Source organism: Vigna umbellata, chromosome 5, assembly GCF_029865625.1.
Source record: "Vigna umbellata cultivar VRB3 chromosome 5, Vumbellata_1.0, whole genome shotgun sequence".
In the NCBI taxonomy this organism is placed as follows: Eukaryota; Viridiplantae; Streptophyta; class Magnoliopsida; order Fabales; family Fabaceae; genus Vigna; species Vigna umbellata.
This window is the reverse complement of record NC_142169.1, coordinates 11,587,684-11,659,772: the sequence shown is the minus strand read 5'-3', so window position 1 is coordinate 11,659,772 and position 72,089 is coordinate 11,587,684. Positions and strand designations below refer to the sequence as shown.

Sequence of the window (72,089 nt, the reverse complement as noted above, 5' to 3'; positions counted from 1 at the left end):
AAAGTGTGAACACCACAACTAATTTGCTATATTTTAGGCTATTCATTAAGGAGTGAATAAAAATAAAATGCAGATGCCCCACACCATATTCTGACAGAAATAAGGAAAACACGTAACAAGGAAGAAATGAAGCCAGAGAAGAAAATAAGACTTCAGATACCTATGAAAGCTCTAACATGGTAACACTCAAATATAGATCTTATCTCATTATTTAAAATTTGTTTATAATCCAAAGACAAAGGATGCAGTGAAATATACTTTCCAAAATAATTACAAAAAAAAAGACATGTTAGTTATATACCAAATCAGAGACGTATTGGAAACTTCTTGTTAGCTTCTCATCACCATGTTAGTTTAAATTCCTCTTATATAGGATTAAATAATAATTTTCTCTGAATAAAAAATTTACGCATATAAAGTCATGCATTGAATTAAAAGTCTCTAAAAACCTACATATAAACAAGACGTGATCAATCTCAAAAGATTTCATGGAACATATATTGCTAGCAACCAATAGTTTAGAATTAAGGTTTGTTTTAGTACGTGGACTTGCACACACATTAAAGAATTTATCTGAATCTATTTATAGTAATAAGTCCCAAATAGTAGCAAAGCATTCTTTTTAACCATTCTTGGCTGCAACATTGAAAAAGGAAAGAAAACCAACAACTGCTATAAACATTGATGTGAAAACCAAACATTAAAACTTTACAGGGAGTCCAACACAATGTGTTTCATGTCTTTATGGTGAAACAAAGAGAATATAACACTAATTTTGCATATTTTCTAGAGGACTTAATTGACATAAAATCTTGGGAGAAAAAATTGCACATTTCAAAGAAGGATCCAGACTATTGAGGTATTTGTAATAAGAATGTTCAAGAATTTTAACAAGAAGCTAAGATCGTAAGGAAATTTTGTGACCAAAATTTTTAAATAAAACACAATACAGTACCTGTAACCAAAAAGCATGACTGCTACTGCTAAGTGTATATCTTTTTCTTGTGTAAAGCTCCCTTTCTTCTCAGGACAGAGGGGTATTTTCCATCTGCATCAGTACACAAAATGAAGCTACAAATAAATTTAACTTCTCCAATAAACTTTAACTCTGTTAATTTATTGAACCACACATTATTGCATTGCAGATATTTAACCTTTTAATATCAGTGATCATATAGTCATTTCATTTCATTTTCAAAAATTTCTCTAAGAACAGTAGCTGAGAATGTAAAATATTCTATAAGGATGACTATAGTAAAAATAGTAAGGTAACTGAAAGCAAACCTAGGCCCAACACATTGATTATGCCTGGATCTGTAACCTGAAAGCAAGTCTTTCTCGTACTGTGCAACACTCACTCTTGTTGAAATGCACTTCCCAGTCAACTCGTTACCTATGACAGAACAGACAAGAATCAGTTCCAGTGAAGAAAAATTGAACAATTGACAACTTTTATATTTAAGCAGCTCTTGACTCAGCTCTCTGATATGAGAATTGTTTTTGGTCAAATCTTAAACCTTTTCAATCCACTTTTGAAATTAAAAGATGTTTGAGGAAATCATTATTTTTCAACAAACCAAGAGAGAACAGAAATGAGTAAGCGTAAGGACATATTTGCCCAATTCATGAAGAATCAAAATAAGGGTAAACAAAAGGAAGAATCCTCATCATAGTTATCAAACTCTCGAGTTAACTCAGTAAACTCAACTCGTACGAGTTTACGTTCCCAAACGTGACTTCCGATTTAACTAAGAAGTAAATTCGTTTTCTGCGTAAACTAGGTAGAATCAACTATGAAATCGGTATGATCTTGTAGAATCGCTTGTTTGGAGCGATTTTGCGAGCTTGAAAAGGAGAAAAATTAAGAAAAAACGAGGTCGTTTGGGATTTAGGGTTTCATGACCTGATTGTCAAAATTAATAAAATGCATCAAAATTAATGACAATAATCCAAGTATTTATGGTTTACCATATTTATTTTTATGAACAATATATCTATAAATTTTATTTATTTAAAGTTATATAATTTTGTAAACTTATTTGAATTAAGATACTATTTATATAATTTTTTTCATCTGAAGTAAACTCTTACGAGTTGAGTTTACAAATCGAGTTTACTCGACTCTCACGAGTTCACGTAAACTCTCGAGTTTGATAACCTGGATCCTCACATAGGAGGAAGAGTGAAATGTATAACCAAGCTAGGAGAGATATTCCATTCTTTGGTAAAGACATCAATGCTTTAACATACTTAGCTTGGAAAAGAAAAATTTATACGATACATCCCTTCTTTGCTGAAGATAGTGAATTATATTTTCTAGATTAGAAGAATATGCAAGTGAGTGGTGGAATCAAAGGCAATCTAGTGTCAAAAAACGTAGAAAATCCTTCATTCATGATTGGTATGAATTAAGATATTGCATGAGAAGAAAGTTTGTACCTCCTTCAATTAAAAGAGAACTAGAGCTAATGAGAGATCTCATTCAAGAGGGAAAGACATTCGTTAAAAGACTAGATGGTTTCTTTCGTAAGAAAACTGAATTTGGAGAAAAAGTTGAGAAACTATTGGATGAGAAAAGAAAGAGAGATTCAAAGGAGAGAAGAGGAATTAAGAGAAAAGAAAGAAAGAGAAGAAAAGAAAGAAAACGAAGAAAAAGAGAGAAGAGAAGAAAAGAAGAAAAGAGAAGAGAAGAGGAAAAAAAGATAGAAGGGCAAGATAGAATAGAAAGGGAAGAAAAAGAAAAGAGAGAAAAGGAGATATTGTTACCCTTGTGAAAATAAGTAACTTAAGACAAAAACAAAGTGTCTTATGAAATAGGACTTCGGATTTTTCTCAAAATTATAAAACTAAATATAAGAAATCTTTATTATAAAGATACTCTTTTAAAAGAATTTTTTGTTAGAACAATATTAATTAGAAATATGTGTGATGTGTATTGCATATTAATATTTGATTAAGGAGAAAGTAATGTGAATCCCAGAGAAATAAAAAAATAAGATATTCTAAAATGATCAACTTCCCAAGATTGCGAGGAGCTTTTTACACAATAAAGATGTCATCTTAATAAAAGGTGATATGATTTGAGGACAAATCCTTCTCAAGAGAAAATGAATAATGGAATAAGGCCAAGTTCTAAGATCATTAACCCTTTGTTCACTTGAATGAATTTGGAAAAGAGTGATTGAGTGGATTTGAGAGGATTTGAACATAAATTTTGTTGTTGTTTATTTCAGTGAATTTGGAGGTAAGTAAGAATGAATTTGGAAGCACCGTTTGTGAGAATTAGTGTATGATTTGATTGATGTGACAGATTAAAAAAATTTACTTCCAAATTCACTCTTACCTACCACCAAATTCATTCAAATAAACAACAAAAAAATTTATTTTCAAATCCTCTCAAATCCATTCAATCATTCTCCCACAAATCCATTCAAGTGAACAAAGCCTAAGTGATCCAACACTTTCAAAATGATAAGAAGAATCAAGGAAAGAAACAAGGAAACATACAAGAATGGAGAAGTAAGCCCACTTGATGCATTCTGGAACTGCCTAGTGAGCTGTTGGTGGAAGCCCAATGAGAGAAACATTCCAGCAGCTTATTTGAAGCATAATGAAGCCTGACGCCTAACGGAAGGGGGCTTGCGCCCAACACCAACATAGAATATCTAGCAGCTTTCAAAGGAGCATCCAGCAACTTCAGGGACACCATTCCACGTGGCTGCTCACGTTTGTCATACTTTGTACAACCGACACTTTTTCCTTGTATCATAGTTGAACATAGCCAAGTAAATGCTTTGACCAGGAGCTTTGGTTTCTTTTAAATAGCTTACTCCTTGCTTATAATATATTTGAGATGAATGAAGAATTAGTGTTGAAATTTCCTGAGATTTCTTCCCTGCTTGAAGGTCACCGTGAGAGAGCTTGAGAGCTTCCTCTAGCCTCTCTCCCTAGCTAGGCATTCACTCCTAGTATCATCCTCACCAACCGCACGACTATTCGATTCATCTTCCTTTGTTTTCAACTTCAGATTCCAACCACCGAACTCCACTGCTTGATGCGTTCCTTGTTTCATTTTAGCTCCTTCGGTATTCATCATCAATAATCATTTCATTCCTATGCATCAATTGTCTTTCATCCTCCATTCCAGTTCAGATTCCAGAAGCAACTTAGGTTGCTATCCAAAACAGAGAAGAAGTTCGGTTGATTACCTCTTTCACTAGAATCAGCTGGATCTTCTTATATGATTCTCCCTCCCAAGCATGGAAGTAAGGTGCTTGGAGGCGGCATTACATAGCCATACTGCACTTGCTAATAGACTTTTTGGAGTGTGAAGGAGATGAGAATGAATGTAAAAGGTGGATAATGTGATGAATAAAGTTGATGGAGTAATTGAAGGCGATGAGAAATAGCGAAAGTTTTTCTATAGACAAGTTGGTCAACATATGTGGAAGATCTAGAAAGATAGTTAGAAATGTTACAAACATTCTTTTTTAGATTACAAAATATATGTCCAGAATTGGAACTTAGTGAGAATACTTAGATCGGCAAATCCATAACATATGTATGATTTTTGGATTGGTCAATCTAAAATGCATTTGTGTATGGTATTTTGAATGAGCCAATCCAAAACACGTCCGAAACATTTTTTATTTCAATTTGGTATATAATGTGATCTTCTCTGTGTCCATGCATGAAAGGCGATAAAGAAGTCTCATGCAACATGAAGAAGTAGGGAGAGATAATGCTGGAGGATGGGGGCATTGGTGGCGTCAATAAAAAAAAAGAGAGAAGATGGGAGATAAAATCAAGAAAAATGATACTTTAACAACAATATTTGACAATATTTTGACACGGGACATGTGATAAAATGTGAGTGGTACACGTGGAAAATGAATTTTTAATATGAGAATGACGTGGCAATGAGAATTGGGGGCAGGTTTCAAATTTTGGCTTCATTTTCTTATTTTCAGATTTGTAATTTGAGGAACATTTGAGAGAAAACCTCTAAGCGCGAAAACTAGAGAGAGACTCGTCTTCCCTCCACCCAGCCACCCATTGCTGTCAGAGTGTCGTCGTGCGTACACGAAACCTACGCTTCCTCCCACCCATCCATTGTCGCCGAAGTGCCGTCAGAGGAACCACTTTTATACAATTTATGAACAAATACGTGGCAAATGAAGGATATTTACTAAGAGTCATTGTGCAGGAACAGAACTGGTACCAAAGACAAAATAAGTGAGTACTTCAGGTGAACGTTTTGCACAGGAAGGTCAACTATGACCATGAAACTCATTTTTGAGTGCCTAATTTCTTTGTCATCATTTTTTCCAATTATAAACACTAGTGCAGAATTGGCCTTTAACGTGATCCCGTAGAAGTTGGACCACAAAATAACCAATGTAAATTATTGATCGATAGCATTTTCGTAAATAAGTTGGTCATATAGACGTCGATTAGGGGGGTCCCCGACGTCTATAATACTATAGACGTCGGTGCCCCTCCGAACAGACATTTATATGTCTGACAGATACACGTCATAAATTGTATAAAAATTGGTTCCAAATTACTTATAATTGGAAAACATGATGGCAAAGAAATTAGGCACTCCAAAATGAGTTTCCTGGTCATAGTTGACCTTCCTGTGCAAAACGTTTACTTGAAGTACCCACTTATTTTGTCTTTGGTACCAGTTTTGTTCATGCACAATGACTCTTAGTAAATATGTTTCCTTTGCCACGTATTTGTTCATAAATTGTATAAAAAGTGGTTCCTCCGATGGCACTCCGGCGGCAATGGGTGGGTGGGAGGAAGCGCAGGTTTCGCATACGCACGACGGCACTACAACGACACTCTGGCAGCAATGGGTGACTGGGTGGAGGGAAGACGAGACGTCTAGGTTTCGCGTCGACACTGGGTGGTTGGGTGGAGGGAAGACGACATCGTCTACGTTTTGCCTACGAACGCCGGCAGTACAGCGGCACTCCGACAGTAGTGGTGGCTGGGTGGAGGGAAGACGAGTCTCTCTCTCTAGTTTTCGCGCTCAGAGGTTCTCTCTCAAATGTTCCTCAAATTGCAAATATGAAAATGAGAAAATGAAACCAAAATTTGAAACCTGCTCTCAATTCTCATTATCACGTTATTCTCATATTAAAAATTCATTTTTCACGTACACCACTCACATTTTGACACGTGTCCCGTGTCAAAATGTTGTCAAATGTTGTTATTAAAATATCATTTTTCTAAAATCAAATTGGGGTTTTTATAATGTCCTAAGGGTAAAAGTGAGATTTTAAAAGTTAGGAGCTGCAGGAAAAAAAAAGGGTGTTGGAAGAAATGGCCAACGTTATGTTATGTAATTTTATAAGAGAGTTCCAAAATGTTCCAACGTTGAAGTTTTCATTGCACTTGATGGAAAAACAATAAATCATTTGTTGTGTGCATATTCTATCCGAAACACAAGCATAGTGAACAAAAACAATTTTATGTTTTTTTTTTAAATTGTTATATTTTTGAAAATTTTTAATTTAAGTTTATTATTATTTTATTATTATTTTCAAATTTTAAGACAATATTAAGTAATATTTTTAATGACGTCTCATTCATTTCTTGATTTTGATAGAACACAATAATTAAAATATTGCTATTTAAGTTGGAATCACAGTTGTGGTGACACTCTCAACCATTACATTTTCATACCAAATGGTGTTAGTATGTATCAATATCCTTTTTTCTTTTTGCAAAGAACAAAATTTAATTTCTTTAAATATTTTCTAATCGTATTTAATGTTTATTTAAGAAATTGGTGTGTATTTTTAATGTAAACATTTATTATGCAAAATATTATGTAAAAGTTCACTTTTAATTAGAAAATAATATAAAAGTAGTTGTATACACTTTTTTCATCGTTTTCTTCTTGAAGTTCGGCGTCGCGGAGTAGAACTCTGTTATAAAATTACAGACCATTAAACTGTCATGTGTTTTCATATTTTCTATTCACATAAATATCAGTAAATTTTTAAAACAGTTTTCATATTTGAGGATTGATTCTAGAGGCGGAGTATCTCACGTGAAATCATGGGATAGAGTTTCTAAGTGATTTTCTTGCATCAAATAAGAATCTCTAATATGGTTTGAGGAATTTATTTGGTCTAGGGTTGATCAGGGTGTAAGTGCAACACAATAATATTGCAATTAGCACAATTCTATAATCAAGGATTGTTCGCAGAAGCTTTAATGTAGTTTTCAAATGTGAGAATGAACTGGGATAAACTTTTTGTGTGTAATATTTTTATTCCTATTCTTTTACAGTTGTAATCTTTTAAATGTCTCTTATCATAATTGTGGTTACGGTTTGAAGAAAAAGGAAATTCTAATAAAGTTTTTTCATGATTAAGAATCTCGGAGGAGAGTATATACTTTTACCAGATTGTTTGGCAAGATATTGCAATCAATTTAATTTAAAAAAAAAATTACATTGAACATGATAAATAACATAAGTTAGCGAATACATTTATAATATATTGGGATGCCAAAAAAGGAAAAACAAAAACAAATAAAAATGAAACCCGATAGTTCTAAAATACCATAATAAAGATTTTTCTTAAAATAAAACTAGGATTCATATAACTAGTAGAGGATACTAATGCGACTTTTATACTTTGATTTACTTAAAATCAAAGTATAACATAATGCTGTGATATTTTTTAAATTTTCACGAAAGTATATGTTTTGGTTCTAAACCATCCGAAGCAGTAGAGGGTCTATGGCAGTGGTTTCCAAGATAGTCGTTGTCATAGACCTTCTGCGTACACTGACCTTCTCTTCTACAATTTGACCAAAACATCTATGCAGGACATTTGGTCTCGATTATTTTCAGAACCAAGGCCAACCCTCTGCGCACACTGACATTCCCCTTTATGCTATGACCAAAATCTCTGAGCAAGGTTTTTGGCCTTGGTTGTTTTCAAAACCGAGGCCATAGACCCTTTCCCCAAAAAGTTGGTCACTTGAAAAGTAAAATTTTCATATCTGTGCAAGGCTTTTGGCCTCGGGTCCATGAGAACCGATGCCATAGACTTTGCTCTGACCCACTTTGAGTTGTAATCGAGGTAATTTAGATCTTATGCTTTGGTTTGGTGGGACCTGAGGCAAAAGAGTTGAACAAAATTTCAAAATTGTCATTTTAATTTTTTTTTGATTTTTTTTTGGACAACTTTAGGCCTTGTTTGAGTAGGAAACTGAGGTCGTATCCCTCATATTTCTCGGTTTTATGAAGAACCGAGGTAATAACTTTTTCTAGGTTAAACAAATAAAAGACAGAGGGTGAATGATTTCGTCTTCTTTGCGAAACTGTTCTTCTTCTACAAATAGAAATTGCTCCGCTGTGTCGATATAACTCATTTTCTTTGATTTTTCACTGTTTACAGCCGTTTTTTATCATCTTCGTGGCTGTCATGAACGTTTAGGAACCATAATCACCGATCAAAATTGTTCCAAACCTCTTCTTGGATTGGTTATTGCGATTCTCCACCTTAGAGGTAAATTTTTTATGCTTTTTTTTTTCTGCGTTTTGGTGTTTGTGTTTGTTTCTAAAACTAATATTTTGTTTGTATATTTGTCTAGGTTTGATTTTTGCATAGTTAAATTTCCTATCGTTTTAATCACGGTTTCTCCATTGTTATTGGCCTTTCACACTCTCAAGTTCTTATTTTAATATTTAAAGTTTACTTTTTAATAGAATCATATAATTTTGTAGTAGGTTCTAATTTTTTTATGTTAAATATGTGATTATTTCAATGCTTATTAATTGTATGATTGTATAATTGAATTGAATTAACCTTAATTTCGCGTTAAATGATTAATACAAGAATCCAATATTAAAGGCTAAATGAGAGCATAAATATGTACTCATCAGTCACCATGGTCGCCTAACGAATTGTTCATGAAGCCCAGCAAGAGGAAATATCCACAACTTCATTTCTTCAAGTTCCAAAACTAGCGCTCAACACATCACTTTGCACCCAGCGCTGATGACGATCTCCAGAATCTGCACCACATGTCTATTTTGATTTTCTTGCACGAGTCTTATGCATATAAAACGTGGCCTTTCAGGTCACAACATCCCTATGTATCATAGCTAATTATTAGCTGCTTAGTTGCACCGCAAGAGCTTTGAAGACTCTATAAATCCAAGCTTTTTTCATGTAAATAACTACTTTTGAGATTAATGAAAGAAATCTCTGTTGAAATCTCTGTTGAGGTCACTCCAGGATTATTTCCCCTTCAAAAGTAATTGTCACAGAGGGTTCAACATCCTATAACCACCTTTCCTGGTGGAAATCTTGCTAGGCTTCATTTGCATCATTCCACCTTCAATATATCACTTCACTGAGAGCATAGTTTGTTTCCATTAAACACCTTACCTTAATTTAACTTTTTCATTGCTTCATTCGTTCCTGACCTCTACTGAGTTGCTGAACTTGAAGAATTTGCTCAGTTCAGCCTTAGAGGGAGTTAATCAAAATTGCATCTCTATCGCAACGCAGATCAAATTTCCAAGATGCAAAACCACATGTAGCTGCAAATCGTGTCTCTCCATTGCAAATCTAAAATCACGAGCAACCATGAGCACTACTGTGTGCGTCTCCTGAAAAAGAAAAATCAGACTAGAAAAGTTTCTGATTCAAATAGTTATGATGACGACAAGAACGAACGATGGCCAGACGTGACAGATCTAGTTTTCAGTGTCTTAATTCATTTGCAGACCTAGGCTATTTTGGACTGTAAGTAGAAAATCACGGTAAGAAAAGAATAGGAAACCACTTTTTATACTAATTATAATTAAAACCAGCATAGAAAGTTTTCTTGTTTATTATAAACATGTCACAACGTCAACTTTCTATACCACTTATAATTAGAACTAGTACATAAAGTTTTCTTACTTATTATAAAAATGTCACTATATCCACTTTCTAAACAATTTATAACTATAACCAGTATAAAAGTTTTCTTCTTTATTAGAAAAATGTTATCTTATTCACTTTTTATTGTATTATAACTATAAAAGTGTTATTTTATTTATAGTTGTGCCACCACATTAATTTTTGTATATGGATAATAATTAATATAAGTAATGGATGTAAAAGTGTTTTTTAATTAGTAAATGTTTCATCAAATTGATTTTTACTTAGTTTAGGTAGGTATGATAACATCCTTCATTACTCTTTCACACCGAACAACCAACCTTATACCTTCAAGAATATAGTTAAGGATGTTAACATTTTCTGTGTTGGGAGGTATGATTTTTTCAAAAAATCGAAACCAACCAGAATGCACGTATTCGACATTTTGATTTATTTATATACTTATTTAGTAAAATATGACAATAATAATAATAATAATTGTATTTATTAGTAATACCAACACAATTGCATATATAGTAATTTTTCCCCCTAACTTGTGCACAAAACACCTTAAGGTCAATACTCCAAGAAGGTGACCAAAGGTATGATATAATAAAACAATAAAGTTCTTACCCTTAAACCGAGGAATGTTGCTTCTGCGGCTGTGAATAACACATGAATTCCAGGAGCTTGTGGTTGTGAATAACAAATAATGAATATGTAGAAAAGGATGTTTTCAGTGAAAGAGAGAAATAGTTAGCATGATTTCGAATATTGAATATTATTGTGAAAGGTGTCACTAACCGAACCGAACAAGTGAGCGTGGGATGAAGAGCCACTCGCATCCACTAAGATACGAGAACTTCAATACTCTAAGCACCACCAAGTTGGAATACCAACTTTTACATCCTTCAAAAAATTAATGTGATTCCATTCTTATAACTTATTTTAATTTTATTTTTAAATTTAAAATCAAATATTTATTTTCTATTTTTTATTTTTTTTTTGGATGTAATTTTAGAAATCATAATTGATTTTGGTAGTTATCCAATTGTACACTTATTATTTTTGTAAATTGCGGACATTATACCCAATTTTAACGATAACTCCTATTTTATATTTTTAAAAGGAAATATATTGTTATCCATATATTCTGTGTTTCAAGTTTCATCTTAGATTAACTTGAATTGATTGCCAAATAAATAAAATTTAACAAAGAATTGTTTCTACCTTGGATCAATCTCGATAATTACCTTACTAGACTAAAAATATCCGCTTATGAACAAAACAAATTTAATCAAGAAAATTTTTTGTATATTACCAAAATTAAATACAATTAAACATGTTAATAAAGTGTTTTTATTTTTTTTAGAACTCATGCGTGTATTTTGACATTTTAATTAGGATGACATTTTAAAATAAATATATATTTTTTGTCATCGCATAAAAATTTAATAAAAAAATAAAAAAAAGTAAATAAACATAAATAAGGAAGTAAACCAAACCCGTGTTAATAAACAAATTAAGAGTTTCAAAATACTATAATAATATGTATAGAGTGTTTTTAATTATATACGAAAAAATATATAAATTTAAAAGGAAAAATTTATTTGAATGATTTTCATGTTTTATATAAATTAATTCAAAGCATATATCAATGGAGAGGTATTTTGTATGTAAAAATTAAGAAAGTAATTGTTTGACGACCATAAAAGATCAACACTGAATTTAATTTATACTCAAGACCTAGAGTAAAATTATTATAGTTACATGAGACATATACCACTATAATAAGTTGTAATTTTTTTATATCATTGATAATTTTTAAAAATCATATTTTTGTAAACTAAATTTTGCATGTTAAACTAACGAATAAATTAACTTCTTATTTAAGTATTTTTAATTAAATTTGACCTTCTAAAAACAATACTTAAACTTAATTTTTCATTAACGTAGTTTTAAACGTGTTAATATATTTTGTTAATAACTAATAAAAAAGTGGAAATTGTTTTCTATTCCATGAAAATCTTTATCGGTAAGAGTAAAATGAAGATAAATCAAAATTCATTTTGTTTGTTCTATCATTAGTTAACAAATCACAATTCTAATAGCGATTTTTGGTGATAAGTTAAAAGCGTAAGTATATCACGTTATTGTTCTGTTAGCTTTTGAGTTATTTTAAAACAACTTCTTCATCAATTGAAAGTATAGAACTTTTATATATGCATAAATATTAAAATAATTATGCACATACATTTAGTTTAAATGAAGCTGTCTTTAACTTTTTTAAGTGGATGTAAATAATAATTATTTTCTTTTCAAATTTTAAGGTGCACTTAACCTATTACTTTCTTTGTAATCAATTTTTTGTTCGGTGTCAAGGACGTGACTTGCACGTCCTCTGCTGCCGCGTGAAAGCAAGGTGCCTCTTTGAAACTCACTTCTCTTCTTCTCACCTAATCATCTTTCCTTCTCTCTCTTTCCTACAGAAACCAGACCTTCCCAAAACAATTGGTTTAATTCTCAACAACAGACACCAGAAACAGAAACAGAGAACAGAAACAAAAAGAGAAGAGATTGGTGAGATGGAGAACGGCCTCTACGATGAGTTGTTGCAAGAAATTTTCCAGAAACTCCCTCCTTCTTCCTCGTCCTCCGTCGCCCTCGTCTGCAAGCGCTGGCTCCGTCTCTACCGATCCTCCACAACCTCCCTCTCCCTCCGCCTCATCCCTCACTCCTCTCTCACCGTCTCTTCTCTCTCCTCCTTCCTCTTCCACCACCCTTTCCTCTCCTCCCTCTCTCTCTCCCTCTCTCCACACTTCTCTCTGTCCCCACACATCCTCTCACTCATCTCCTCCTCCTGCTCCAACCTCCTCGCTCTTTCTCTCGACCCCACCCCTCTTTCTCTCTCCTCCCTCCTTTTTCTCTCCACCTCCTTTCCCCGTCTCACATCCCTCTGCATCACCCTCCCCAGGCCCCTATTTCTCAACTGGGTTCCCTCCTTCCCCTGTCTCAAACAATTGTCCATTTCCCTGTCCTCTGACCAAGAAAATCCAGGTGGGGTCAACAGCGACGAAGAAAGGGAAGACTTTGACGCGGAATTGGGGTTGGAGAGTCTCTGTGTGGTGGGGATTCGCACCGATGATTGGGGGCTGGGCTGGTTGTGGAGGAGATGCACCAAGCTTAAGAAACTGAAGCTTCGCAGTTGCCAGGGTATTGGAGGGCCTTACTCGTCTTTCGTCAGGTGCTTGCACGGAATTCATGAAATTGAGCTCAGAACTTGCAGGAGTGTGGTGTACGCGGTTCTTTTGGAGCTTGTGGAACATTGTCACTCCCTAGATTTTCTCTTGGTTCATGATGGTGGTAGCAGAGAAGGACTGATGCAATTTTTAACTCAGGGCCGCTCCAATGTTTGCAAATTCGACCTCCGTCTCCCTCTGGACCTCAACAACGACCATCTCTTAGCGATGGCCGCGAACTTCAATAAGCTCACAAGCCTCAGGCTTCAAAGCTGTTGCCTTGTTACCGGGCAGGGCCTAAAGGTTCTTGCCGGAGCTTGCGGCGGACTTGAGGAACTGGCCCTGGTGAACTGTGACGTGGTTGAGAGGGAGCCTGGGCTGCTTGCGACTCTGGGCCAGCATTTGAGGCAGTTAAGGAAGCTGGACTTGTCTCATAACGAAATGTTGGTCGACAAGGAGTTTGTTTCGATGCTGGTTTCGTGCATTCGTTTGATTGATTTGAGAGTGAGAGGGTGTAAAGCACTTACTAGTGTTGCTGTGGTTTCTATGCTTAGGAGCTGCAAGCACCTTCAAAATGTGGATATTATGCACTGTTTCGGTATAGACTCTGAGGCGATTGAGCTGTTTGTTAAAAATTCTTCTCGGTTGAGGAAAATGGAAGTTGAGAGCAGCAAGCTCTCTGATGCTGCGAAAACGTGGACATCGAGTAAGTTTATTGAAGTTGAGTGATTGGAAATTGAAGGTGAAAGAAGGAAGTGTATATTTATGAAGTTTTAAATAAACAGGTATACTTCACACCCCTGATCAATGTATTTATGCATTCATGTTTCTGTAATAAAATAAACTATTGCTTATATTATCTACGAACTTGGTGGAGGTTGAAAGAAGCAAAGCAAGTGTCAAAGTGTATATCTGTTTGAAATTTGAATTCTTATATGTACTTTTAATTTTCATCCCATTTTGTGGGATTTGCACAATTTGTTAATTTTGACTTCACTGGAAAGGATTTGTGTAGCCCACTTGTCTAAAAAGCAGGACCCAGTTATATTGGTGATGCGTCATAAAATGGAAGTAAATGAGTAGCTTTAATCAAAGGGGATGGTAAACTGCAACTGTAATTTAATTAGGAGTTGAAATCCAGCAATTTTAAGTGGGACATCAAGCTTGGCAGCTTGATTGGGTAGGAATTGACATGATACTGTGACATAATTGATAACTTCACGAAATTTTATCGGGCAACTGTTCATTTTATGCGGTGGAAATCAATGTTTCACAGCTGTGTTTTGGATTTCTCGTGCGATCAGAGCCTAGTTGTGCCCGCTTTCGTGTTCATTTTTATCCAATTGGAAAATAACTTTATTTAATTCGTTAATCATTCATTTATATTATTATGGTAATATATTTATGGTATTGTAATCTGACCGAATTTTCAGAAAAATTCAAATATATTTTCAAAATAATTAATTTGAAAATATTCATATAAGTTATCAAATTAAATTAGATTAAATTATTTAAATAAAATTCTTTTTGAGAAAAGAATTAAAATAGTTTGACAAGTTTTGATTTGAATAATATAAATTAATAAGGGTTAAATATGTTTTTAGTCCCTAAACTATTGGTCGTTTTTGGTTTTCGTCCCTCTTTCAAAGTAAGGTACAATTTGGTCCTCATTCTTTAGAAAAACGTTCGTTTTAGTCCTCAAAATTTTGTTTTTAGTCCTCGTTTTAGTCCTCAAAACGTTTGTTTTTTCGACTAAAACGAACGTTTTTTAAAGATTGAGGACTGGAAGAGGGACGAAAACCAGAAACAGTCAATAGTTTAGGGACTAAAAACATATTTAACCCAATTAATAATAAGTAATTTAGTATCATATTAAAATTACTAATTTTGTTATTGATATTAAAATATTTGAAGTTTGTTAGAGAAAATATTAAAAATTCTATGATTATAATTAAGTATTAAAAATAGGCAAATCTAAAACATGATCATACTTCACACTACAAAAATCATGTAATAAACAAATAATATATAATGTAATATTTAAGTATTTTGTTTAATAAACTATATAACATTGTGTACTTTTAAATTATATTTAATAAAGGATGAAATCACTTTATCGATAGAAACACATAATTGTGTTTAATAAAACATGAAAACAAGAGTGTACTATAATAGCACATAGAAGTGAGTTAATCTAGCATTACATGAAAAAAAAAAATATATATATATATATATATATATATATATATATATATATATATTATGATTGTACGGAATGTTTATTATTTTTTATTATTAAAGAGGTTCATTTGTAAAACAAAAAGACACTTCATAAGATTACTCGAATTCAGAGTTAAAAGTTATTTTTCTTCGTCAAATCTTTGAATAAAACATTATCAACTTCGATAGAGAAATCATAGGAAAACATTTAGATTCTAGGAAATAGAAAAACACTCAAGCTAGAATAACCAGATGGATGACTAGGCGATGTATTGTCTAAAGACATTTGAGACAAAATTGAGCTAAATATTCAATGCTTAAATACCTGAATTAGGTATTTGGCTTCTCTCGAAAATAGAAAGGGGTCGAGACATTGTCTTTCACTAAAACAATTAAAAGACATAATTGTTAAAAGATATAAGAAAGCTTGAGCAAGCTAAACGCTATCTGTCTACAAAGAGACAAAAGCAAAAGAAGTGTTTACTTGAATCAAGATGATATCATGAGCGAAACAGACACGTCATCTTGAGATGAAGTATCTCTACCATTTCAAAGTAAAAGAACTTAATTGTAAAATCCTACCTAACAGTAGGAAATCAAAAAGTGTGTTGTTTCATTAAATGACATTAAATGTCCAATGTTCAAAAACAACAAAAGTGATAAGAAAAGTCATATTTGTTGCATGTACAATTTACTCTAATTTTGCAGATAAGTTATTTTACACGCATCCACAATGCTACATATCAAATATCAAATGTGGACGTTAAAGACAAAAAAGATAATCATGGTATGTTCCTCATGAAGCAAAGTCTAAAAATATCGTACAACATACTTCAAGCAAAACACTGAAAAAGCATGTTTGCTTTAACAAAGTTGACTTACACAACGACTAATATGAAAAGAAGAAAAAGAAAACACAAGCATCAAGACTACGATCTACAAACGCAGTCTAATGGACAAATATTCGTAAAGCCTATAAATAAAAGACCTCTCAAGAAGAAAATCTAGAGGGTAGAATAGAGGATAACCAAAGTGTGTAAAGCTTTGTAAGTCATTTGGCGTGATGAGACTGTTTTTATTTACATGGATGGAACAATCACATTTGGAGGAAATCAACAAGGTAGAATGATAGGCATTGGAAAGATAGATATAAATTCCCTTCTATTGATAATGTTTTATTAGTAGATAGTCTGAAACATAATCTGTTGAGCATAAGTCAATTATGTGATAGTGGATACAATGTTATCTTTGATAAAGGCCAATGCAAAGTCCTAAACAACCAAGGTCTACTAGTATTTACTACAAATAAACAAGGCAACTTGCACAAGATAGATCTAGATGAGTTACATGCTCCAAGCGTCTCATGCTTAGTGTCTATAAAAGATAATGCAATTTCATGGAATAGTAAAAGTGGACATGCTAGTATGAGATTAATCTCAAAACTACAATGTAATGAGCTTGTGATAGGATTACCTAAAGTACCACTCAACGATACCATCTATATATATAGATGAAAGCTTGAAGAGAAGACAAGAAAGATAATATAATGAACTCGTGAACGCTCAAACAAGTTTATTGTGATCATACATCGACTGAAGCTAAATTTCTGAAAGAGAAAAACCTTTACAAATGTCATATTTATTTGTATTGTTTCCATCCTCTCTTTGAGAGTTATTAATTTGAGTTAAATAGTCTAGAAATAGTCTAGAAATGTTTTCTAGGGTTGAGCCTAAAAGTGGTTAGAATAGTTTTAAACCAGGAGTTGTTAAACTCGGACTAGTCGTGTTGACTATGTGAATCAAGAATGGTGAGAATATTCATTGTAAACCAAGAGAGGTAACACTCTTGTTATCTTGTTAAAGTTAGTGGAACCCCTTAAAAGTTCTTATGGGGAAACTAGACATAGTTGAGGTTTAGTGAACCAGTATAAAAAATCTATGCTTTATTGCTTTGCTCTTTAAAACATTTTCCATTTACGCATCTCATAAAAACCCACATTTAAACACCTTACAAATTATATATCTTTTACAAACCATTAGACATACTTTGCAAAAAAATTTAAAAACATTACTCAACTAACCCCTCCCCTTCTAGTGTTTTCCTGTGATTTCACCAATGTGTATCTAGATTGGGAAGCAAAACTAGGCCAATTATTCAATGTAAACCCAATAGGAGATCAAGAGCAACTAGACTTAGTGGTAAAGGAATATGTCATGACTTAGCAGCATCAAGTTTGTATAAATAATTACTAGGGGCCACTTTTAGCTTCTTGGATGCAAGAGTCGTTCCTTCCTATTATAACATGAAGCTCCTTTTGATGTTCCTAATGCTTCAACATGGACAAATGTGCGTGGATGATTATTTTAAAGAGCTAGAGCCTTCAATGCTTACAGTTGGATTAGATGAATCTAATGTAGAAAAAGTGTTTACGTTTGTTAGTGGTCTAAGGAGAGACATATAATACCAAGTAGAGTTGTATGAGTGCACCACTCTTGAATATGTTTTACACCTTGTTCTAAAAATTGAACCTCAATTAAAAGGAAATGATGGGGCCAAGGAGGAGTCACTTACACAATGACTACTATAGTTGTAACACCTCTTTCAGGATATCACTAGTAATTTATAAAAACGACTATTTTCTGAAACCGTTGTTAAAAGTGAACTTAAAATAACATTAAACCAATTGGAAAAAAAACTTTATTCCAATTCAACTCAAAACACTGTTTGAAAATATTACAATTTAAAACTAAGGTTTAATAGCTTATTTTGTCCCAAGTTTTGACGAATTTTGTCCATTAGGTCCCTCCTTTTAAAAGTACATCAAATTGGTTCTTACTAAGTAAATTTTGCGTCAACGCCGTCCCTTTCATTAAATATGCATAAACAACGTTAACTCTTTTTTTTCTCTGTCCTCTGCTCTTCTCTAACACAACATACTTTTCTCTTTCTTTTATCACTGCTGTCTTTTAATTATTTCAAAGAAAATTACATAAGCAATTTGAACAGGCAATTTTTATTGCGACATCACGATGTACCCCAACTCAAAATCTTCTATCTCCTCTTTTCTTTTTTTTTTCAGTGCTATATTGTCACATAAATCTAAAATCTGAGGTGGCTTAGGAACTTAAGATCAAAGCTTATTCAATAGAATTTCAATTACAATTTTCTCTTGGAACCTAATCAGGATAAGATGTAGTATCCTTGACGCCCAATATATTATGGCGTAGTTAATTTGGCACCAAATTGTAAACCACTGAGGAGTGTATGCTAAATTAATAATAAATTCTTTGTAGTCAATGAATCCTTGGGATTGAGGATAAATATAGGACAAGTTCTACTACGTCAGTCCTTAGCATTAACTTTGCCAAGAGTTGTAGGCCATTTGTATCTAAAATAATTTGTTCCTACCTACACCAAAAAAAATTTCCTATACTGTTTTTGTGAGGTGATGAGATCGGAACCTAATTAATAAAGACAACTCATTCCATGGACTACATGGAAAACATGATACCCACTGTCGCCACTAGTTAAACGTTGACAGCAACTTTACACAACATTATCCCTTCCTTCAATATCTTCATATCCCATGAACAAAGTAATATCTACTGAAAAGAAAAGAGTTGTTGATGATGACAGATAAGCATTGTTCCTCAACATTCTTGATTTTAACTATAATGAGAAAAAGAAGAGTCTTTAACCTTGAGGCACGTAAATTATGCTAAATTTTCAAACAATTTTCTGTTGGTACGAGCTTCTGCAAATTGGAGATTATCATAGTTCTTACAAGAAGTGTAGCATTAAAAATTAGAAAGAGGCAACAATAAGAAATAGTTCCAACTGGAAAAACCAATCATAATTAATTAAAATCATGCCCCAATTCAAAACACCATTCAAATAATAATAAAAATTACAAAACAGATATAAAATTGACTTTGAAAACGCAAAATAGAAGATATGATACCATGGGCTTATCATAGAAGGGAAATCCTTGCATTTGCTATAGAGCATTGGAAGCAGAAGAGACCTCCTCAAAGACCACCAAGCTTGACCTTTGTGTTTTAGGGTTTTAAAAGTTAACACCTCAAGTATCTTTCCGAACTGAGTGAAAACAGCGTTCAGAGACTTCTTCAGCTCTACATCCAACATACGACAATTCAAAGAACTTATAATCCATCGAAATCGAAGATGCAGAAACACTTTTTTTGATATTGCAAAAGTACGAAAAGATAGCACTGACAAAAGAAAGAGAAAAGTCTGGTGTTACAAAGGAGTAGAGGAGAGAGAAAAAAAATGTTAAAATCATTTGTGCGTATTTAACGGAAGGGACGACATTGACGCAAAATTTACAAAATGATAACCAATTTGACACACTTTTAAAAGAAGAGACCTAATTTACAAAATTTAACAAAACTGGAGACAAAATAAGTTATTAAGCCTAAAACTAAATTGTTCCAAGTATATAAAACAAATCCATAAGATTCCTTAGCGCTTCTCCTAACTCTAGGAAGCTCGAGCATTATCTCAAACATCGATTCCCACATAAGAACATGAGTTATACAATAATCGCACAAATACAAACAAGTAAGGGTTAGCTAACGAATGATAATACACAACTCACCCACACTGCTTAAACCAATAATTTTATCAATGAATTAACCCATATTCATGCAAAACATCAAGAGATATCATCACCAAGAAAATGGTAAACAGTATGTCTTTTCTTCCCTGTAACATACAGTCACCTTGACTCCTCACCAGTAAACACCACTGCATCATGTATTTGTTGGTTGGTTTAGGAGATATTTATTTTATGTTAGTTTGTTTCCAGTTTGTTAAAATAAGTTGTGCAATCCTATTTTCTAGGATATGCAGATTAAATCTAGATCAGTTAACCATTCACGTATTTTTAGGATGAAAAATCGTGGGTGGATATAGTCCTTTCGGTCCTTCTTTTTCGGTCAGTTATCTCTGTATTTTGGCTTTATAAGCCAACTTATGTTTTGTTAATAATGAGAGATTATGCAACACATACCTTAAGTGAGTATATTATTCTCAGTTAACAATTGGTATCAGAGCTCCTATATAGGGGCCTGATCCTAAATCTCCTTGAGAGTGAGAGGAAAGAAACAACAAATTTATTTCAAAAAGAGTGTGAAAACAGAATGGCAGAGAATGATAAGTATGTGCAACCTGCAATCCCAAAATTTGCTGGTCATTATGATCATTGGGCAAAGTTGATGAAAAATTTCCTACGTTCCAAACAGTATTGGAATTTGGTAGAGCAAGGGATCACCAAAGTTGCAGATGGAGCAACACCTTCAGAGGAAGAAGTTAAATTGGTGGAGGAGCAGAAGTTAAAAGACTTGAAGATAAAGAATTACCTTTATCAAGCTATAGACCGTGAAGTGTTGGATACAATACTTAATGATGACACGTCTAAAGACATTTGGGATTCAATGAAGCAAAAATTCCAAGGATCTACTAGGGTGAAAAGAGCACAGTTGCAAGCATTACGCAGAGAGTTTGAAATTTTACAGATGAAAGAAGGAGAGACGGTCAATTCGTATTTTGCTCGTACTCTAAAGATTGCTAAAAGTATGAAAGCGTGTGGTGAACATATGGGTGAGAGTGTTATCACTGCAAAAATACTAAGGTCCATGGTCTCTAAATTTAACTACGTTGTTTGTTCAATTGAAGAATCAAACAATTTAGAGATTATGACAATTGATGAGTTACAAAGTAGTCTCCTTGTTCATGAGCAAAGAATGAACAGTAATGATGATGAAGAAAATGTGCTTCACATTACTAATGACGATAAAGGAGGAAGAGGAAGAGGAAGGGGAAGACATTTCATTAGAGGCGGCCAAGGAAGAGGAAGAGGAAGAGGAAGACAACCCTTCAACAAAGCAGACATTGAGTGCTTTAAATGTCACAAACTTGGACATTTCCAATATGAATGTCCCACTTGGCAAAATGCAAACTATGTTGAGGCTGAGGTACAGGATGAAATAAAACAGGAAGATGAACTCCTACTAATGGCCTATGTTGATCACAAACAAGGGAAGGAAGAAAACTGGTTTCTTGACTCTGGGTGTAGCAATCATATGAGTGGAAATAAGGAGTGGTTTTCAAACATGGATGAAAGCTTTAGGCACACTGTCAAGCTTGGTAATAATACTAGATTGAATGTAATGGGAAAAGGAAATGTCAGATTGAATGTCAATGGATTTACAAATGTGATATCAAATGTTTACTATGTTCCTGATCTTAAGAATAATCTTTTAAGCATAGGACAACTTCAAGAAAAAGGGCTCACTATTGTGATTCAGAATGGGATATGTGCAGTTCATCATCCTGGACGTGGGCAGATTATGAATGTTCAAATGAGTGGAAATAGGATGTTTTCTGTGGCAGCCACTATGATGCCAGAAAATCCTGCATGTTTTCAAACGGAGTCAGTAAATGAATCTCGTCTTTGGCACCACCGATTTGGTCATTTACATTACAATGGCTTGAAGTTACTTTCCTCTAAAGAGATGGTTAATGGGCTACCCTCAATTATGACTCCACAAGATTTATGTACACACTGCTTAGTAGGAAAGCAACATCGAAATTCGATCCCAAAGAAAGGTGTTTGGAGAGCATCAACCAAGCTTCAACTTGTGCATGCAGACATATGTGGGCCTATCAAACCCACCTCAATCAGTAACAAGAGGTATATCTTAAGTTTTATTGATGATTTTTCTCGAAAAACTTGGATTTACCTCCTCCATGAAAAATCTGAAACTTTTTCTATATTTAAAAGTTTCAAAGTCTTTGTTGAAAAAGAATCTGGTGTATGTATTACTTGCTTAAGGACAGATAGAGGTGGTGAATTTACCTCAAATGAATTTGGAGAATTTTGAAAAAATCAAGGCATAGGACGACAGTTAACAGCAGCCTACACTCCTCAACAAAATGGAGTGGCCGAAAGGAAAAACAGAACAATAATGAATATGGTGCGTACCATGTTGGCTGAAAAACAAGTTCCTAAAATATTATGGGCAGAAGCTGCCAAATGGTGTGTGCATGTCCTCAACAGGTGTCCTACAGTAGCTGTACCAGACAAAACTCCAGAAGAAGCTTGGAGCGGCGTTAAACCCACAGTGAAATATTTTCGTGTCTTTGGCTGCATAGCTCACACTCACATACCAGATCAACAAAGATTCAAACTTGATAACAAAAGCAAAAGGTGTATCCTGTTAGGAGTAAGCGATGAATCAAAAGCCTATCGCTTGTTCGATCCAATCTCGAAGAAAGTTATTATCAGTAAAGATGTTATTTTCGAAGAACAAAAGAGATGGAATTGGGAGAAAACTGGAACAGAATGTGAGCAAGATATTTCAGATTCTGAAAAAGATGTGCAAACTGAGAATGAATCTGAGGAGTGGGAAGAAGAAAATAATGATACTGCTGGAGATTTCACAAGAGCTGGTGTACACTCTGATGAACCACACAATTACATTCATGAAAATCCAATTGAAGGGAGGGTTAGACGAAATAGGAGAGAACCAGGTTGGATGCTTGATTACGAAAGTGGAGAAGGTTTGTCAGATGAAGATGCTTTGATGATGGTAACCGAAAAAGATCCCTTGTCATTTGAAGAAGCTGAAAAAGATAAGAAATGGAGGAATGCAATGATGGAAGAGATGAAATCAATAGAGAAAAATAAGACTTGGGAGTTAGTTGATGCCCCAAGTGGAGTGAAGCCCATTGGAGTCAAATGGATTTTCAAGACTAAGCTCAATGAGAATGGTGAAATAGACAAATTTAAAGCAAGATTAGTGGCAAAAGGATATGCTCAAGAATATGGAGTTGATTACACAGAGGTGTTTGCTCCGGTTGCTCGGCTTGACACTATTCGCATCATACTTGCATTAGCAGCTCATTATAGTTGGCCAGTTTTTCAATTAGATGTGAAAAGTGCCTTCCTTCATGGTGAACTCAAGGAAGATATTTATGTGCAACAGCCTACTGGTTTTGTCAAGAAAGGGGAAGAAGACAAAGTTTACAAATTAAGAAAGGCATTGTATGGCCTTAAACAGGCCCCAAGAGCATGGTACAGTAAGATAGAGAATTATTTTTCTCGTAAAGGCTTTGAAAGGTGCTACTGTGAACATACTCTTTTTACAAAATCAAAAGAGGGAGGTAAAATTTTAATTGTAAGCCTTTATGTTGATGATTTGATATATACTGGAAATGATTGGAGCATATGTGATGAATTTAAAAAATCAATGATGTCAGAGTTTGACATGTCTGATTTAGGAAGAATGAGGTATTTTCTTGGAATAGAGGTTGTGCAAAATTCAAATGGAATTTTTATTTGTCAAAGAAAATATACTCATGAGATACTAGCAAGGTTTGGCATGGAGAATAGCAATGCAGTAAAGAATCCTATTGTCCCAGGTACAAAACTGTCAAAGGATGTTGCAGGGACTAAAATTGATCCAACCATGTTTAAGCTAGTAGTTGGCAGTCTAATGTACTTGACTGCAACTCGTCCAGATATTATGTATGGAGTAAGTTTAATTAGCAGATTCATGTCTTGTCCAACTGAATCACATTGGGTGGCAGCAAAACGCATATTAAGGTACTTAAAAGGTACCACTGAACTGGGCATTTTTTACAAGAAGGGTGGCAGCACAAATGTTGTGGCTTATTCTGACAGTGACTTTGCTGGGGACTTGGATGATCGTAGAAGCACTTCTGGATCTGTGTTTTTACTTGGCTTTGGAGCAGTTTCATGGTCCTCTAAGAAACAACCTATAGTAACATTGTCTACTACTGAGGCTGAGTATATAGCAACTGCCTCTTGTGCTTGTCAATGTGTTTGGATTAAAAGGATATTGGAGAAGCTTGGCCTTAACGAGCAGAACAGTACGTTAATTCTGTGTGATAACAATTCAACCATACAATTATCCAAGAATCCAGTGTTTCATGGGAAAAGCAAACACATTGATATAAGGTTTCATTTTTTGAGAGATTTGGTGAAGGATGGAGTTGTCAGGATGAGCTATTGCAAATCACAGAGTCAAATTGCAGACATTATGACCAAGCCTCTGAAACTGGATCAATTCTTAAAGCTTCGTAGTATGCTTGGCATGATTGAAATTTCAAAATTAAACTAGATGTCATAGCATATAGTTTAAGGGAGGGAATGTTGGTTGGTTTAGGAGATATTTATTTTATGTTAGTCTGTTTCCAGTTTGTTAAAATAAGTTGTGCAATCCTATTTTCTAGGATATGGAGATTAAATCTAGATCAGTTAACCATTCACGTATTTTTAGGATGAAAAATCGTGGGTGGATACAGTCCTTTCGGTCCTTCTTTTTCGGTCAGTTATCTCTGTATTTTGGCTTTATAAGCCAACTTATGTTTTGTTAATAATGAGAGATTATGCAGCACATACCTTAAGTGAGTATATTATTCTCAGTTAACAGTATTAGCCCATCAATTCAATAATTGACATAAAAACACTATAACAATAGACATCCATCCACCACATAACCAAAACATGATCTTTACAAAATTGAAATTTCTGCACAGAAACAACACGTATACAATTTATGTAAACCAGTGGTAACAAGCATATTAACCCTTAATACCATATCATTTATCCATAACCACTCTAGTGCAAAGAATAAACATCTGAAATGCACAACCTAATGAATCAAAAACATACCTGGACATTATTCTCTTGCAATTAGGCCATGAATAATAAAATACAAAGATTTATCTCATACCAACAAGATGTACACATACACAAAAACATCACCAACAACAACAAAGATATACACCCAATACCACATGATCAATGTATCATCATCACACAAAACAAAAAGAAAGGAACAACTCCCCTTACATTCAACATACTCATAATCCATACGAGACAAGAACTAAGGTTAGCACCCCTTACCTTATCTGCACATAATGCATCCATTAAGCTCTTGATTTTTCCCTTTTTTTTTCTCTATACTGCTTATCTGTTAGCTTTCCTTCACACACTGAACCAAACCTCCAATTCCAAACAAAAGCACGTTAAATCTCATGTTCTATCCTGTAGATTGTTTTTGCACTTTGAAACAAAATAAAATCTCCAACCCCAAAAAAAACTACAATGCATTCACTCTAACAACAACCATTTAATTCACCTTAATGACCTATATTACTCCTTGTGCATGCGTCTAGATACATTGAATCTGCCTACATCTTTTCACCTTCTAAAGAAATGCAAAACCTAAAAGAAACTTTTGTTCTAGCCAAAGTTCGAAAACACCATCCCAAGCTTGAAACAAGCACACCAAAAACATACTAAAACACATCCAACACACACAACGAGAATCAAACACAGGACCTCCAACCCATAACAAGAAGCTTTAACCAATTGTGTTACACTTCACTCCTCTACAAACTATTATTTCTAATTTTAATTAATACTATTCACATCCAAACTGTCATTCTAGAGATAAAGAAAAACATGATAAATCTCCTTCTAGGTCTCACCAAGAACCACCGATTAGAAGTAAGTTCCCAAGTGTCACACTCACCACCACTCCACTTCTCAAAGGTAAGTTCCATAAAAGGTTTTAATTGTTTAGGGTATGGGCACATTGCTTTAAATTGCCCAAGAGAGAGAACTATGACCTTAAAGCCAAGTGGTGAGATAGAAACTTGGTGAATTAACCATTGGAAATGATGGATCCACAGTCCAGAATTAGTTGTTGTCATACCAAGACTACTTTTGAAGATAATCAATGGTGCTCTTGTCGAGCTGGAAAGCCTTGGTGAGAACCTCAGAAGAAATAGGTGGATTAGCTTTAAACAAAGCATTTGCAATTGTGATAGTTCCAGGATTTTGGCTACTAAGACCAGCAATTGCAACAGCATTGCCGTATCCAACATTAAGTTGGAAATGAATGAGACCAATTGGGAAGACAGACATCACCCTTGTTCAGTACTTTGGTGAAGAGGCGATTTCCATCTCGATTGGAGGTAATAGGCAGACACAACTGAGGATGTCAAAGCCAAGATGGCAAGAACCAATACACAACTTTCATTTTTCTTGTTTCTGCTATTTATAAGGATGAAGCATTGAATTGGTTTTGCAGTTCATAATAACCTAACCAATTCTTTATGATGATGAACCATTCCATCACAAATTTACATTCGTATGCCTGTGCTCGATCAAAGAGTAGACTAGGGAAATGTTCCTTGTCCACTTGAAAAAGAAAAGGAAATGTTGTAATTAATATTATTTTATCCATTGACTTTAAGTCTATTGTTGTAATTAAAATTATTTATTATGGGAAGCCTGCTAACTAAATCAAAGATTAGTTTTGACTTTTTCTCAATATTACACACTTTGTGATACGAATTATTTCACATATTTACTTTCGAAATTTAACGTATTAAGATATACCTTTTGACTTTGTACTCCTTCCTGCATGTTTGTTTTGGTCTTAATTCAAAATGATTCCCTGTGGATATATAAATTTAAGTTAACGCGTATGATGAAATCATACTTCACCATGGATACCCAAAACAAAAAGGTGAGACATATCTAAAGCAGTTTTGAATATGTATTATATTTTGGTTATTTCTTTAATACACCATTTAAAATGCATTTTAAAGAGTAAAAATAATAACGAATATATTGTAAGTATTGAAATGAGAAAACAGTGAAAATGTAAGAAATTCACTTTCAACTCAATCTAAATTTTATCTAAAGCATCTTTGCTTATTCAGGGTTTTAATTTTTTCATTACCCTACGTTATGTTAATATTAATATTATTATTATTATTTGGGCAAAATATTAATTTCAAATCCTTGAAAAAAATTATGATAATGAAAGTTCTTTTTCTTTTTCTTTCTAATTTTAAGGTTAACAAGTTAATTAACAAACGCAATTATTAAAATTATTATAACTGAATATTTCTTCTTAAAACGATTTAAGGTGAATTTTCGAGAAGAAATATATACTATTTTTCTTTGATAAAAGATTTTCGTAAGAATCGAATACACATAAATAAAAGTTGACAGAAACTATGGTACAACTCGCAAGATAACTCAATATATGTGTAAGTTTTAATTTTTAGGTTAAAAATAAAATGTAAATATTTTAAATAAATTCTGCATTACTCATGGATAAAACAAGTTTTATTTATAATCTTCAGGGTTATCCATGATCTCCTAGCTAACTAAAAGAAATTCAGTGCAACTTAACATATTTAATTTATAGTATTACATATTAGGGTTATGTTCAAGTTATTTGATTGAAAAATTGATCTATAATAGTGACTCTCAATCTTTCTTATTACACTCTGATATACATTCAACTTCCATGTTTTATTGTTGTGACTCCTTCTTCCACATCTCGAAAGAGGATTTCTAAGCCCACTTTCGATTCAAAGATTCAAGACATTCTCAATGACATAAAGAAGGATGTTAATCTTATATAACAAATTAAATGGAACTCCAAATACAGCAGAAACAACATACAAATATAAGTGGGAAGAATTTTTATTTATTGCATAAAGAAATAATATATGGGTAGAAAGAGGAAATGAATACAGTGAATGAATAATGAACTAGTGGTTGTTGTCAGTCCAGAATTGCTTTTGAAGGTAATCGATTATGCTCTTATCAACTTGGAAGGCTTTGGTAAGAACCTGAGAAGAAACAGAAGGATTGGACTTAAACAAAGCGTTGGCAATAGTGATAGTTCCTGGATTTTGACTGCTGAGAGCAGCGACGGCAACGGCATTGCCATAGCCGACATTAAGTTGGAAATGAACGAGACCGATTGGGAAGACAAAGACATCACCCTTGTTCAACACTTTGGTAAAGAGACGGTTGCCATCTTGATTGGAACTCACAAATCCAACATAAAGAGTTCCCTCAACAACAATAAGGATCTCTGTGGCCCGAGGGTGAGTGTGGGGAGCGTTTAAACCCTTTGCTGCAAAATCTATACGAGCCATAGATATGCCAAGTGTGTTCAATCCTGATAGCTCATCAACAAACACCTGACTCACTTGTGCTCCAAGTGGGTTCGATGTATTCCCAGCTTCCACGTGTCTGAAGAAATCTTCTGCTTTCACTGCTTTTGGGTCTTTGCAAACTTTTCCGTTCACAAATACTGCAAATTCACCACAATCACTTTTCAGTCTCTAATACTAATAATAATCTTACCCCATTATGTAAATAATTTATTTCTATATACGTACCAGCACTCTTTGTGTCATTCAAAGCAACACAAAAATCTTGCAGAGGGCTTGGATCATAGGCTGAGGCAATGGACGACGTTAAAGCCAAGATTGTCACAAGGAAATACACACTTTTCATTTTGCTTCTGCACTCTATTTCTCTATGATTTTTGATAATTGATTGTTTCTCACAGCGCTTTGCTATTTATAGGGATGAACCCTTTGTCTAGCTTATCATTCATCTTTACCTCCAATTCATTTTTTATTAGTTGAAGAACCATTCTTTATTACTAGCAAGATGTTCCACGTCAAACTAAATACCTCGTCCAATCGGCCTTCTACCCACTACGTACTTGTTCTTCTCTAATATTCTTAAATTATAATTTAATCAAAAAGGCATTAGCCTCGTCAATCACAACTTTATATTTGGTTGCTATCGATTCAGCATACTTCATACTAATTATAAAATCCTTTCCCACTGCACGAATCATTTATTTATTCATCAACAATTTTCTAATCAAATATTGTGCCACATGACAAACTTCTCTTTGCTTTTACTTCCTATCCTGCAATACACTCAAGGAAATATGTTCTATCTTTGAAAGACTCCAAGACAATACAAACCAAATCAACCTTTTATTTCATAATAGGATATACACCAAAATACTTCCGCTTAACAAGGAAAAGGACAGAATCTAGCACAAATTCACACGAAAAGAAAATCACAACACTTATTCAATTAAAATAATACAATCTCTTGTATTCTCAAAAGTATTAGTTGCATTTAAAAACCTTAGAGCAAAGCTATATTTATACAATTAAGAAAACACTTTAAAGAAAGCTAAAAGGTATTTGATAATATATTTCAAGCATTAATCAATTACCTAACCAATTCTTTGTGATGATGAACCATTCCATCACAAATTTACAATCGTATGCTTGTGCTCGATCAAAGAGTAGACTAGGGAAATGTTCCTTGTCCACTTTAAAAGAAAAAGAAGTGTTGTAATTAATATTATGCTAAATATGTTCAACTTGACAGAACACTGAAATACTTCCGTTTTCAAATTAAATTATCTAATTAGGTCAATAAATAATATATTCTATAAAAATTTTAACTAATTCGATTTTTTAATTAAATTATCCAAAACCTTCTAATTAAATTATCAATCCCTCTTTTATAATAATTATAACAATAATAAAATAATATAAAAACTATAATTATATATATATATATATATATATATATATATATATATATATATATATAATCTTATAATTATCATAATCATACATTTTTTTATATAAAAACTTAAGTATTTATATAAACTATATTTAATATCAAGATTTATAATTGTTTGTTTTTAGATAATAATATTTAAATGTTACAATACCACTTAATACAATTATTCATTTATACTTTATTATATTTTCTATTATTTATACTTTACATTGCTTATATAAGACCTGCATTAGCATTCATTCATAAACACGAAATTGCCCTGAACTGCTTCCTGATGAAATGCAGAATCCCAGTTTTAGTTTTCATGCATAACCTTCGTTTTTAAAATCCTTCCTTTCATTCTCATTGCATATTCTATTTTATTAGGACAGGCTATGGTTATTTCATGCATTGATTCTCCACAGTTCTCATTTTTAGTTTTTATAGAATTTTCATCAAACAGTTCTAAAAAGTACTGTACTGAATTATTTCCTGCATTTGTAATTAACCAGGTACATTCCATTGTAGATTCATATTAGAATTACTTAATCATCTGTGTTTTCTACTTATTGCTGTTAGCATCTACATTGCAATAATCATGTACATTGTATATGCATAATATTCTTCCATCTTTTGGACTGAGATCATTACAAGCATAACACTCATTTGTGAGTCATCCACTATATTATATTAGTGGGAAAATGAAGTTTTTGTTTGTGGATATGCTTAAGTTGTTGTTTGTATTCAATCCCATGAGTGAGTAAGTTTTTAGATTAATAATTTTGAAACAAACTCATCAAGTAGGACCATGTTCTTTTCTTTAATATTTTTTAATAGCTTATGATATTCATTGATTTGTATATTGATAACCATGTTCTTATCTTCTATCATTTTCCAACAATAATAGTTTTTAATAACAAATCATTATCAATAGTGTATTTAATAACAAATGGATCTAAATACATCTGGATTCCTTGTAGGAGAAATACTCATCCACATCTTCAATAATGTATTTAAAAATAAAAGGATCCAAATACATTTGACTTCCTTGTAAGAGCAATTCACATCGCACATATTGTTAGATAATGCACTAAACAAAGTGTCATGACATACTTTATTCACGTGTAACTAGTGTACAATATACTTTTGCAAATGTACTGAAGTTGGATTTGGAAGTCACAAGAGTGAAATCCATTCCACAGATGTCCAACAAAGCATACATACGTTCATGCCAGCATAAAAACTTTTGACCAATGAAACAATCAATCTGAGTTGTAGCAACAATGTTTGGCTTCCTTGGTGTAATGTTAGTGTCAATGTTCATGATGTCTGTCTTGTTAGTCCCAGGTCCTTAAAATCATAGCAAACGTCAGAAGATATTATAGACAATGTGGTTTTCTAAGACATGAATGAACGTTGTCCTCTGTAGTATATTACATAAACTCCTCGGGATACAAAAACAAGTGGAACCAAAGATCACAAGAATTAACGACAAAAAAGAGTCATGATTAAAGATAGAAGAGATATCTATTTATGGAAAGTGAACACTCACTAGGTAACAAAAGAGACGGATGCATGTAATAGAGAAAGGAGAAGCAATGTTCATGTTATCATGAAAGCCAAGGGTCCCACAAGTCAACCTTCATGCAACGCAAAAGCAAAACGTCGTACAAACCAAGGGTCAAACGCTCACAAGACCGATAACAAGAAAATATGGATAAGACTCCAAATATGTATATCATCCAAATACAGAGAAAAAAAAAATAAATGGTACAAAGGACATGAACCTCCTTATGCACACGGGAAAAAGAACAAGAACATACATAGAAAGCTGAAATGAGAACCACAACTTTATGCGTACAAGACCCATCACTTTTCCTACCCACTTCGAGTATATGAAGCGGTATTATATGTAAACCTTTTGAAAGTGTCAGAACTAAACAATGTAGTATTAGTTGGCTTTTCTAATACCCAAAATGCGTAACAATATCTTGTCCTAGAAAGAGTCAAATACACAAAGCGCAGCCCTCTTACGAAAATGCTTTAACTTATAAAAGTACTCAGATTTGATGTACATTTTAGGGTTGGAAATATCCACGTCTTCCATCGGTATTTGCTGAGCCAAAGGATGTATACTCCGCTACGTCTCCAAGACATTACATTTATCACTTCCAAACCAGCCCCAACCCCTATGGACTCTAATTTGAAGTTGAATGATCTGTTCATAGATTGGAAGTGATAGATAAACAAAAAATCAATTTGACAACGAGCTAACTTTATGTAAAGGAGTGTCAAAGAACATGAGATTTCACTCAGTCATAACAGAATATGGAAAAGACATTGTTAAATGTGTCAACATTTATGTTTTCTATAAATAAAAACATGTCAAACTCTTTTAATCCCCGGGTTTAATTTGATGACTATCAGCACAAAGCAATAATTTCATCCCCTGTGAACGGAATTCCACAAGAGAGTGATTTATTTACTCCTGATTTTAACTTTCAAACTCCAATTAAGCTTGCCCTCTGGCAGGGGGATAGATATTGGTAATCGCAGTGGCACCTCATATTCTCCCAACGTCGATAAAGGTGATGGAAGATGCAGGTTATCGGGTGCAATGTTCACGCAGAGTTGTCTCGCCACCTTAAATTAGAATAATATATAAAAGTCAGTAGCATAGAAAGAATGAAGAAAAAAGAAGTAAAAGGAAGAAAGAAGCGTACCCTTCTAGGAATGAACATTTGGCATACATTTTGGTAATTTCAGACATTTGATCTAAATATGATTTTCTTTGAAATAGATCCTAGTTTGGTGATAAGACACTAATGTTTAATTAAATTAAATATGGTTTGCAAAAGAAATACAAAGATGTAACACCCGTGAAGAATGATCCAAAGAGAGTGAGAGAATTGGTTAAAGGTGATAGTCATGTGGCAAGCAGTACAGAAAATAAAGATTTGCACAAAAGTTCACGTATGAGGAGAGAGAGCATAAAATTGTGTGGATTCATTCAATGAGAACGTGTGTGGTATGACCCTTCTCTCTGCAATCTTTTTCTTTGACCATTCTCTTTGTCCCCTTTTCTCTTACCTAACCTCTCTTTCTGGAAATTCCTTTTCAGGAATGGCTCTCTCCCAAATTGACATCCCAGAGCTTATGACCTCTGCAGCCACTGTTTCATTGTTCTGTTTTTTTTTTTTTGTTGCTGTCAAATAGTTTTTTGATTGCTGTTTCAGACCCTATTCTCTTCTTATTAATACAAAAGCATATTAAAATTCCCTTCAACTCTAGCACTGTTACATAAGACCTAGGACAAACATGGATTCCTTCAGTTTGAGAATAAGGAAGGATGTTAGAGACAACGACCAGCAAGATCTGTGCATAGCTATTAGACATTTGAGTCGCAAATGAGAATTATTTTCATAGAAATTCTTCACGTGGCAAATAAAGATTATTTTTAGAGGAATTCGTCATTTCCAACAGTCATATTACTTTTGCTTCTTTTCTTTTTAACATTACTCTTTCCTGTATACTTAAACCGACCCTATTTCATTGATAAAAGAACAAGTAGATCTCTCTCCCTAGTTTTAGTACCATGGCAAGATAAGTAGTAGGGTAAACATTAAAAATATCTCAGAAACTGCAATATAAAAAAGTTAGTTGATAAAATTAAGTGAAGGCAAAGAAAGAAAGGAGAAAATAGAAAACTATTTGATGAAATAAAAGACAGTATTAATTCCTGTTTACACTGATATTAGACTTCAAATCCTAATTCAATAAGGAAACACATCATGAAAAGTGAAAACCATTCATCAGTGGTCGATATTCCAAAATATTTTTAAGATGCAATAATAATATTATAAAATATTATCCCGATATCTAACAATCATTCTCTATTTCTGAATATTGACAAGGGTATACACTCTAACAGACGATACTCTTATTTTTAACTTTTTACTTATCAGCAAAACATTTCAACTACAAAGAAAAAGAACAAATATTACCTCAGCCACAAGATTGTCTTTTGTCACAGCAAAACGTAATTCCAAGGGGTCAGCTTTGGATTCACGTGACTTGGCCTTTTGAACATCAATTAACCTCCGCAAGACCTATTAGATCATCACATCCAGGCCCATATTAAAAACTTAAATATCAACTAGCTAGTTTTAAAATGAAATACTATGAAATTATCAACTATACATTTCTATTTTTGAAACTCAGCAAATAAAATCTTCACTATAATCACAAAACATAGTCTAAATTGAGGTTTAATTAGTAATACATAAAAAAATGTAAGAGCAGTAACCTGTATTCTCAACAAATATTATAGAAAATGAAGTTAATTTCCCCAAGGATAGCAGAAATAGTCTAAAACAGCAATGAAAAGCTTTAAAGAGTAGACTACAAACCAGCTTAGCTTTATCAAGACGTAGTGCAGCTCTTTCATACTCTTTCATCTTATCTTCCTTTGATTCTTTAACTACAGTGACATCTTCTTGTTTTTCTTCCTCAGTTGGTTGATAGATCTGAATCATTTAAAACATAAAACTTCCAAATGGTGAATACAGAGAAGAAAGTTATGTAGACTGCCTATGCACCAAGAAAAGCTTAAAATATTGACAACATGAACCACACGCATTCACATAAACAGAGAAAGAAATGTTAAGGACACAGTTGTCTTATAAGGATCAGATATCTACAGCATTATCATATCATGAATTTAAAAGTTTATTCCAGAACATAGTAAACTAAATAAAATTGAAAGTGGAAATCAATTTATCTAATGATGAATGGCATTGACCAGGAAGTAGCACATAAAAGTAAGTAAAACAGAGATTAATGGAAAAAAAACACACCTTGCGCTGCTCGTTGAGAAGATAAGCAAACTTATCGATGTTAGGGAAAGCAAGGAGCTTAGGCATTAGGTGGTTGCGAAAATATCCAGGGGCAACTTTGACAGTATCACCTGCCTTTCCCAGCTTATCTATGTCCTGTAAATTGGAAATATAAACTTTCAGAAAATTGAATTAAATGGAATCCCATTAAACAAGCATCACAACTAAAGATAAATATTTACAGTTGTAAGGATGACTTGGAGCTTCCTCTTGTAACGAAGCCCTTGGGAAGCAAACAGGAGTGGGTTTACCACAACATTATCATAACTGATATCTCTAGATCTAATGATCTTTCTAACACCATGTCTTCCAAATTGAAGATAACCCATTCAGATTTGGATTCAGATACACAGTCACCTTTTTCCTCACTGTCAACATCCAAAAACAAATTACTATCAATATGACAGTTTCAAACCAAACAAACTCATCTCTTCGAAACTAAACGCTTTGGTTGGACATTCTTAAGAATAACAACAGCAATGAATCTTCCCGTGCTATATAGTTTCACATAATACTAATGTTATAAGAACCAAACTATAAGCCAAAGACAGTTGGATAACCCGTAATCAAACCAATCAAACAACAACATTGATGCCTCACTGGTTTGATATCCTGTTGTTCCGAAAATATGGTAACCTTACACATTAAGCACACAAATATAATCAGTACCCGAAAACCAGATGTCCGCTGGTAATATTATTGACAGTAAATAATAACAAAAAAAAGTTCCACGCTTTTTTTTTTATCTTTTGAACCTTGTTTTTGTTAAGTTACTTCAGATGCAAACATGAAAACCAACAGGTATACTTACTATAGCATCACAAATTTAACCATCAACCCATTATGAAACCTTAGTTTGGAAGCATTTCATCATATATATGGCATGTGAGTAAGCATGTTCATTAAATCCCCACAGTAAATATAACGCCCTTAACACAAAGCACCGACCAACTCTAGCATGTTCACACATTCTACCCAAACATAGATTGGAAGCAAATATAAATAACAATACAGCACTAAAGTTTGCCAACAAGAATAAAAACCGTTGAGAACACAGATATTGCTACGAACCATTTTAATTCTTCCTGGCCACGGGGAATGTGAGTTGAATTATATTTTTTTTTGCGGCAACAGTAGCATTCGCGGGTCATGATATGCATAAAGCGATTAATTTTAAGACACTGATTCAGTGTCGGGTTTCGATGGCAACCAACTAAGATGAACTAAAGCAAATCAGATCAATGGAGACTTACCGTAACCAAAGAACTCAATTAGGGTGTGGGCATTCAAAGCCCGAAACTTTCTTCACCGGGCTTCCGTGAACGCAGAGTTTTGAGCTGAAACTGAAAGGTTCAATGTTGGACCTGGTTATAGGGTTTAAAGATGTTCATTGAAACTTCAAAAAGGTAAAGTCTTTGTTGTTTACGTGGCTAATTCTATGGGCATTTTATTTTACAACGTCTACCTTTTTTATTAATTGTTTTTTAAAACTAATTTTAGAATATATTTATAATAATTTGTAAATGTTCCAAAACTTTCGAATATATTACGTATATTTTAAAAGACATTATGATCTACTTGAATAAGTTAATTTATAGCGAGTTAAACAAAGCAAAAATATTTGCTTATAGGTTAAAATTAATTTATATTTAAATTAAAAATAAAAATATAGATAAAATTATTAAAAAAAAATTATGTAAGTTAATTGAATTATTTTTTACTTAACATACCCGACCCAAATACCCAAATATGTTAAGGACACTATTCATCAACCTTTCATTAGTAAAATATAAGCAGTTTTATTATCTTTTAAACAATCATTAAATGTTTTTTAAATTCTATATCCAATATTTAGATTTTTACTTAAACCACATAAATGGCATAATAGATACAACATTTCATCATGAGTAAAAGTTATACTTATTCTTTTACATATAAAACACATTCACTTTCAATTCATACTATGTTTGTAACAAACTCTATAAATCTTAAATTTTGAAATCTCACAAGATTAAGCTTCTACCCATTAAAAAAAAATATTTTTCATAATTGCTAACACGCATAGAAATAAGTCTAACATAATAAATTTAATGAAATTTCAGTAGCATTTTACATTGGTCTCTAAAATACACAAAATGAAACTGATCACGGATGACCACAATCAAATATGCATCTCAAGAACAATACAAAGTGATCTCAACTGAAATTTTATGAAATTTATCTATAAACTCCAATGCACACGTTATACCAAATTATGAAAAATATTTTTTTTAAATTGTCCGATCGAACAATTCAAGATTTAATACAAACAATTAAAAGTTTAATCATTTGTGTTAAATCTCAAACGAGAACTAAGTTTCACTTAGTGTTTACTATCATTTCATATTACAAACATTTTCATATTTTAATGAAAAATAAAATGCCAAAAATCACACTAAAAAAGTTGTCTAAGTTAAAAAGAGTACAAGAAACATACAAGATTCAATAACACATAAAAGAAACAAGAAACAAAGTATAATAGCAAAACTAAACAATTCATCTCTAATAATCCATGAGTACATTGCAATGTATATCAAAACCAAGAAACTAACCATGTTGGAGGAAGATGATGTCAACAATGGAAAGTGGAGAACTTATCGTTATCGTTGTTTGAAGTGCTAAAGCTTCAATAGTGCATGAAACTGAAATGAATCCACCAAAACTAAAAAAAATCGCAACCAAGTGATGAATCATTATTTTGTCCTATTCACTTAGTTTTCCGCACCAAAATTAATTGGTGAATTGTGCACAATTGTCCATTATTTTCTCAATTTTTCTATTTGGGCTTAATTTGACTAATGATTCATATTTTAATTAATTTGCATTTATGAAAACTTTTTAATCTTCGCTTAGTTGGTTAATTTGTGTTGGATTAGGAGTGAGAGGAGCGGATAATTATTGCTAATCAGGAATTGGAAGCATTGCAATTGGAACTAGTGGTCAACCTATCTTTAATTTGTGATTTAATTGGCCTTTAATTTGTGTTTTGAATTCGTAAATCTGTTCACAACCCCCTCCCCCCATTACGTGTTTGATCCTTTGACGAAACCAAAATTGATCATTGAGAGACAACCTAGGAGTCATTGCCTAGTATACTGCATTTGAATTGCACAATCAATTTGAGTCGAGCGCAACATCAACATCACCAAGGTAGCGGACACACATACATTTAAGGTAAATGGTTCAAAACTAACCTTTGCACTTCGAATCACTCTCATCAACAAACTGTTCATTCACTTAGAAGTGGCAGAGTTTTAAATCATGTCTAGGACATTGATCCTACATGGAAAATCAATTTCAATCGATAAAACACTAAGGAAAAATATCATCCAAGGTAGTGGAAACACTTTCATTATAGGTAAGTGGCACAAAACTAACATTTGTTCTTCCTCACACTCATCAAGGAAGTTGTTGGTTCAAGTAGAATTGAAAGAGTGAAGAAATAATGTGGCCGAACTGTTTTAGAAAAGTTTTGCAGGCCATATGGCATCGGATCACATGGAATTTAACATTTAATAGCCTTTCAATGTTTTATTGTAGGTTGTCTGACATCTTATGTGGCTAAATTTTCATTTTCGCACCCAATATTTTAATGAATTTACCACATTTAGATGTTGAACCATTGACCACCGACGTGTAATTTGTACTTTAGCAACTCAAATGTCTTTTCAATTCAACTTCGAGTGAATGCAAGCAATCATATGATGTCAGAATGAAGGATTTTCGATGAAAAATGGATATATGATGTCGGTGGGTGGTATATTCAATGTGTAGTAGATGGTTTTATTTATAACAATGCCACTGGTCATTTTTTAAGTTGTTTTTTGTGGTCTGACATTGAACACGTGACATGGAAGGCCTTGTTTCACACTAATGAAGAGTGAATAATAGTGCGTATAAGTTCAACCTACCTAAGGAGTACGAAGTTAACGCCACCTTTAATGTCACTTACCTTAATCCTTTCACAGGTGGAACTAATGATGAGGCAACCCTTCAAATTTGAGGTCAAATCCTGCTCAAGAAGGAGGGGATGATCACATACCTCTAGCCAATGGGCTTAGTAGAATAATATAGCCTTAGAAATTGTGGGCTTTGTGTGTAAGATGTGTAAATTCGGGTTATTTGAGTTAGCTTGGGCCTCAAGCAACCCTGATTGTCCATCGAGTGCTTTCCATGTGGTATGTTACGCGCCTTCTTCATGTGAGAAGCATTACCTTGCCACATAGGCAAGTCACAGTAGCGACATACTCTCTTTTGACTCCAAAATTCAAATATCCTTTCTGAATTTCCCTTTTCTATTGAAGAAGCTTGGCTCTCCTTTGATTCTATAAATAGAGAAATATCCCTCTTGTAAAAAATGCTCACGAATAGTAAAGAAACTTTGATGATATTTCCTCTCAACTTTGTGAGCCACCCTTAGGATAGGTTCTCTCCTATCTTGGCTTCCTCTAGCCTTCTTTAACCTCACTTGATTGAAATAGTCTGGTCAATGTTTACCTCACCACTCTTTTATGGTCGATATATGACAGGTTATCCTTAGTAAGTTTTGCTTTGTCCTGTTTTTTAGAATTGTTTCTACGATAATAAATATTATCATCATAAGCTAGCTTTATATTATAGAAAAATTCATGTAGTTCTCTTTCTCAATTTTTCTTCATTTTATTTTATCTACTATAAGGTTCCCCAAACATACCCTCTAGATTTACAACTTAATATGCATATTCAATAAACCCTATATTCTATAAATTCCATGATAGCTTTATGTAATCAATTTTGCCCCGACTAATGAGTTGGAATATTTTTTCACATTTCACCAGTATTTGAGAGTAGTCATTTATAGAAAAACTCCATTATTGAAAATTTTCCGAACACCCGTCAAATAACATTTTTCTTTCTATTTGGGAGGGAGGTAAAGTAGAAAGAAACCACAAAGTAACAAGAAATATGTTACATAGGACTTTAACCTCTCAATTTTTTTGTAAAAAACAATAATAAACCTCTTCCACTATTTTCATGGATTACTCCTTCATAATTTGGTGCATAAATCTTTTTATCTTTGTATATCATAACATCATATTGTCAAGGTATCACAAAAAAAATGTGCATTGAAATCATTAAAGTCTTTAGTACTAGAATGTTTTGTACAACAATATGAAAAATTAGTAGCTTAGGAAGAATGAGAAGCCAATACAACATCAGTGACCTCAACAGCCATGGTACTTTGTTGACTATTAATGGTAGTCTCCTCTGCATTTCCTGTTATTGTGGTAGTAATTACACTTCTAATACTCCCCCATTGTAGTGTTGAACAAATCCATGTAAAAGATGCACTTGTCCATATATAGATTCTCCTCAATGGTGTCAATGTTACATGTATATAGTTAGTGAATGTCTCTACATCATTCATGAACACACAAATCATATTATATAACAATGCTAAAATAGAAACAACAGCACAGATGCAAAATAGGCCAAGGAAAGGTTGAAATCCTGTTGATGACCCATCTTTCATTTTGTTATGTAAAGGAGAGCAACTTGAATTGCCTCCTAACATCTCTTTTTCTAGTTCTTCTATCTCTCCACTCTCTATCACTTTCAGCAATGCCTCAGATATGTCGGCAGCCAGATTGGAACCCTTTGGAAATACCTGAGTAATGAAACACAAAATGTACAATTTTCAAAAATAGGGAAAAGTTCTTTTAAAAAATAGCAGATGCAATGTTAAAAAGGTGTCTAGGTTTGGTAGGAATGAGAACTGGGGAGTGCACGTAAGATAATGATTGTTAATATTGGCAGTTAATACAAGAAAACAATCATTATGTTTAAATTTCAAGTTTTCCTTACAATTACCCTATTTTCCACTATAGTACCAAACATATCATAAAATGGAAAGGAAATAATGAGGGAAAGAGACCCACAAAACCTATGCCATCAAGCTTGAAAGTGTTGCCTGCTTTGATGAGACCCTTGCAGGAGTACTTTGCCAGAAATACCTTTGTATGAGGCGTACTAAGGAAAGCTGCTTCAATATACTTATTTTGAAAGGCATTAGGGTAATCACTTACGGAGTAAATTTTTCTGATGTTCTCTGGCTTGAAATTTAGTACCTCAGTCAAATACTTCACAATGAATGAATTTCCATTACAACCAACCGGGGAATTTCTTTTCTGAAGGGTTTGGATATCTAAAACAGATGGCACTAGCTGTGAAAAAGTCATCATTGAAGTCAAACTTGCTGTGAAAGTACTGGTTGCAATGAGGATAACGAATAACCATGGTGCCATTACAGTTCGAGCCAAAGGGCTTCTAATTGGTTCTCCTGCACATTATTAGATTTGGAAATGTTCCAAGTATTAGGGATAGGATTGTGATAAAAAATCTTTGATTAGTATCATGTCATATGTATGGTGAATATTGCTAAGGAAACAGATATAATTTTTTTGCTTCTTACTATGTTTGAACTACCATCTCAAGTACCTCAAATGAGTATTCACACTCTCTAAGAAAGGAAAGTTACTCTTATGAAGTTGAACTTTGTGTTAGAGGACTTACTATGTGCATAGAATATTACAGTGACTAAAAACCAAAGCATGGACCCCAATCCTTTTAGTTCTGCATTAACTTGCCTCTCAATCAACCAAATGACCAATCCAACAAAAATGTGCAGTGTTGTCATCATCAACCACATCTCTTTCGTGAAGGCATCAAAAAACATCCATGCTTCCTTTGATTTTTTTGATTGCTCTGGAACCACCATGTTCAGGCCAGATTCAAGATATGGTTGTGAGAAGTCCACTAAATGATATCTGTATGCCATTATTGATGTATCTCCGACAGCAGCATCCAATGTCTATTCCAGAAAAAATTTAAGATTTGCACTATATGAAATACAAAATTGCAAAAGAAGAAAAAAAATGTAAAAAAGAAGAAATGTGATTGTTGGTACTAGTTAATTGCTACCATACCTTATTGTAGACTTTCTCTACCATTTCATCATAAGAACCATTGAAGGGAACAAATGTGTAATTCAAGTCATAAGGCAAAGTATTAATGGCTGCTTTGAAGACATCAATTGAGAAACCGGTAATAGAAGTGTTATTTGTGTTTTGATCATATGTCACATTTACAAATTGATGAAAGACACCATTTGCAGGCACTGCTATTTGCAATATCTTCTCCTTAGTGTTGTGAGTCCATCCCTTAGGAACAAACTGCAAGCCACCTGGCCAATAAATTGTACTCAAAACTTTAGTTGAAGCACCATGTGTCTTCATTATCTCTCGTAGTTGTTCTGTAACAAGGCTTTTTGTCAAACCTAGTTCTGGAGACCATAATCCCAACTCTCTGTAGCTTTTACCTATCACATTAATTATGCTGAAGATTGGTGATTGTTGTAATTTTCTATTGTTGGAGAGATTAGTTTTAGATAATTGTTCAAGGTTAAACTTCCACTGTGATTTCCTTGTAGCCTGAGCAACAACCCAAGTTGCATCATACGATTGTAGTGCAAAGAAACTCGGGCTAATATTATCTTCTTCAGCGAACTCCAATGCGAATCTTCTTCGAAATTTAAACTTGAATCTCCTAAATTTTTCACTTGTTTCAATGAAATGTGTCTTAAATCCAATAACTCCTTGCATGTTAATGATAACAGTTGAGTTAACCGAATCAAGAAGGCTAGCAACCCCATCTGGGATAACCCAAACAGAATCTTTTTCCATCAAACCCATTTGTTTTGCTTTCTCAAATAGTATGTTAGCCATTTCCAAAGAAGATTGCAGAATCAAGAAGACCCTATTACTTTTTCTTTTAAGCTTTTTAAGCCCATTTTCAATGGTAGATTTTGGGTCTGAGAGGTAGGGCAATGAAGGGAACTGTAAATGATCATCAATCTGAGAGCCAACAAGTCTAAGAGAATAGGAGAGGTCAAGTACCATTTCTGGATCAAAGGAAAACATGTTATTGAGTTCATAGATTGTTGTCACCTTTCTCCATCTGAATTCTCCTACAATGGCTGAAATGCATTGCATATGAATCTTGATATCATTGCCAAATTGGATGAAGTTTGGCAATTGTGGAGACAACATCTCCATGTTGGATGTGGGGGAAGTCAGAGACAGTATAGGAATATTCTTTATGGTGTCATTTAACTCACTTGCAATTGTTGCTTCATTGTGTGTTATTGTTCCAATGAGGGCAAGCACTTGCTTGCTCTGTGTGAGATTCAAAGCTATACATATAAAACCATCACAATGTTACAATGTTTCATTTTAACAGTGTCATAACAACAGTCAGACAAAAGAACTCAATTAAAAAATAAATAAAAATTCAAAGATCTAATTATAAAAAAGAATCCAAAAACCCATTTTTTGCAATAGTAATTAAAATTTATCAAACAATTTATAGAATTATGAAATAATTTAACCATTATATATCCAACTTGAAATTTTTCTTCGCTAATTAAGTTGGTTTGTAATTGAACAAACCTCAACCTTTTGTAAGCTCAATTAAAATCACACACTTATAATTAAATTAGGGTTAAAGATTTATGAACATAGTGTAAGATTGTTATTATTTATCTAACCATTACATAGTACATCTAGTAGTTATTAAAAGGATATCAAAAAATTTTAAAGGAACTAAGTCTCAGAGGTAATTTCTTAAGTTTTATATATATTTTTTATATGCAAGGATGCTTCTTAAAACAATATAGAAAAGTCTAAGATAGAAGTATTCAAATATAATGTAAATTTTAGAAAACGCAGAAAAACTTTTGATAAGAGAAGAAATTAATAACATTTTACATGAATAAAAATCTAGAACATTTTAAAAGTTTATAGTTAAAATTTTATAAAAAGAATCACATAGGCGAGATGTAGTATATAAATACTTATGTACACTATCAGTTGATGCATATCAACAACTTACACACAACTACAAAATATACTACTTTCCACTACTACTTTCATATTCTATTATCTCTACAATTTTCTTTATCCATCGATTTATCTCTCACAACCTCAAAATATTATGAATGATAATTAGTTTCATGACATTTAATGAAAGAAGCATGTGTGAATTTTTTTTGCCACTAAAGTAGAGTAAATCCTTTTCTATTGATCCTTCAAATGAAACAAAAGACTTATAACGGTTGAAAATATCGTTATCTGTGATGTAATTTTGATACTAAATGCACCCTTTTCTACTTAGAAACTTGCTTGAAATCATGATTTTCTGTTAAGTTGTGTGAATAAGAGAGTTGAGGTTGAACTTAATGATTTTATGACTAAATTCCCTTGTTTTAGTAGGTTAATGAAGTGATTTGGAAGAGGAGTCAAAGTATGAAGGAGTCGGAACTCAAGGAGCGATCATAACTGTAGAAAAAGAGAAAAAAACGTAGTGCTAAAAAAATTCGCGAGGCTTGGGTGCCCCTCAGGGAGGCTTGGGTGCCAGAAGTGCACCGCACACCGCCTGGGCACCCCTTTTGGGTGCTTAAGCGCCAGCAAGTACAGCTCAACGCCCGGGCACCCCACTTAGGGCGCTTGAGCGCCAGCGACATGGGTCGGACCTTGTTTTTGTTTTGATTCGACTCTATTTAAAGGACCCAGACGCCCTAGGTTTTGTATCTTTGGCGGAGGGAGTGCAGCAGCACACTCTTTCAGTCTCTGGAGACGAATTTGGATGCGAGAGCTTCCATCTTCTACTTTTAGGGTTTTTCTATCTCATTCTTCTCCATCATTCATCTAGTTTCACCATGTCTATGGTGAACTAAACACTATTTGTTGTTGGGGGATGATGTAACCTTGTGAACTCTCATGTATTTGAATTGATTCTTAATAATATATGTTTTTTCATTAATTGTTAGAGTAATTCATCTGTTGCAACGCTTGCTTTGTTTAACTCAATCAATAGCATGATTTATGAATTGCATGAGTGCTGGGAGGTTCCTTACAATTCAGGTTCTTGTTGAATTACTCCCAAGAGTAATATTTCTCAAGGATTAGGGTATGAGTCTTGGTCGTCTTAAAGCTCTTGATATTCACATTTAATTACTACGAATGCTAGGAATTGCATGAACTAGTGATTAAGGACATATTTATTTCGCCGAGGGATTGTGTTTAAGTGACTTAGTGAGTGACGTTAACATTAATGCATAAAGAAGAATTCTTACATACATGAGAGTGAACTTGGTGAAATCTAACCTCAACAACCTACTCATCTCATATAAAAAACAACATCCGTTCATCAATGTGTTATTCTGTTATTGATCAAACTGCATTTTTTTTTAATTTTCTGTCTTTGCACCTGAAACCAATGATCTCGTTTTCTCTAAGTCTTAATTAATCGAGTTATCACATGATTGTCTAGTGTCGAGAGTCTCTTGGACACGATACTTAGTTTTACCATTTTATATTATTTGTGCGATTTGATACTATCCATATACAAAAGACCTAAGACTTTCTATATTTTTTTCTTTATTTACATTTCATTCAAACATGCGAGTACAAATTTCATCAATCTAGAAATTGCATCATGCATTCTAAGATAAACACATAAACAAATTAGGCATTATATCATTAGAGCCCATGTAGCAGAGGGGAATTGTATCACAAAATACGTAAATGTTAATAATGCTGATATCTTCACCAAACATTTTTCTAAGGATAAGTTTTCGTCAATATATAGAGTAAACTAAGCATTTTTTATGAAAATGTTCTTTGATATTTGTTTGATGTTATCTATTATGTACACATGTGTTGATAAGTAGTAGACGTTTCTATATCACACGAGGGTCACCGTTTCCTAAAGTTTTTTATTTAATTTTGTATACGTATTTTAAAATTATATTTATATATTATTATATTATTTATATTAACTTTTTAAAACTTCTTTCAAAACCTCACGCGCAACCTAACCTCGAGTTTTTCTTCTTTCTTTGTGTACCTCCTTCTCTTTCTCACCTCTTCCTTTCTATCTCAAATTTCACTACAATCTCACATCCTTTACGAAATCAAATTACACTAAGGTGAAATTGAAGAGTTAAAAATATTTTTGACCGATCAATATCTCATCTTCCTATTCTTTTTTCCAAACAATTTATTTCCCTTTTGCATGTAATAAACTTGTTTACTATGTATCACTCGATGTTGATAAATTCATCCTTTTCTAAATAGGTGAGAGATAAATTTATATTAAAAAAATTATAATAAAGAGCAAAATAATTGATTCTTTTTTAAAAAAGAAGGCTTGTGATGAAGATGAAAATAATGCATCTACATTAATTATAACTTTTTATGATTATTTTATGGTATGATAAATAATAATCATATTTTTTTATCATACCTTTTTGAGTAGACAAAATGAAAACAAAAAAGGAAAAAATAATTTATATATAAAAAATCTGTTTTGACATCCCTAAAATTTTATCCGATTTTGTCACTGGTGTTGATCATGTTTTTTTATATACATGTTTAATGGTAATGCTCTTTTTTTTTTGTTGGTTTAATTGATTAAAACTTACAATAATTCATTATATTAAGTATATAGTATATTATCTTAAGTGAAAAATCAATTATTTTTTCATCAGTATATTAAAACTTACAATAATTGATTATCTTTAGCTATATAGTATTATCTTAAATGAATAATCAATTATTTTGTTCATCAATATATGTTATTTGAAAAATTAATTGACTAGACTTTAAAATAATCAATCAATCATCTTACTTTGAACACATGTATTGATTTGCAAAAAAATTAATTATAGAGTATATTGATCGATTAAATATCACAATTTCAGTTTTATATTTGAAATGATATAATCTATTAGGTGGGTAAATTATCAATTATTTAAATAATCTATATTGTATGACCGTATGCGAGAGAACAGACGGTCGTTTAGTGTTAAACAATCTTATTATCACAAGATTATTATTAACGCTAATTATTCAAACCAAAACTATAATCATTGACAATTGGTTTGTAATTAGATAGCTATTAACCAAAATTTATTTTGAAAATTATAAAACAGGTTTGAGGTAAAGAGATATGTGATTGCATTTAATACACATTAATTGTTATAACTGTCGAACTTTCACTAACTTTGTCATGGAATAACTTAGACAGATAACCTCCTAGTTTGATCGAATGGACATAGGACGAAAAATGACAGACAAAGATTTGGACATTAAGACCCATAATATAGTAAACATATAACTTCGACCTCATAAGCGAAACATTACCGAAGGAAATAGAAGACAACCTAACGGTGACCACAAAAAACATGAGCACAACTACACCAGGAGAGTTGGGCAAACAACAAGATCCTATGAAGCTGATCAAGGAGATACAGCGCCAAATCCAAGAAATGCAAAGGTGCACGAAGCGGAGTTAGCAGCATTGAGGGTCGAGATCACGGTCACATGTCAAGAGAAAACAACCTAGCATTTAGTGTTAGATAGTCCTATCCTGTCGAACCTATACAAGCAGATAGAGCAACCAACCAAGACGATTCACGCTATTAGTTTGTTACCTTTTACCCCAACAATCATGGAGACATCCATGCCCAAGCGGGGGATTCTCCCGATGTTTTGAGAAGTATAACAAGTCAACTGACCTATAGGAGCATTTAAGGATATGTTTGTCAATGTGATGGCCTTCTACATGATGAGTGATCCTGTGTTGTAAGATCCGAGAAAATAGAGGTCTTAAAAAGAAAGAAGTTTTGAGACTTTGGATTTTTATTTGGAAATTAGCGTTCTTGAGTATACACTTTTGTTAGAACATAATTGTTATGTTATTTGTTTTATTTTATTTATATTTTTGCCTAGGGGCAAAAGGGTTTTTTACCTTTTATTGATTAGGTGCAAAAAATTAAATTAGGGAGGTGTAAAAAGGAAAAAATGCAAATTAAATAATATGAAAAATTAATGAAAAGATATTATGTAAATATTTTAGAAGATTTAGTTGTTTTTATTTTAAAAATTAGTTAAATGAAAATAGAAGATATAATCTTAATGAGTTTAAAGATTAAAAGAGATATTATTATTAGACGTTTTAAAAGATATTTTGAGATATTGCTAATTAAAAGATATCTTAAGATATTAGTGGATGTAATTAGATATTATTATTATTATTAGATGATGATGATGATAATAATAATAATAATATAATAAATTAGAATAAAATATATTATTATAAGTGAGAAAATATTAGAGATAAAGTTGAGTTGATTTATAAATATTAAGATATAAAGAGAAGGGAGTGGTGTGTTTTAGAAACCCTAGAAACTCTAAATCAAAGAAAGAAAACAGTAGAAGAGAGGAGATAGACATTTTTGAGAGAAGAAGAGAGAGAGAGAAACATAACTCTTACAAAAGTGCTAATTGTTAGATGACCTAAGTTAAGTAGAATAGACAAAACTTGAAAAAGACCCTTATATTAAATGTATCCTTGTCATATGATTTAAAGTTTACAATTAACTTAGAAAAACTCTCTACGGGGACAATGACACAAGTACTAATCATTATCGATGTGTGAAATCCTTTTCTTATGGTATTTTTGTTGATACAAAGAAATCACAAAGATAAAATTGTGTTCTCATTGTCTTATCACACCACAAATTAGAGGATGTAAATAATTAATCATAAGCCTCTAAAAAAGTTCTAACTCGAGGTTATTTATAGCATGCAACTTTCAATGGTAATTTTCTATTGTATTTATTATGTATGATTTAATTTAAAATACAATTAGTAATATTTGAAGGATGACAAGCCTTTTAATATAATATAATATATATATATATATATATATATATATATATATATATGTATATATAAATTTTAAATTTTGTAAACATGAGAGAAATCACAAAAAAACAACCATTTGGAGAATCAAATTGATCATTTACAAAAAAAAAAAACACGAGAAAAAACAACATAGAAAGAAAAAAAACTGGACACATTAATGGGACCATACATGCTGTTGTTGAAGTTTGTTCCTTAGAAAAAAAAATTGGTGGAAAGGAGATTACCAGTGGATATTGCTGTAGCCGAAATCCCCTTGGAATTTTGAATATTCAATTCCAGCTTTGAACAACCGAAGCTATTGAACTCTTGGACTGCAATTTCCATGGCTACTTTCTGTTGCTTACCCATTAGTGAATCCAAATCAAGAACAACACCTATGTTCTTAATACGAGTGCTTAGGCACTGGTGTGTTGTTTCATTAGCCAGTAGAAACCCTGGCCATGCAAACAAATGCAACACAAAGAAGAAGATAGTCCCTCCCATTGGAGCAATAAAGAGTAATTTACTTTAAACATTTGCATTAATATATAGTAGCCCCCACATTCTTTTCTTGACTTCTTCATACTTTGACTCAATAAACACACCTTAACTAATTCATTCTACTTTATTTTTTTATAAGACATTTAACACATATTTCAAGAAATGGAGTTGAGAAACTACATTCCCATGTTCAGTCCCTGTTTTGAAAAGATATTACAAGGGATGGTTCATTTTCACATTAATACAAAACCTTCACATTATTTACCTTGTTTCAAAAATTTCAGATAAAAAATGGAAGATTTTTTCTTACAATTTTCCTCTAATGGAACATGTTTTCTTACTATATAGTTTTCTCTTCATTATTATTAGAATAGAGGAATTTAAATCTAATACAATTTAATTAATCCAGTTCATTAGCATGACGTTTGTCCCCATTTTCTAAAATGTAATATGTTCCCTGATCAAATATTGAGTAGAAGAGATTATGAATAATTGTATATACTTTAATATCAAATTAGAGAAGCAACTTAATTGTAAGATAAAATAAAAGATTTACTTTCTACTTAAATAATAATTTTAACATTATCTATAATGGACGTCTGATTTTCAATTATTATTTTACATTTCTTTTCTACTTTTACACTTTTAACTTTTTCTATTGAATGAAATTTATTTTCCAAAGTTGTGGTAATTTTTTGGAATAAAAAATATTATAATTTCTTAAAGAATAAAATTGTATAATTAAAAAATATATATGTGCTTTATATATAATTTTATATAATGTTAAAGATAGTAGTAAAGATAAAGTGCTCCATTTCTCAAAATAGTTAGAAACTTTTTTTTTTCAAAAGCTTAAACAAAAAACTATTTTTTTTTAATAAATTTAGTGTGTGTGTGTGTGTTAAACAAAAAACTATTTTTTTAATAAATTTAGTGTGTGTGTCAACACAAAACTTATTTTCACTATAGATAACGAAAATACACTGAAAGTTTCTTTAAGAAAGTTGAAGAAAAAAATTATAATTACCTGGAAAAGTACGCAATGCATTACTTGAACCAATAAATCATATAACAAAAACAAAGTGTTTGATTATAAACTAAGAGTAGACTAAAGTATACATACATACATATATATATATATATATATATATATATATATATATATATATATATATATATATATATACACACACACACACCAAAATTAGCCATGGAAGAAAAAGAAAATCCATACCATTTAAAAGTGTTTGCTTCTAAAATAAGGACCAATCACTCTCTCACATTGAAGTTTGAATTGGTCATTAATAGGAACATTTCTTGCTGTTGCTAGCTGTGAGTTCTTTCTATTTATTTCCTTTCCTTCTTTCTTACACATGTATAGTATCTTTTAAATATTCTAGGTATTCAACTCTTCCTTCAATTTTCGGAAATAAGTTAATGTCAATTGGGTTGAGAGAAGAGTAGAAAAAAAATGAAAGGAAAAGTGTGTAGAAAGAATGAAAAAATATAAAACAATGCACTCATTAGAAATTGTTTTACACATAAACAAATTAATATGAAGTAATATAAGTTCTTCAAATTCTCATCTTAGATGCATAATCTAATTTTCGTTTATGAAAAAAAAAACTAATTTTATTTTTAAAATATTTAAGACAAAAGTGTATCAAAACTACCTTGACATTCAAATCTTTTTATTGTTTGATGTAAAATATGATTTTTCCATGAGAAAATGATTTATTTGTGTGGGAATGCATTGATATACTCATGATAATCATGCATGGGAGAGAATTTGCAGTTTTTTTTTTAATGACAATTATACTAGACAAACTAAGGATTTGGGCAAATTCCAAAAACACTACGGGTGTGGGAGGTAATATTTTTATATAACGAAGTCCTATACCCAAAATAACTTTCATGTATCAGAATTATCTAGATTTGTCGTATTTGAAAAGGAAGTGGTAACGGGCCTGACTACTTCCTTGTGAATGTTACGAGGGTGCAAAACAAAATCCAAATTCAAATTAGATGTCTTGAAGGGGAGGTGCACAACTCTTTTATTTTGTAGTCAATTATATAATTGATGTAATCGATTATTAAAGAATTTTAACATTAATGGAATAGGATAATCAATTACATAGAGAAATGTAATCTATTACCAGGAAAAATAAAGTGTGAATAATATGTAGTACATTATGGATCATACACCTTGAACGTGGTAATCAATTAAATGAAAAGTGTAATAGTTGAAATGATTATGTTTTGCATATTTGTTAGTAATTAAGATATAAATTGAATACTTTTGTAGGTTATTGGATAAGTCGCCTAAATTAATTAGTGCTGTTTGTAGGAATTTTTTTAGAGAGATGTTTTAGAAGTTGTGGGAAGTGATTTGTGGAGAAATGAGGAAGACTCGAGGAATGGACATGTCATCCTTGATGAAGAAAATTAGGTTTTTGTATGAGCAGAGAGAAAGTTGAGATTTTTATAACCAAAGATAACTTGTAATTGATTACAAGGTTATATAATAGATTACCATATGTCAATAAACGTCCTAAGACAGTTCCACAAGAACATAAAACCTTATATGTTTTCATAAATAATAGAAACACGATTATGACACACAATTAAAATCACCGATTAACATAGAGTTTTATAGAAGACTCAAAAGTCACATACAAGTTTAAATAACTCACACATGGAAAAAATGCATAAACCGAAAAAAAAAACATAAATTAACATACTTTTTTATAGAAACTGGTCATTTAAAGTAGAAGATCTCGCCTTAATGATCACTTGAGTGGTATCTAATCTCCAAACATATGGATATGGAGACAAAAATATGAGATAGAAGATAAAGAGCTTTAATAACAGAAATTTAGAGAAATAACATTATTTTAGATAATTAAACTCGTTTATATAATTTCTATTTATATTTTAAACTTATAATTAAAATAATCGAGTCTTATTATTTAAAATACTCTATTTTCTAAGTTTTTATCATTGTAATTATTATGAATTAGATTACGCAATATAATAATTTTTTTAAGTATTGAATTTAAATTTAATTAAAACTAAAAAAATAGTTAAAATTTTAGATAATGCTTATTTTGATTTGAAAAGGCATTTAACCACATTTAGAAAAAAAAGGTTAAGAAACAAAAACCAAATCATAATTTTAACAAAAGAAATATTTATTTTCATTTGTTAAAAAGTTAATACATTACTTAACCTATAATTGAAAAATAAAATAAAAATATTTTAAAAATATTTTACTTTAATATGTAAGAAGACAATTAACATTTGACAGACAAAAGCATACTGTAGATAGAAGTTAAAAACTTTTTTTTTAAAATAATAATATTTGTAAGAAGGTGACATATTCTATGTTTTGACATAGTTTTAACTTATATGAAATTTTTGTATACAATTAAATGATTGGGTGTGTTAATATTTAGTAATAGTTTGGGGAGTGAAGTTGCGTGAAAGGTAGGGGTCAGCATTACATTGATACAATTCATATTTGGGTGTTGCTCCCTTCATCACCCGAAGTAATTCTTCATCTTCCCACTATTTTTTTTATTCCAAAAATATTTCTTACTATTTTCTTTTATTTCAAAAATACCCTACACCTGCCTACTATCCTCAACAATCTTTCTCTTTTTCTTTCTGCATTAATGGAGCATTATCTTTCTCTTTCTCTCTCTACATTAATGGAGCATTGATATGGCTTAGATTTAAACTTGTGATATATTGCAAAATATAAAATTTGAGAGGAAACTTCAACATTAATGCTTTTACCACTTCTATTTTATAAACTTAAAGGTTAGATACAAATACAAAATAATAAACATAATAATATTAATAATAAATAATATATTATTATTATTATTATATACTAACTTTATAATGACGAAAAAACTGAACTAAATAAATACCAAATCTTTAACAAATAATTTTTCTTTTATATTTTAAGTATTTAATAATATTTTTATATTATTTATCTAATAAATTAAATACTTTATTCAAGTTATTTGAGTCAAACACGTCGGTAAGTTAAAACATAATATAATGTTAAAAATTATAGATATTAAATGTAAAAAAAACACACATATATATAAACATTTTTCTAGAAATTTAGAACAAATTTTTACCATTTATTAAGTGATTTGAAGAAAAAAAATATATTAAACAGTGAAAATAAGATTGAATTAAGCTTATTTAAGGGAAAGTGTAAATAAAATTTTACAATATATCACAAGTTTAAATTTGAACTATGTGAATGCTCCATTAGTGTGGATTGAGAAAAAGAAAGATTATTGAATATAGTGGAGAGGTTTAGGGTAATTTTAAAATAAAAAAAAATAGTAGGAAAATGTAGAGTATTTTTAAAATAAAAAAAAATAGTTTGGAGATGGAGGAGCACTTGGCATCATGGAGGGTACAACACTCTTCATATTTTAACATTTAAAAATTATATAAAAATCGTCCCCAAAAAGAAACAGCCTTGACGAAGTGGGAGAGCATTGCCATTTACAGTGCCGCGAAACCGTACCTTTCCCCAATTGCTCAAAATCGTTGCCATTTGCTACTCTTTCTCCGAATCCTATTCCTTAACCTCTAATAATAACTTGAAAAATCCCCAATTCGCTCATAATAAATATTTTTGCAAGGTAGTTTGTTTAGCACACAAGGTGTTTGTTCAAACGCTTATGCTCACTTTTTTTTGGATTAGTTGTTAGATGACTCATACTTATCTTCTCCTTTTTCAATTCCGTGTGGAATTTTTAATGACTTCTGATGTGCTATTATTACGCTAAATTATTTTAATAATTTGAATACTTAACAAAACAATCTTTGTTCTATTACTCGTTCATATATAGCAAGGCCAAAGAGAAAAGACAAGGGATGAGAGTGAAAATGTAATTTGCGTAAATTACTCACGTTTGAATAATTTTGGACTGGCTTCCTAATATTTTGTGCTATCTTATCTCCAAAAATCAATTAAGGAATGAATTTTGAATTTTGGTGCAGGATTATGATCTAGCAGACTTCAAATATTCCACCTCATTTTCAAGAATTGCTGTTGTCCAGCCATTGCCACCAAACCACCTTTCACGTGTGAGTGACTTGGGCACCTGAATGTTGCACCTACACCAGTGTCTCCAGTCCTGGCTCCCCTGCAAGTAAACCCACCACTCGTTCTTTTCCGGTTTATCTTAATTTGGGTTCTACTTATTTGGGTCGTTCTTGGCTTGTTTGTTTTCTTCAAGGAACTGGATTGGATCTATTTTTGGTTCTGGATCAGCATAGCTTTATTGGTTTCTAACTTGTTCTCGTAAGAGTTTTATATATCATGATCATTTACGTTGACGTTATTTGGTTTGTATTTGGGCATAAAATTATTTAATAAACAACGCAATACTAGTAACAGCGTAGGAAGGATATCAAGTGAAAATAAAATAAAATTGAGAGGATTTACTCTCAATTGTGCACTTAAAATAGATGCTTAAGAATTAGATTTAGCAAACTAATCTTAGCTATTGGGTGGGTTTTTACTTTTAGCAGAATGTTGCATAAGTATTAGCTTATGCTACTTCTACAGTTCTCTGTTTTGCAATTGTGATCTCTTTTGGGCTTTGAGCAGAGAGGTTAAGCCATGCGATTACAGGAATTGATATGGAATTAGTGTGAATTTCAAAAGAACACGTATTCTTTGGTCAATGGATTTTGTAAATTAGTAATTTGCATAATATTTTTCTGTGATTGGTATAGTTTTAATTTTTTCTTGCAATTTTATAATTCTCTGTTATTTCCATCTCTGGTGCTTTTTCAGTTTTCTTTAGATAGCCAACCCGGAAGGGTTGAGTCAGGTTGGCCAATTAGTTCACCATTAAACTAGGGTAGGTTGGGTTGGTTCATTTTGAGCTCAAACCATGATTGGTTGGCAAACCCAGTAGAGTTCTAGTTGTCTTCGTTTTGACAAATTTCCTTTAAAGTGATCTTGTGCTGGTGTATATAGGTAAACAGCTTAATAAATGTATGTTTAATAAACTATTGTTACGTTAGAGCTAATGGAGTAAATTTTGGTGCAGCACTTATTGAAAAAAAGTTAGCAGAGATAATTTTATCATACATGATGTTGTTCGCGTCATTAGTTCAAATAAGTTGCATAGAAATTCTTTCACACATCCCTCCTAAAATGCCTTTTTTATTTTGTGGATGACAGGGGGAGGTAGATTAAAGAAAAGACACAAACTAACAAGAAAGAGACACATAGGATTTGAAACCCACTCTTTTAAATTTATAAAAAATGAATTATCTCCTTCCACTATATTCGTGGATTTCTCTAGTAATTCTGTATTAAAACATCTTTATACCTCAAAACATCATGCTTTCGCAGTATTAACAAAAAAAAAAATGAGAGTCTAAATCCTTTAAATGCTTTGCAGTGAAATGTTTTTTACAGCAGTTTGAAAAATTAGTATGTTAGGAAGCATTAGCAGCCAATACTACACTACACTATAACCACTGTACTATGCTGACTATCAATGACTGTGTCCTCTGCATTTATTGTTACTATGTCGGGTTTACACTTCCTGATTGAAGTCTTGAGCAGCTCCCAGAAAAAAACTGTGTTTGTGCATCTCCACATTCTCCCTAATAGTGTCAATCTTACATGCATGTAGCTAGTGAAGGTCTCTACCTTGTTCATCAACCAATAAATCATACTATATAACGATGCCAGAATAGCAACAATAGAACAGATGCAAAATAGGCCAAGGAAAGGTCGAAAACCAGTCGATGACCTATTTTTTTTCTCGCTCTCTAAAGTAGGACAACTGCGATTGACTTCTACCATTAGCATGTCTTTTTCTAGTTGTTCGGTCTGTCCACTCTCTATCATTTTCAGCAATGCTTCGGATATGTCAGTAGCCAGATTTGAACCCTTGGGAAATACCTAAGTAATCAAACAACCAAAATCAACATGCTAATTAGAACAGCTTCAGAAATAGGGAAATCATTTTTGAAAAATAATGTGGCAGTATCTCGTAAGCTAAGTTTGGTATGAGAGAAAATTGAAGAAATGCATATGATGAGTGCTTGACTATTGGTATATATAAGAAAATTTTCATAACCCTACAATTTCAACTTTTCCTTACAATTACCCTAATTTTTAATGCTGCCAAACGTGTCATAAAACGGTGAGAATAAAAGGAGAGATACCCACATAACCCAAGCCGCCAAGCCTGAAAGTGTTCCCTGCTTTGATAAAACCCCTGCATGCGTACTTTGCCAAAAAGACCTTAGCGTGAGGTGTAATAAAGAAAGCAGCTTCGATATCTTTGTTCCGAAAGGCATCAGGGTAATCATTTACAGACTTAATTTTCCTAATGTTCTCAGGCTTGAATTTTTGTACCTCAGTCAAATACTTCAAAATGAACGAATTTCCATTACAACCAACTACAGAATTTCTTTTCAGAAGGGTCTGGACTTTTACCACAGATGGCTCTAGTTGTGAAACAGTCATCATAGATGTCAAACTTGCTGTGAAAGTACTAGTTGCAATGAGGATCACAAATAACCATGGTGCCAGCACAATTCGAGCCAAGGGGCTTCTAATTTGTTCTCCTGCTTAATAGAATTTAGAAATGTACACAGAATTAGGAATAAAGAGGAGGAAGAAAGACGTGATTGAAAAAGTTTGTTCAGTATCATATTCTTAATATAGTCAATAGTGAATACTGCTGACGAAACAGGGATATCTCTGCATGGATTTTGACAAATGTGTCTCTATTACTACATTTTTCATTTGCCTCTTAGTTTTACAGTTTGGAAATGTTCGTATGAAAAATATTACAAAAGTTGGACAAAGATATTAGTGCTAGCTGAAGTTTTGGTGGTCTTTTTCTGATGTTGATCAAGGTTGTCACGTTAACTTTATTTTTTTTTAATCAAATATAGAGTATGAAAAAGTATATCATTATATAACGAATGATCCCTACTAGGTTGACACTTTATTTTCTGTCAATCATTTGCAGCGTACCCAAATAGCATAAACATAAAGAAAACTACGAAAGAGTGGGAGGCCTATACCAAAACCTACTAAAGAACCGAAACTAAAGTAAGGTTGAGAATACCTTCCCTAATGAAATCATATCTAAGAAAATCTGGAATGTCATGACACCAGTGAGTAGATCTTTCTTTTACACCTTGTAATCCTATTAGCAGTGATTCATTTTCCTTTAAATATTGGAAACATGAAATCACATATTTCTATAAGATTGTATGAATCTAAGCAGTGAAAATTAATTAACTCGCAATTAAACTCTTTACTACATTAAGCTCCAGTAAACTGTTAAATCAAGAGGACAGTTAGCGGATTTGAAAGCAAATTTAAATTTACCCCCTGACCACATAGTGTTACTGTTTTACTAACTCAAATGATTTTGAAAACGTCAACTTTATTTTAAAATGTTTCATTTTAGAAAGTTATGTTTTTATGAATTTATGTACAATTTGATCATTCATATAGTTTAATCTTATTTAATACCACTGTATTGCAATACTTTATTAATGTGATTATCTTGTCTGATGAGTTGAAACGTTGAATTATTGTTGTGTTGCATATATTTCTTTAATATGTTTTCTTTCTTGCATTAATGTTTATGATAGATAAAATCTTTCAATTTTTCTAGCATTACAACCTCGTAGTGATGATATTATATAGCAGCTATGGAATTTTACTCTTAACTAAAACGCTTGGTTAGAAGACTTACTCTGTGCAAAGAATATTACGGTGACTAAGAACCAAAGCATGGACCCGAACTCTCTTAGTTCTGCATTAACTTGCCTTTCGATCAACCATATGACGAGTCCCACAAAAATGTGTAATGCTACCATCATTAACCACATCTCTTTTGTGAAGACTTGTAAAAAAAGCCATGTTTCCTTTAATTTAGCTGACTGCTCTGTAACCACCATATCAATGCCAGATTCAACATACGGTTGTGAGAAGTCAACTAAATGATATCTGTATGCAATTATAGATGTATCTCCGACAGCAGCATCCAATGTCTAAGCAAGAAATAAAAGTTTAGATTTGCATTACGAAAAGACAACAAAATTAAAAGACAATAAAAATTGAAGGAAGAAACAACATGGGGTTTGTACAAGATCTAGTATTTTAACTTGCGTACTGTATAGGATAACTACTTGCTTTTATCCAATTAAATTTTAAAATTAAAAATATTTTAATATGATTAAATTGCATTATAGTTAAATATTCAAATAAAAATTTAAACTTTGAAAGGGTTATAGATCAAGTATACAGAAAAAATACAAAATAAGATTGTTAAGAGAAAAAAATTGTTTAGATGCATTGGTACTGTGTGAAAACACCATCCGGAGAAGATATATCAGAGAATCTTGAGAATGTCGATCTCAAAGAATAAGAAAAGTGAGACTGAGTTTTTCAGTTTCCCTTTTATACAGTATACTTTGTAAAAGTAATTATATTATTCCATAATACAATAATCAGCAAGTCCTGTGCCTTAACTCTCAAAACTAGTTGACTGTTACCATACCTTATTGTAGACTTGGCCTACCATTTCATCATAAGATCCATCGAAGGGAACAAACGAGAAACTCAAATTATAACGCAAAGTTTGAACAGCTGCTTTAAAGACATCAATTGAGAATCCGGTAAAAGAAGTTTCGTTCCTCTCAACATCATATTCCACATTCACGAAATCAGTAAATGCAGCATTTGCAGGAACTCCTATTTGTAATGTCCTCTCTATGGTGTTGTGAGTCCATCCCTTAGGAACAAATTGTATGCCTCCTGGCCAATAAACTGTGCTCAAAACTCCACTTGAAGCACTGTTTGTGTTCATCTCTGTCATCTGTTCTGTAACAAGTGTTTTGGAGAAACCTGATGCGGGAGACCATGATGCCAACTCCCTGTAACTTTTTCCTACCACGTTAATTATGCTGAGGGTTGGTGATTGCCGTAATTTTTCATTCATGGAGATTTTACTTTTTAATAATTGTTCAAGGGTTAACTTCCCTTTTGATTCCTCTGCAGCTTGAGCAACCTCCCAGGTTGCATTATACGATTGAAGTACAAAGGAACTTGGGTTAATGTTCTCTTCTTCTGGGAACTCGAAGACAAACCTTCTACGAAATTTTAACTTGAACCGTCTAAATGCCTTGCTTGTTTCCAAGAAGGGTGTCTTAAATCCAATAACTCCTTGCATGTTAGAGATAGCAGACGGGTTAACTGAATCAAGATGACCAGCAATCCCATCTGGGATAATCCACACAGAACCCTTTCCCATTAAACCCATTTGCTTTGCTTTCTCAAAAGTAGGTTAGCGAGCTCTAAAGAAGATTGCAAAATCAAGAAGACCCTGTTACTCCTGCTTTTTAGCCTATTAAGCTCATTTTCAATGGTAGAATTTGGGTTTAATAGAGAGGACAATGGAGGCAAAGCTACATGATTGTCAATCTCAGAACCAACAAGTCTAAGAGAATAGGAGAGGTCGAGTAGGATTCCAGGATCAGAGGAAAACCTGTTATCAAGTTCATAGATTGCTGTAACCTTTGTCCATCTAAATTCTCCTACAATGGCTGCAATGCATTGCATTTGAAGGTTAATATTATATCCCACTTGGTTGAAGTGAGGCAATAGAGGTGATACTTGCTCTGCGCTGGTTACAGATGAAATTAGAGACAAGATAGGAATATTTTTTATTTTGTCATTAAATTCACTTGCGAGAGTTGCTTCATTGTGTGTTATTGTACCTATGATGGCTAGCACTTGCTTGCTTAGGGCGAGATCCATAGCTATATTTATCAAAAGAAAATGGTGTTAGGATGCTTGATTTGTACAAATTTAGTTAAACCATTCATTTAGTACGAATAGTTCACACTATTTTAAGTATTAGTTCCTAGACCGAAAAACATAAATTTTAATTCTACAACCATATTTTATTTTATTGAAGATTGGTTCTTGTTCTTACACTTGTATGTAGTAATGATGTCAAATATGGTTTACATGGTCAACTCATGAAATGACATGACTAAAGTATGATCATTTAAATGCATATTTGGTTTCACATCAAATCAACTTAAACACTTATCTTTGGTGTACACCTACATTTGAACTGATTATTTTTAGTATTTACTTTTTTCGTACGCGAAACTCTAAAGGTCAAACCAAATCAAACACACATTATTATTCCAATATACTTGAGGAATTAGCTCTGACAAAAAAGTTTGGATGTTTCATCTTCCACCTCCAATATTTTATAAGTACTTCCAACTTTTTCAAAGATTTTGATTTTGGTTCATAAATTATTTTAAATTTTACTTTTAAATTCTAAATTTAATAATAATCTAATTTAATTTAAAATTTTAATATTTTTAATATATGTTTATATCTTAATAATTATTAAAATATAATTTCTATTATTATAATAGTTATATTAAAAAATAAAAATAAAATAATAAAATTAAATTAATAATAATGAAAATAATAAAATTACAATAATAATATAAAGTCTGATTTAATATATTTAAATATATTAAATTATATTAAAATATTAAATCAAATTAAATAATTATTAAATTTTAAATAAATTTTTTTTAAAAATAATTATTTATCGAAGATAATTTTTTTTATTTAAATTTAATTATTTTTTAATTTAATTTAAAATTTTAATATTATTTAATATATTTTCATATTTTAATAATTATTAAAATATAATTTATATCACTATAATAATTATATTAAAAAAATAAAAATAAAAATAATTTAAATAGAAGTAATAATAATGAAAATAAAAAATAAAAAAATAATAATATAAAAATAAAAAAACAAAATTTTAAAAGAATTTGTTCATTGTAAATGGATATCCGTTATATATTACGGATTTTGAAGCACGATTAATATTTTTTAAACTTTTTTTAAGTTTTTTTTATTTAATAATATTAAAATTTTATATATATATTAAATAATATTAAAATTTCAAAATTAAATTATTGTTAAATTTTAAATTTAAAAGTAAAATTTAAAATAGTTTATGAATTGGATTTCAAAATCAAATTATTTTAATAAAAAGAAAAAAAAGTTAAAAGAATATTTATTAAAGATAAAAAGAGAAATATTTGAAAATTTTGAAAACGGAGAATGAGACGTTTGAAGTGTAGGATAAAATGCCGAAAAAGAACTTTAGTCTCTAATAGTTAAAAGATTAATCTAGTTATATTCTTCCCTAATTCCATCTACAAGAAAGTTTAACCATTATTATGATAATCAAAACTAGAGTTTAGATTCTAATACTTAAAAGTTATGTCCAAAAACTAATAAGAATAATTTAACATACTATTTTCATAAAAAAAAATTATAATTAAATAAGAGAAATAAAGGAAAATATATTGCCTACCAGTTTTTACTTTTACCAGACAGTCTTGAAATTATGAAAAAAAGAAACGAGTTTAAGAAACCTAGACAATACTTGTTAACGAAAGTGATGAAAAAAAAATTTAATGAAATAAAAATAAGGCGAAGTAAAAGAAGGAGGATGACGTGATTCTAACCCACAATATTTGTCGTGTGTTTACGGTCGTGACAAAGTTTCCTTAAACAGTTATAAGAAGAAAAAATGAACTATAGACATTTTTTTTTCATTAGTTAAAACAATATAATAGCTTTGGGAGAAGATATGAAAGTTTTCACACAACTTTATCTTAGGTGATGATAAAAAGTGAGTTTAATATTTTATCTTCTTTCTGTATATTCTTACATTGTAACTTGAGAAAGACAAAAATTGAAAGTGAAAGTTAATGTTACCACTAGCAACTGCTTGAGCTGAATTTCCATTGGAGTTTCTTATCTTCAAATCCAGCTTGGAACTACTGAACCGATTGAAGTCTTGGACTGCAATTTCCATGCCTATTTTCTGATGTTTTCCAATCTGTGAACTCAAATCAAGCACAGCACCTATGTTCATTATGGAACTTGAGCAATGGCTTCTTTCATCAGCCAGAAGCACCCTTGACCATGTTAACCATTGCAGGACAAAGATGTAGGTAATGAGTGAAACTGGAGAGCTTCTTCCCATTGAAAAATGCTCAACATGAAAATGTTGAACAGTAGTACTAATAAAAGCCCTACCTCTGACTTTTTCCATCTTCTGGTCCAATAATCTCTTATTTTTATCCCTTTTCCTTTGGTTTATGATTCGCATTTCTTCATTCATCCTATAAACCATTATACACGACATATGATAGATTTGAAAGAGATTGATAATAGGTTTATAAAAGTTCTTTCATCAATACGTTTTTTCAAAGGGAACAACAATTAAACTGAACTTTTTTATGAATTTAAATTGGTTTATATGAAAAATAAAAATTAAAGAAATGATGTAAGGACAAAAAAATTATAAATTGACTTACAAATAAGCTGATTTAAGTTGGGAAAAATTCTAGTTAGAGGTTTATTCTTAAGTTTTTATATTAGAAATGTTATGTTAATAGAGATATTTTGTATGAAATAAAAAAGAAGAAGCAACGTATGAAATAAAATATTTAACTAAGAATATGGCTGGAGAAATGTCAACGGAAGACCATGAATTAGTAGTGTAGCTATGCTAGTTGATGCCACATATGAATTAGTAGTGTAGCTTTCCTTGACTTCTTCATACTTCTCATTCGATAATAATATAGTCAGTTTTTCCAAGTTTACATTATCCGTCAAAACGGTACCACACAAATAAAACAACTGTAAGAATATGCCTGGAAGAAAAGTGAATGGGTGCTTATGCAGCTCAAGAAAGGGATTTTTTAACTTTCTCTACACAGGGAAATTTCCAAGCTATTGTAGAGAATCTCTGGAAGTTTATTAATTTCCCATATTAAAACATTCAGAAAAATGACACGATATCTTCAAATTTCCAAACAATTAGTAGATTACATCATCAATGAATACATTAAAATCGAGTTCATATATGATATACAAGGAAATGCCAAATGTATATTCCGAGCTTTTCCCATTTCCTTACACAAGAGCCGTCTCGCATTGGATGGGAAAAAAAAGAAGAAAAAGATGATGGTGGTACATTTGGCACAGATGAAACACTTTTTTTAGAATATTAAATTTGTTAGATTACATCTTAATAAGCTTACAAAATTATATTTAAAAAATAATTTATTTTATTTTATTTTTAATTAATATAAACTTTATATCGAATTTATACAAGATAAAACTAATTTATAATAAAATAAATCCAAACTTTATTTACAAATCAGTTAATATATAAAATTAAGTTAGACTTTATTTTTTTTATAAGACTTTAAAAATAATTTCCATATATAACTAATATCTATATATACGAAAAATAACCTTTAAATCATTTATTTCTTTCATATAATCTATAATACAACTACAAAATTTTGTTTTTTTGGAATATATTTTACATACAAAATTTTGATTTTTTGGAATATATTTTACATACAAAACTGACTGAGAAAACCTATAAATGAATTGAGCGCTTCTTTATTATAAAACACAAAAATACATTAAAATTATTAGTGTAAAATTTGTTTCAACGTCACACATTCAATATCAAATAACAAAACAACTAATATTAAAAATGATAAATGATACTTTTGTAAATAAAATCACCTCTTAGACGTTGGTTACCTTCTCCACTGACGTCATCTCCTCTTAAACATCGGATTAGACGTCAGATATCTCACCCATCGACATCATATTCTTTGCAATAACCATTAAAAACTGAATCGAAAAAACTCTTCGATTGCTAAAGTTCCACTTTAGACATCGGGGGTTAGTGGACCGATATCTAAATGTGTTAATTTTAGTAAAATATTGAGCACTGAAGTGAAAATCTAAACACATTAGGTGTTAAATGCTTGAATAATAGACGTCTAATGGGTATAAGACGTCATACACTATTTGCTTTGACAATTATATTATCTTAAAAAAAATAGAAAACTAGCTAGAGCCACACTATTTATTTGCATTTTTTCTGCCAAGTGAACCAACAGTTTCATTGTCAAGTGCGAGGAAGAACAAACTTCAGTTTGGGTCATTTACCTCAAATATATGTGTATCCGCTACCTTGGTTGGAATTTTTTTTTGAGTTTTGATCGATTGATTTTGTGTTTTTGTGAAGCAGCGACTTTTAAAGGTGAGATGAAGCTCCACCACTTCTAAGAACGACGACGAGTAAGCTCCACCACTTCCAACAATGGCAGCGAGTAAGTTCCACCACTTCCAACAACAATGACGAGGAGTTCACACTAACCATAGGTGGCGGCGACGAGTCCTCTGCTCTTCATTGCTGAAAACGACTCCCCATTCTCCAACGATGACAATGATCTGCAATCCCTTTAAGAAGGTTGGTTTCTTGGATTTCATACATTTTAATGTACTGATTGGTTATTGGAGATAATTTTTAGTTTCCTATTGTTCTTTGTGTCATGTGTCTTGTATGTGCCATTGGTTATGTTTGTGTTCTTCATTATGGTTTTTATATTAGACAATTTTTTTTAGTATAATTTTTGGCATTTTATTTTTCATTAAATTTTTAAAATATTTGTAGTATAAATGATAGTTAAGCATTGAGTGAAAATTAGTTCCCATTTGAGATTTAACACAAAAAATTAAACTTTTAATCGTTTGTATTAAATTTTGAATTGTCCAATGAGAAAGTGTGAAATTATTTTTTTTCATAATTTGCTATAACTTGTAAGTTTAAGTTTATGGATAAATTTGATAAAATTTTGATTGAGATTAATTTGTATGGTTCTCTGGATGCATACTTTATTATGGTCATGAGTGATCACTTTCATGTTGTTTATTTTGGAGAATAATGCTAAATATTGTCGAAATTTTATCAAATTATGAAAAATATTTTTTTAGGATGCGTAGGGCCTAGTCTTGTGAGAGTTAAATAATTTGAGATTGATGGAGTTTCTTGTAAACATAATATGGATCAAAGTTAGATGAATGAACGTCGCATTAGTGAAGAGTATGAAAAAAAGGTTTTTGAATTCTTGCAATATGTCCAAGAACATGCAAACTTTGTGAACCAGACATATTTTTGTCCTTGTGTTTGTTGTCTTAATCAAATAGGTCAGGACTTGGGCAACATGTGTGATAATTTATTCATCTTCAGTATAAGGAGGAGTTATACAGTTTGGACTAGACAAAGAGAAGTATTACAAAAGCCCACAACATCATGAGGAACAATTTGTGTGGACGGATGGATGAATGATCATTTAAAGGACATGGACATAGTACGTGATGTTGGTGAAGAAAATTTTGGAAGAGCTAAGTTATATGATTATCTTAAGAATAATTCAATGGAAGAGTTCTATCTAGGAGGCTCTAACTTTACACTTTTCTCGATGATAATTACATATTTATGCCCTTATTTAGCCTTTAATATTGGATTTTTAAATAGTTTTTGTAATTTAAAGAAATATTTTAATTAAGATTTGTTATAATTCGGTTTATTGAGTATGAAATACAAAAACATGATAAAAATATATTTTTAGATTCGGTTTATTGAGTATGAAATACAAAAACATGATAAAAGTAGATTTTTAGTTGCATAAATATTCTTTTGATATTTTGAGGCGTGTTAGTGTTGCGACATCTAAGTTGAGCTTATTGGGGGTACGAAAATAAATTGATTAAAGTTTCACAAGTAGAAAAAGAGGATTCCATGAAAGACTATTATGATAAGTGAAATCCACCTATTATAATACATTGACTGGTGATAATTTTGTAATAAAACTAAGATATATTATGATGTATTTTAAGAAACCTATTATAATAAGTGTAACAATGGCTTTTTCGTAATAAAAGTTACGTATATTATAATAGATAAAAAACTATTTATCATAATAAATTGAATCGAGTAGCAAAACTGAAATTACAGTGAAAACATGTTAAGACATATTTTAGAAAACCTATCATAGTAAGATTCTATTATGATTGTTGGTTCTTACATGTCATAGTACATGCAATCCCTAACTTAATTTTTCCTTCATTTCGTTTAGAAGCTTGAGTTCATTTTTGAAGTTCTTATCGTTGTCGTGCAAAGACTATGGAGAGCAGAGAAAAGGAACCAGAGGTGGGGGAAGGGAGAAGAGAAGATCGGAGCAGAAGTGAGGAGGCAGTACCTGAACCACTAGAAATAGCAGAATGGGAACCTTAGGCCAAGCTTTCTACGCCGTCGGATTTTGGATCCGAGAGACCGGCCAAGCTATCGATCGCCTTGGCTCTCACCTCCAAGGCAACTACCTCTTCCAAGAACAGCGTATGATTTCCTTCAGTTTTTCATTTTCATTTCCATTAATCAGGGTTTCATTTCAATCTTCAATGTTTCTTACTTCGATTTCAAATTTACAGTCTCTAGACATCGACCTCTGATGAATCTCTTCGACAAATATTCCTCCATTCACAAGGATGCATTTGTGGCCCGCAGCGCCTCCCTCCTCGGCGATGTTCACGATGGCCCAGCTTCCTCCATTTGGTATGGGTGTGTTCTCAGAGGTAAACCCTACCGCCATCATGCTGTTTCTAAATTTTGTTTTCAGTGATTAGGGTTTGTTTACGTCGTCTGAGATTAGCCGTCCTGGGAATGTATAGGTTTACAAATGAATGTCTATTTTACACTTGTTTGATACAACTACAAGAATGGGAAACTGTTTTAAGTGATTTTGGGCTCTCCTTCAATTGCTGGAATCGTAATGTTCAGAGACTCAGCCTCACGGGCACACTATCAGTATTTGTATTTGTCTGAAATGCATGTGTTAGGAAGAAGTGTGGCTGGTGAGAAATTGGCTGGAGAAACTATCAGTATTCCAGCCTTGATTATTTGCAATTGTTTCCTCTATTGAAGCTGTGACAGCTGATACTTCAAACTATGATGCTATTCAATTTTTGTAGCTCGTTCCAACTGCTCTACTGCATGATTCTGCATCAGTGCTGCTACTTCATCCATTTTCTTTGACTTTTGTTTAATTCCTTATAATCAAACAAGTATTTGCAGCTCTTGTGATCACTAAAAATTGGATAATCTTTTCTTCAATTCTTGACAATTATTCTACAACAGTGCTGCTATTTGGCACTACTGAAAACTATGATAGAGATTAGCTAGCTTGCTTTATCTAGTGAATCAAATCAACAAGGTAGAAGAAGCATGCCGTTACAAGAGATGTCTAGAGTTTTTATTCCTGGACAATCAAATAAGTTTTCAATTCCTGAGATAGCTTTGATTGAATTTCTCAAATTGTTGATCTCATTCTATTTCTCCCTTTCAGTTTTTGTTGGGATAGCTTGTCCTGCACTTTCAAAAGTTCCCCATGTGCTAGTCATTCACGGAGAAAGTAATGGAAGGGTGGAGTGCATAAAGGTTTGTCTAAGATCTAGTATATTTGGTTAGTTATTTGCAAGATTGATTACGTAAAACTGGTTGAAAGATATTGACTTGCTATGTTACTTCTCTGAGTGTTAGAGAAACAAACCTGCAAAGTGGATTCTGCACAAACCAACATTGCCAATTTTATTTGGGACACACCATTCAAAGGACATGCTACTTATATATCCTCAAGGAGTGAGAGTCATTGTGCATACAATGAACTTAATTTATGTAGATTGAAACAATAAAAGCCAAGGTTTGTGGATGCAAGATTTTCCATGGAAAGATCAAAATAGTCCAAGTAATGGATCTGGATTTGAGAATGACCTAGTTGAATATCTTAGTATACTGAAGGTAATGGTAGACGATTTTCATTTATATTGAAAGAGACGAATAAATAATCTTAAGTTGATAAGATAAAACTAATGGTGAATAATTATTGAAAAACCTAGTTGAAGTAACTTGTCCCAAATGTTAGACAGCTGGATTATTGTAGAAAATTCACTTGTTAAAAGTTTTTAACAGGTTATTATGAAAACTTGTTGCTAGCCAAAGTTCTTATACGACCCATGAAGGCTAAATAGTTTCCAACAGATCTCGATATTGATGTTATTGATTGACTAGATATTATCCTTAGTGTTGCTACGATAACTGTCCATATTAGGCATTTTTAATAGGCACTATACATCTTACGCATAACATTATTTATTTGGTGGTTCAGTGGCCGGAGTTCTCAGTTAAACTTCCATCGCTTGGAAGCGTTAGTATATGTCCCTCTTTCTTCAGGAAGTTTGATTATAGTGATGCAAGGGTACTTTTCCACTTATTGTTATTAAATTATGTCCTTTTTTTATTGAAACGTTTAAAAATTTGCAGATTGTCAGATACACTGTACATCAGGATACATAAAGCTATTTGCATTATATTCAGGTTAGATTAATCGCATCTATACCTGAATATCATTCTGGTACTAGTTTGAAAAAGTGGGGACATATGAAGTTGCGTTCTCTTATCCAGGAATGTACTTTTGATGAAGAGTTTAAGAAATCTCCACTTGTTTATCAGGTACTGTTTGGCTCTAGGCTAGGTTGCATTATACTCTTGTTTTGGCGCATTTGGTTCATGTTAATCTTATAACTCTAGTATTAAATGGAAAAAAGCTAATGTTAAAGTATTTCACTATTGTTATATTTTCTCTCACTAAATACTTATCTAAATGATCATTACAAAATTGTTCTAACTTAATTATTTTATTTGTAGATCTTTAATGATTCATCTCCAATGGAAACTCCAGACATTGAAAACATTATAACTAGGTGAGCCTCTTTTATTTTAAGTGTTAGTAAATTGTAAAAACTTGACTACAATGTAGTGTAGGTTAATGTTATATTTGGATTTAATATATGGTTTGATGTACAAATCCAGCTGCATCATAATAAATTCACTATATTATGACTGATAAGTGAAAATCTGTCATAATACACTTGGATCTATTATGATAGGTGATAGAAAGTACGTCATAATATGCTGAGTCTATTATGATGGAGTTTTCTGTACGTCATAAAATGCGCAGACCTATTATAATGCCCATAACTATGATGCTAGATTATCTATCATAATAGGTCATTTTTACCTATAATAAAAAGTGATTTTTTCACTAGTGTTTCATAACAACTTAAAGATAAATCCAAGAAGTAAATAATCAAAATCATAAGAAGTCAAGTCATACATTGCATAGGGAACATACAACAAAAATAGGATCTTGTCGTTTTCTCTATTTTTTACTAAAGGAGCTTTGTTAATTGATAAATGTTTATGATAAAAGATAATTTAGAAAAATTATATCATAAGATATTTTATTTGATATTGTTAAATAATTACCTTATTTAACTCTATCAGTAAATAAGCAAGTTCGTCTTACTCACACACTTGAACTATAACATCTTTTTCTATTGAACTGCTTGATCATTTCAAAACTTTGCAATCCATTTCAGGTAGTAAAACCAGAGGTTTCTCTTAACAACTCTATTATAGCTAGAGACAATATTGATCGTAATTGCACATTGATATTCTAAGGAAGTCATGAACAAGAGATAACATTGATTATGTCTACCTAGAAGAAAGCAGATAGAGTGGAATGAGTAAGATGCGAGTTAAACTTCAAATAGACGACAGCAATGCACTGATGATGAAATATAACAACGAAGATAGAGAAACCACTAGAGTAACGACTGTGTAGAGAAAGAAGCATAAAGAAGGAAGAAGATGGAGAGTGAGAAGCACAGCTGAAACGAGGAAATGCAAAGTTGGAGAGAAAGGAGTTTGTGATAAATATAGAGAAGTTGAGAAAGAAAAAAGAGAAGTCATGGGAAATGTGTACAAATCACACCATGCCAAGGGGAGGAAGTTTTGTAGCCGTAACAAAGTTAAAATTTCAAAAAGCAGTCGAATCGTTTTGTCTTAGGAAGCAAGGATCGAAACCTTAATGCCTCAATCAGAGAACGAGGCTCATGGTTGGGTGGCTTTGGTCCAGTGTGCAGAGCCTCAGCTAAACAAGGGAAAGGAAATCAGACAGTTTGAAAAGTAAAGCTTCAAACCTTAGCACTTCAATTGCAAGAACGAGACTCAAGGCCAGAGGGCTTTGGTTCAATAGGTTGAGGCCTCGGTTGATGGAGGTGTACAGTTTTTGGTCGATCTTATAATGGAGAGAGGTGCACATAGCAAAGGTTTCAATTAGGGAGAGAGAGCGAAATTGGGCCGAGTCCATTTGGCTATGATCATGTAGTTGACCAAAAGAGTTATATCAAGATTTAAATGTCGAGAGTAGTGAAGAAGAAAGAATAACGAATGATAATCGATAACTACCAAGCGCCAGGATTATGTTTTTTATCTTGTTAAATCGTTTAGGGATTTAAATTGGGGTTTTTATGAAAATATAAGAAAGGTTTGATTTGATTATTTTGTAAAAGATATAGCTTGTAACATAAAGTTATATAGTTTTATAAATAGAGAGAAAGAGAAAAAGGATCAATGTTTTAGAATACTAAATCCTCATTAACTAGGAGAGTAACAACGTACTCAAATTCCTTTTCTCGGATTGAGAACCCAAAACCTTTATATATATATATATATATATATATATATATATATATATATATATATATATATATATATATATATATAAACCAAAAATATTGTTGAATATTTATTTAATTTAGATAGTTAAATTTATTTATATTTTTGTGTATCTAGTAAAACGAACATCAAAATGTAATATAAATTCCAGACTATACATTCTACAAAATGGGCATTTCATCATTAACTAAAAAAAATATGACTAAAATAAACATGATTTAAAATATCGACATTTCTGTATATTAAATACATTTTCTCAAAAATAGTTTAAAAGTATAGTTTGGGAAAAATTTATTTGAAATCCTTCAGAGATTCAAGTTGGTATGTTTGTGCTAACAGTTATAATTAAATTGATATTATTTTTTCATAAATTATGTACAACTGTTGATAAAAAAGTATTATGTAACTATTGATTTTAAGATTTGTTTAGATCATATTAAATTAATTTAAATTATGTGGTTTGATAAGAGGTAGGCAATAATTTATCTTTTATTGCTTAAAAAGCAATTCATGTAGAAGCTGTAACATTGAATATGTTGTTTATTGTTAGAAAAGTCAGTTTCAAAGTTGTAAACGTTTAATATTTTAAAGACTATAAAAATAAGGCGCGAAAGCAGGTAGAACCAGCAAGTAGCTGAATTCTGGTCAACTATAGATGGCAAAGTTTACTTGAAAATGCGGGAGAAAAAGTCAAAGTCGTGTTTGTTATGTGTGGACTAGGAACACAGTTTCTGTATAATTTCGCATTTTGATCCAAGTAATCACAAGGAACACTCCTGCATGACTTAGCTTAGAGTTTCCACAAAGTATAACCACAATTTCTGAGTTTGATCCAAGTCATCATGACTAGTGGGTTGAGTTATGGCTGGGAATCAATTTTTACACAAGTTGAATAATGTTATTGCATAGGATAGCATATTTAAATTTATTAATTAAATATGTTTATAGTTATTAAATTTAAACATACATTAATAAATATAATCATTTTAATTCAATAAAATATTTTTTTATGCATTAAATAATATTTTATATTAATATTTAGATTGAAATGTGTCAACAATATTTGACACATAAAAAAATTTTATAATTAAATTAAATAAATATATCTATTTATTTTAAAAATTAAATTGTGTCCATATTTGATATAAGAATTATACTCTTAATTTTTATGCTTATTCTTGTGTATGAGAAAATATGTTAAAAATTCATGATTCATAATATAAAAATAAAAAATAGACTCTTATTCTAATAAATCAAAGTTTAGAAAAATGTATTAAATTTAAATTTATTCTTTTAATGTAATATTACACTATCAAAGTATGTCAATCACATCAATCATTACGAAGAACCACGTGTCATTCATTTTGTGATTAGTTCATGTTAAAATTTATAATTATTATTATTGATTGTGGAGTAATTTTGGACCAATCAATCATAGAATGATATATA

The 72,089-nt window shown here is 31.9% G+C and overlaps 5 protein-coding genes, 1 long non-coding RNA gene and 1 pseudogene across 24 annotated transcripts; 2 read left to right on the top strand and 5 right to left on the bottom strand.

The window, feature by feature from the left end:
• The first annotated feature begins 12,256 nt into the window (after nt 1-12,256).
• On the top strand, nt 12,257-14,155 carry LOC124827280 (RNI-like superfamily protein). The gene has a single exon (XM_047300304.2). It carries the CDS (start codon nt 12,488-12,490, stop codon nt 13,868-13,870), a length of 1,383 nt encoding a protein of 460 aa, XP_047156260.1. The 5' UTR covers nt 12,257-12,487; the 3' UTR covers nt 13,871-14,155.
• Nucleotides 14,156-19,182: 5,027 nt separating this feature from the next.
• LOC148197688 (uncharacterized) lies at nt 19,183-26,562 on the bottom strand. Its single transcript, XR_015779963.1, has 2 exons — nt 25,317-26,562; nt 19,183-19,494 (listed from the first exon to the last, which is right to left on the bottom strand). It is a non-coding gene; the product is annotated as an uncharacterized LOC148197688 (long non-coding RNA).
• A 1,279-nt stretch (nt 26,563-27,841) lies between these two features.
• On the bottom strand, nt 27,842-28,764 carry LOC124827283 (germin-like protein subfamily 1 member 7). Its single transcript, XM_047300306.2, has 2 exons — nt 28,628-28,764; nt 27,842-28,539 (listed from the first exon to the last, which is right to left on the bottom strand). The coding sequence occupies exons 1-2, from the start codon at nt 28,743-28,745 to the stop codon at nt 27,989-27,991; spliced, it is 669 nt and encodes a 222-aa protein (XP_047156262.1). The 5' UTR covers nt 28,746-28,764; the 3' UTR covers nt 27,842-27,988.
• Nucleotides 28,765-31,858: 3,094 nt separating this feature from the next.
• On the bottom strand, nt 31,859-36,136 carry LOC124827284 (Ribosomal protein L9/RNase H1). Its single transcript, XM_047300307.2, has 6 exons — nt 35,977-36,136; nt 34,906-35,091; nt 34,685-34,819; nt 34,238-34,354; nt 33,833-33,937; nt 31,859-32,471 (listed from the first exon to the last, which is right to left on the bottom strand). The coding sequence occupies exons 2-6, from the start codon at nt 35,050-35,052 to the stop codon at nt 32,307-32,309; spliced, it is 669 nt and encodes a 222-aa protein (XP_047156263.1). The 5' UTR covers nt 35,053-35,091; nt 35,977-36,136; the 3' UTR covers nt 31,859-32,306.
• Nucleotides 36,137-39,816: 3,680 nt separating this feature from the next.
• LOC124827278 (glutamate receptor 2.5-like) lies at nt 39,817-49,053 on the bottom strand. The gene is made up of 5 exons (XM_047300302.2): nt 48,795-49,053; nt 41,728-42,992; nt 41,315-41,612; nt 40,681-41,081; nt 39,817-40,409 (listed from the first exon to the last, which is right to left on the bottom strand). The coding sequence occupies exons 1-5, from the start codon at nt 49,051-49,053 to the stop codon at nt 39,930-39,932; spliced, it is 2,703 nt and encodes a 900-aa protein (XP_047156258.1). The 3' UTR covers nt 39,817-39,929.
• Nucleotides 49,054-54,083: 5,030 nt separating this feature from the next.
• LOC124827279 (glutamate receptor 2.9-like) lies at nt 54,084-62,324 on the bottom strand (annotated as a pseudogene).
• A 3,713-nt stretch (nt 62,325-66,037) lies between these two features.
• Nucleotides 66,038-70,553, top strand: LOC124827285 (tyrosyl-DNA phosphodiesterase 1-like). Of its 19 annotated transcripts, none has more exons than XM_088092059.1 (8): nt 66,076-66,401; nt 66,494-66,637; nt 67,408-67,499; nt 67,596-67,859; nt 68,227-68,435; nt 68,523-68,570; nt 68,766-68,821; nt 69,500-70,463. In XM_088092059.1, the coding sequence occupies exons 4-7, from the start codon at nt 67,770-67,772 to the stop codon at nt 68,815-68,817; spliced, it is 399 nt and encodes a 132-aa protein (XP_087948185.1). In that variant the 5' UTR covers nt 66,076-66,401; nt 66,494-66,637; nt 67,408-67,499; nt 67,596-67,769; the 3' UTR covers nt 68,818-68,821; nt 69,500-70,463. The 19 variants fall into 19 exon arrangements, 4 of the variants coding, with proteins under 4 accessions (XP_087948187.1, XP_087948185.1, XP_087948188.1 ...); XR_015779921.1 differs by having other exon boundaries at nt 66,082-66,401; nt 67,602-67,859; nt 68,382-68,435; XR_015779920.1 differs by having other exon boundaries at nt 66,082-66,401; nt 67,602-67,859; nt 68,227-68,316; nt 68,436-68,570.
• Nucleotides 70,554-72,089: the final 1,536 nt, after the last annotated feature.

What these genes read in the sequence shown, in the direction of transcription:
- LOC124827283 (XM_047300306.2), bottom strand. Translation starts at nt 28,745, where the DNA reads ATGAAAAGTGTGTATTTCCTTGTGACAATCTTGGCTTTAACGTCGTCC. An exon ending in GAATGACACAAAGAGTGCTG is followed by an intron (nt 28,540 to 28,627) that starts GTACGTATATAG and finishes GTGAATTTGCAG; the next exon opens with TATTTGTGAACGGAAAAGTT.
- LOC124827280 (XM_047300304.2), top strand. Translation starts at nt 12,488, where the DNA reads ATGGAGAACGGCCTCTACGATGAGTTGTTGCAAGAAATTTTCCAGAAA.
- LOC124827278 (XM_047300302.2), bottom strand. Translation starts at nt 49,053, where the DNA reads ATGGGAGGGACTATCTTCTTCTTTGTGTTGCATTTGTTTGCATGGCCA. An exon ending in GGCTACAGCAATATCCACTG is followed by an intron (nt 42,993 to 48,794) that starts GTAATCTCCTTT and finishes TTATATGTATAG; the next exon opens with CTTTGAATCTCACACAGAGC. An exon ending in AGCTTGATGGCATAGGTTTT is followed by an intron (nt 40,410 to 40,680) that starts GTGGGTCTCTTT and finishes TTCATTACTCAG; the next exon opens with GTATTTCCAAAGGGTTCCAA.
- LOC124827285 (XM_088092060.1), top strand. Translation starts at nt 67,770, where the DNA reads ATGCAAGATTTTCCATGGAAAGATCAAAATAGTCCAAGTAATGGATCT. An exon ending in GCTATTTGCATTATATTCAG is followed by an intron (nt 68,436 to 68,522) that starts GTTAGATTAATC and finishes TCTCTTATCCAG; the next exon opens with GAATGTACTTTTGATGAAGA. An exon ending in AATCTCCACTTGTTTATCAG is followed by an intron (nt 68,571 to 68,765) that starts GTACTGTTTGGC and finishes TTTTATTTGTAG; the next exon opens with ATCTTTAATGATTCATCTCC.
- LOC124827284 (XM_047300307.2), bottom strand. Translation starts at nt 35,052, where the DNA reads ATGGGTTATCTTCAATTTGGAAGACATGGTGTTAGAAAGATCATTAGA. An exon ending in TTCTCAACGAGCAGCGCAAG is followed by an intron (nt 34,355 to 34,684) that starts GTGTGTTTTTTT and finishes TAAATGATTCAG; the next exon opens with ATCTATCAACCAACTGAGGA. An exon ending in GTCTTGATAAAGCTAAGCTG is followed by an intron (nt 33,938 to 34,237) that starts GTTTGTAGTCTA and finishes ATGATCTAATAG; the next exon opens with GTCTTGCGGAGGTTAATTGA.